We start from the raw sequence: 72089 nt of genomic DNA on the forward strand, positions 1-72089 counted from the left end.
CTGTATATACTGAAATTTGAAGAACACCCTGAGTTCTTTTACAGAGACTGATACTGAAACTATGGGAAGTAGTTCTTAACCGACATGCCCCATGTATGCTGTTATGGATAAGCTGGGGTCTAATCTCTGCCCCGACTGGAGGGGTGTCAATATTGTGCCATAGGTAAGGACAGCCTGTGAGTGACCCTTATCTGGCGAGTACTCAATGAGAATGGTAGGAACCCTAAACTAACGGGTTAAGCCACCTCATCAACCCTAATCTGGTGGGTTAAGATTTCTTAACCTACGCTGGCTACGTATTTTTGGAACACAAGGATGACTACTAAGAATCACACCCTAAATTGGTGGGTGAGTTTCCATCTTTGGGTTCACTCGATGCTAACCTCTACTCCTATCTAGAGGGACTAGACATGAATAACAGACTGTGCATGACTTAATCTTACTGAATTCCATTAACTGGTGAAATGTTATTGATATCTTAGAACTGACTAAGATCATTAGGTTTTCCTGAGGCACATGATTGACTACAGTCTATGAAATTATAGCTTGAGTTCAGATATCGTGAAACATGACAAGGCTCTAGGCATATAGCTATAGTTTTCGGGTACAAGTACCTCCAGGACTCGATGAAAGGAAACTAACACACATGACTGACTTGATCATAAGAGTAGAGTCCATATTTTATAATATCATAAGTAGGGATCCCATACTAAGCACGGTTATCAACAATGTATTGCATGGAAAGGATTTCATATCACATGGAAGTACTTGCACAATCTTAATATCAAGTTCATTGCATAATCATATTGGCAACACATAACGATAGTATGGAAGTTCTTGTGGATTGCATGGTTCTCATACATCTTGTTAATAAGTAGGATTTGCAAGTAAACATAGTTACGCAATCGGATCTTCATACATCTGGTTATCATATCTTGATGATTGACGGAGGAATTTCCTTGAAATCGAATCTTCAAGCTTACGCACCCCTAGTTGTTTTTCTCTTTTAGTTCTCTTGGATGATGAGCTTTTAGATGATAATAGGGTTGCAATATGTTTAGAATCTATATATTTTGTAGGGTTAAGTTTAGGGATGTGTAAGGAGTGTTAAAAGACTTAATTACCCTTAAAATAACTCAAGATGGAGTATTTCTGGCATATGAAATTGACTTAGGTGGTGCCTAAGTGATTTCCTAAGCTAGGTTGGGCAGCGCCTAACTAATCACCTTCGCTTGGGTTGGGCGGCGCCTAACCAATCGCCGATGATTCATGTCTCTCACGAAAATGGGCATAACTTTTCGGTCTAGTATTGGATAAAGGCAAAATTGGTATTTTTGGAAAGATAATTCGATTCTCCATAATTTGGTGGGTTTAAATCAGAAAAAGTACCACATTAACATTGAATTATAATCGTTCAAAGATGACCCTTGCAAAATCAAACATTAAAACTTGATGGATTCAAAAACTCTTAGCTTGTATTACCTTAAGTGACTCATATGAACATGCTTAATACATCATAAGCTATCCTATCACTAGGATATTCATTGTAAGTCATGTACTCAAGTATGAATCACAGGTTAGGAGATTTCATACCTAGAAATACTTATTCACTTCCTAGCTTAGAAACATGTGGGGTATTACAGTATCTCCCCCTTGGGAACATTCGTCCTCAAATGAGAATTTATTAAGAAGGGATACAAGACAATAGAACCTGAACTGAACATGAAGAACTGAAACTTGATCTCATGACTGACATGCTAAACATACTGAACTCGTGCATATCTGATGCACAGACAACTGACACATGAATGCCTGACTGAGTATGAAACTATTAATAGGTACCAAGTTTATACTAGAAACATGAATGTGAAACTGAATAAGATTAAGGAGAACTTTTATCTTGAGCTTGATCTGAATTGGTGAGGAAGAGGTGAGGATACTTGGTACGCATATCTGCTTCTGCTTCCTAAGTAGCTCCCTCATGAGACTGATTTCGCCAAAGAAACCTAACTAGAGGGACTTTTTTGTTCCTCAATCTACGATTCTGATAATCTAAGATTTCGACTAGAATCTCTTCATAAGAGAGGTTGTTCTTAATATCGATGCTTTGAATAGGGACAATAACTGCTGGGTCACCTATGCACTTCTTTAGCAAAGAGACATGGAAGACTGGATGGACAAAGAATTCTGAAGGGACTGACATACCGGGGACAGAGTTTCCCTTTGTTTTCAAACCTCTTCACTCCCTTCATGGGAGGGATCTTAAGATAGATATATTCATTGACCTTAAACTTGAGATCCTTTCTATGAATATCTACATAGGACTTCTGTCGGCTCTGAGCAGCCCGGAGTCTCTCTCTAATCAACTAAACTTTCTCAAAGGTGTCGAATACTAAGTTAGGACCTATGATTGAGGCCTCACTAACTTCAAACCAACCAATCAGAGGTCTACATCTCCTACCATAGAGTGCTTCGAATGGAGCCATCTGAAAACTAGAATAATAGCTATTATTGTATCCAAACTCAATCAAAGTCAAATGGTCGTCCCAACTTCCCTTAAAATCAATTGCACACGCCCTTAGCATAACTTCAAGAGTCTGAATGGTCCTCTATACTTGACCATCTGTCTGAGGATGAAATAAAGTGCTGAGATAGACTTGGGTACCGAGACACTTTTGGAATGATTTCCAAAATTGAGAAGTAAACTGGGTACCTCTATCTAAGATGATAAATAGTGTAACACCATGTAATCTGACCAACTCCCTAATTTGGAGTTTGGCATAATCCTCGGCAGAATAAAAAGTACGAACATGAAGAAAATGATTTGACTTGGTCATTCTATCTATAATGACCCAGACTGAATCATGCTGATGATGAGTTCTAGGCAAACCCATCACGAAGTCCATGTTAACTTCTTCCTACTTCCAAGTAGGAATGGTGAACTCTTGCATGGAACCACTAGGTTTATGATGCTCTATATTAACTTACTAACATATAGATCACTTAGACACAAACTTTGCAACATCTCTCTTCATCCCACTCTATCAATAGATCTCCTGCATGTTGTGGTACATATTAGTGGCCCCTGTATGAATAGAGTATCGCGCACCTTGTGCTACTGCAAGTATTTGCTGCCTTAATTCATCTACACCTGGAACACATAGACGATCCTAACAACAAAGAACATCATCTCCACTTAGGGGAGAACCTCGACTTTCTAATTCTGAACTGACTCTTTGAGCTTGACAAGGCTAGGATCCCTGTCTTGTTTCTCTTTTACCTCGAAAACTAAAGATGACTCTGAACTAGTATGAACACATACACCACCCTCTGAAGAATCAACTAAGAGAACTCTTGGTGTGGCAAGCTGATAGATCTCCTGAGCCATCTTTTTCTTACTATCCTCAATGTGAGAAATACTACCTATGGAGAGTCAACTGAGAGCGTCGGCCACAACATTGGCCTTGCTCAGATAATAAAGAACACTTATGTCATAATCCTTCAAGAGCTCTAACCACCTTCTCTGGAGAAGATTGAGATCTTTCTGGGAAAAGACATACTGGAGGCTTTAATGGTCTGTGAAGACATCTACATGAACTCCATAGAGATAATGCCTCCAAATCTTTAAGGCAAAAACTATCGCTGCTAACTCAAGATCATGAGTAGGATAACTCTTCTCATGTGGCTTTAAATGTCTGGAGTTGTAGGCTATGACCTTACCATGCTGCATGAGGACACAACCTAAACCCAATTTGGATGTATCATAGTAGAATACAAAACCGTCTGAACCATCAGAATAGCTAGAACTGGAGCGGAAGTGAGTCGAGTCTTCAACTCTTGAAATCTCTTCTCGCATGAATCTGACCACTGAAACTTAATCTTCTTCTGAGTCAATCTAGACATGGGAGATACAATAGAAGAAAATCCCTCAACAAACCATCTGTAATAGCTATCCAAACACAAGAAACTCCTAATATCTGGTGGAGGTATGGGTCTGGGCTAGTTTATTACTACCTCGATTTTATGAGGATCTACTCTAATGCCATCATCGAAAAAAATATGGCCAAGGAATGCTACTGATCTTAGCCAAAATTCACACTTGCTGAACTTAGCGAATAACTGGTGATCCCTAAGGGTCTGAAGAACAATTCTGAGATGGTCTGCATGATCACGCTCTGTGCGAGAATAGATCAGAATATCATCTATAAAGACTATGACAAATATGTCCAAGTACTGCTTGAACAAACATTTCATCAAATCCTTAAAAGCTGCAGGGGCATTGATAAGACCAAATGACATGACTAAAAATTCGAAGTGACCATACCGAGTACAGAAAGCTATCTTCGGAATGTCATATTCTCTAACTCTGAGCTGATGATAGCCTGATCTGAGGTCTATCTTAGAGAAGTAACTGGCTCTCTAAAGTTGGTCGAATAGATTATCAATCCTAGAAAGAGGATATCTGTTTTTGACAGTGACCTTGTTGAGTTGATGGTAATCAATACACATCCTGAGAACCATCTTTCTAGCACACAAATAATACTGGCGCACCCCATGGAGAAATGTTGGGTCTGATGAATCCCTTTTCTAAGAGATCCTTAAACTGATCTTTCAGTTCCTTGAGTTCTACTGGTGCGATTCTGTATGGTAAAATAGAAATAGGTTGAGTATCCAGAAGAAGGTCTATGCCGAAGTCTATTTCCCTTTTGGGAAGAATGCCTGGAAGATCTTCAGGAAAGACATCTGAGTATTCATTAACAATAAGGACTATTTCAAGGCTTGGATATTCAGAACTGGAATCTTTAACATACACGAGATGATATACATACCCCTTAGAAATTATTTTCCTTGCCCGAAGGTAGGAAATAAGATGATCCCTCAATATTGAAATGCTACATTTCCACTCTAGGAAAGGCTCATTCGGGAATTGTAACTGAACTATCCTATTTCTGCAGTTGACTATGGCATAGCAGGAATGAATCCAATCCTTGCCGAGAATGACATCAAAATCAATTATCTCTAACTCCACTAAATCTGCTGATGTGGATTTCTGAGATATCATAACTGGGCAGTTCTTGTATGCCCACTGGGCTATGATGGTTTTTCACACTTGGGTAGAGACTGAGAAGGGCTCTGCTAGGACTTTGGGACTGATTCCTAAATCGCCTGCTATGTATGGAGTAACAAAAGACAAAGATGCACCTGGGTCTAGAAAAGCATAAACATGAAGATGGAAAATTTGTAACATACCAGTAACGGCATTAGGAGAATTTTCTTGATCTTGCTAGGACTAAAGAGCAGAGAGTCTATTTGGGCGTTGCCCACTGGTAGCACTTGATATGGCACCCTGTTGGTTCGGGCGACTGGACTGAGCTGTAGAATGATTTTGCTGACCCTGAAGACTTGACTACAGACACTCCCTACTCCTATGGCCAGGCTTACCACAACCAAAACAGACATCACTACCAGCTCTGAAAATGCCCTTGTGGTTCATACCACAAGTCTGACAAAGGGGATTCTTTTGGGCACTGCTAATACTACCCTGAGATTTAGAGCTTGGCACTTTGTCTCTATTGCCATCTATGAAGTTCGATACTGGAGCGCTGGTAGAGAAAGGAGCTGGAATGGCTGACTTAGAGCGAAACTATGAACGGTTTCTCCATCTGACTTGGGGTGAGCAAAGTTGAAATTACCTGACCTTGCTCTCTTGTTCTGCCTCTCCCTAGTCTTAAACTGATGCTCTTCTACTTGCTGGGTATGGGTTTGAGTCAGGCTAAGGTCATATCACCGATCAGCATTGCAGACCTACACTCATTTACCATGCTATCGTTGACCCCTGACATGAACTTGCTCATCTTAGATCTATTGTCTATAACCACATGAGGAGCATACCTGGCTAGCTGAGTAAATTTAAAAGAATACTCCCTAACCGTCATATTCCCCAGCCTGAGGTTGATGAACTCAAGAACTTTGGCTTTACGCAGCTCTTGGGGAAAAAATCTGTCTAAGAAGGCTGTGACAAATTCCTCCCACTCGATAGGGCCTGTATCATCTAACCTCTCAGACTTCTTCTGTTTGTACCAATCATGAGCAACATCCTATAACTGGTAAGCTGCTAACTCTACACTCTCAATAGAAGTAACACCCATGATGTCAATGACCTTCTGGACTTAGTTAATGAACTCCTAAGGGTCCTCATCAGACGTAGGCCCATGGAAAGATGAAGGGTTCATCTGGGTGACGTCCCAAACCCTAGCAGCTTTGGGATTGGCCAATGGATGGGCCTGAATGACTGGTGGCCGTTCAGTCTGTGCAACCATGGACTGAGCAAGTGTGGTAAATGCAGCTCTAAACTCCACATGGGAAACATGTTCGCCCAAAGGATCTTTGGGATGAGGATCTGGTTGGTTTCTTCTCTTTGGGGCCATGGTCTGGAATAAGAGAAGAATGGATTGGACTGAGAGTTTAACTTGTGATTATGCTCACTAGCATGACATGAATAATGCAGAAAGGGGACTGTTCCTAAAATATCTGATAACCTCCCGCACATAAATGTGGCGTGCAACACACCCATGTATAAGACTCTACTAGATGTGACTTTTAGACTTCCTAGGACTCTATTGAACCTTAGGCTCTGATACCAAGTTTGTAACACCCCAATTTGCTAAACCAGAATGCTACACGGTGCTCATGACTCCAACGAACTACAAGCTAACTTATGACAGATATTTGTACCTTTATACTGCAAATCATGATATAATAATGCGAAATACATAGAACTGTAAGGCCATAAGGTTTAACTGAATACAATCATTTGGGTGAAAATACCTAAACCAACTCAATCTGAACGTAAATCTGAAAGCCTCTAAACTACCTGAATAAGGAGTTGAAGGAACATGTCTCCAACAAACTCCGCAAAACTTAACTGAAGAAATAAATAAATGAATCAAATCATGTTGTCCTCTAATCAATGAGGACTCACTGTGTCTCTGTGACTAGAATACTACTGCTGCTGCTAGGCTGGAACTCGTGTTTTGGAACCTATGACGTAACATGAAAAGAAAGCGCCATAGCGCAAATGTGCCAGTATAACTGGAGTACTGAGTATACAAGGAAGGTTGGTTGAACATAAAGGGTTTCATGCATGAACAGCACTGACTGACTAATATGAACGTGGGAGTGCAAACACACATATATAGAAACTGGAACCATGAATATGTGATAGCCTGACCTATAAGCTAATACATGGTTTACTGATAACTGTCTTGAATGATATTGAAACTAATAACATGGAAAATTGTATCTGACAGTCCTGTATATAATGAAATTTGAAGAACGCCTTGAGTTCTTTTACTGAGACTGATACTGAAACTGTGGGAAATAGTGTTTAACCGATATGCCCCATGTGTGCTGTTATGGCTAAGATGAGGTCCAATCTCTGCCCCAACTGGAGGGGTGTCAATACCATGCCACAGGTAAGGACAGCTTGTGAGTAACCCTTATCTGGCAGGTACTCAATGAGAACAGTGGGAACCCTGAACTGACGAGTTAAGCCACCTCATCAACCCTAATCTGATAGGTTAAGATGTCTCAACCTATGCTGGCTACGTAGTTCTGGAACACAAGGATGACTACTAAGGATCACACCCTTAACTGGCGGGTGAGTTCCCATCCTTGGGTTCACTCGGTGCTAACCTTTACTACAAGTTAGAGGGACTGGACATGAATAACTGACTGTGCATGACTTAATCTTACTGAATTTCGTTGACTGGCGGAATATTACTGATATTTGACAACTGACTAAGATCATAAGGTTTTCTTGAGTCACATGACTAACTAATGTCTATGGAATTATAGCTTGAGTTAGGATATCGTGAAACATTACATGGCTCTAGGCACACAGCTAAAGTTTTTGAGTACAAGTACCCCCAGATCTCAATGGAAGGAAACTGACACACATGACTGACTTGATCATACGAGTAGAGTCCATAACTTATAATATCATAAGTACGGATCTCATACTGAGCATGGTTATCAACAATTTATTGCATGTAAAGTATTTCATATCACATGGAAGTACTTGCACAATCTTAATATCATGTTCATTGCATAATCATATTGGCAACACATACCAATAGCATAAAAGTTTATGTGGATTGCATGGTTATCATACATCTTGTTCATAAGTAGGATTTGCAAGAAAACATAGCATAATCTCATAATAATAGTTCATGAGTATTCCAATAACATTTACAAGGCACATTATCAACACAGAAGTCATTGAAACGTAAGGGAATATCATGAATCCTTCACATTTTCATAATTTAGCTATATTGCATGATTTCTAGTTTCTTAGGCGTTTTATCAAACACATACATTCACATCTTAAGAATAGGTGAAATTATGAAATTATACATCATGAACAACCAAATTTACATGTTTCCAACTCATATGATATCATGAAATTCAAAAAAACATATAAAGATTCCATCTTGGGAATCACCCAATATCAACAACATGATCATCAACACCCAACAATATAGAAATCATACTTTATAATGAAAAAGAGGGTTTTTGAGCTTTATGGATGAAAGGGGTCCATAAATTAACTCACGCATACCTTAGAAGGAAGATTCTTGATGATTGACGGAGAAATTTCCTTGAAATCAAATCTTCAAGTTTAGTTACGCCACCCTAGTTGTTTTTCTCTTTTAGTGCTCTTGGATGATGAGCATTGAGATGATAATTGGGTTGTAATATGTTTAGAATCTATATATTTCGTTGGTTTAAGTTTAGGGATGTGTAATGAGTGTTAAAAGACTTAATTACCCTTAAAATAACTCAAAACAGAGTATTTTTGGTACCTGGAACTGACTTAGGCAGTGCCCAAGTGATTGCCTAAGCTAGGTTAGGCGGCTCCTAACCAATCGCCTATGCTTGGGGTGGGCGGCGCCTAACCAATCGCCTATACTTATTGTCTCTCACGAAAATGGGCATAACTTTTCGCTCGGGTATTGGATTAAGGCGAAATAGATATCGTTGGAAATGTAATTCGATTCTCTACAATTTGTTGAGTCTAAATCAAACAAAATACCATATTAACATCGAGTTATACTCATTCAAATATTACCCTTGCAAAATCGAACATTAAAACTTGATGGATTCAAAAACTCTTAGCTTGATTACCTTAAGTGACTCATATGAACATGCTTAATGCATCATAAGCTATCATATCACTAGGATATTCATTGTAAGTCATGTACTCAAGTATGAATCACAGGATAGGAGATTTCATACATAGGAATACTTATTCACTTCCTAGCTTAGAAATATGTGGGGTATTACAAAATAGCCTCACCTGTTAGAGAAAATGAGAAGAGATGCAACATTAAGAATTCTAACAAGATGTGTTCAATATTAAGGGGGCACAAACTTCTATAAAGTTATTCAAATGGAAATTGGGATCCTCTTGAGATTACCTCCCAAAGAGGCCCTTCATTTGTAGCAATTATAGCGTGACACTCGTGACATAAAATACACCATTTACACCTGTAGTGGGTATAAGAATGTCACTAGCATTCTTTTTGTCGCCAAGACAATCCATAGCTTCAATATGTACATATTCGAAATTATTGATGATTCTCTCTTGGCTCATGGTGATTTGGAAGAAATAATGATTACCTACAAAGAAACAAAAACAACAAAAAAGTAAATCAAAACCACCACGTGTATCCCAAAAGCTACAACCAACATCGTACAAGTGAAAACTAAGTCCCACTCCCCGAAAATGGTGCAATATGATTAACGCTCACCTATACCATGTATATGATATAGGAATATTGTTGTCAATAAAGCTAAACTCACGTTGAGGTTGAATCCTCGAGGAGTGAGTCTAGTCCTCAAGACCTACAGGTGTTGGTAGTGACTAAGTGTATTCCGATAGTCTAAACAAAGTAAAATTCATGAAATAAAATGGGAGGATTGGTTTGGGAAGTTCTTCAATCAAAATCAATCAAACTACCAACTAGTGTGAATATTTTTGTTGATATTTCAATATAGGGTAAGTCTTGGGATTATGTCTTCTTAGGGGAAAATAATTAATGGATTATGATAATTAAATGAAAATTTTAGTCATTAACTATATGGGTAGGCTAGGTTGAGTGTTTCTTGAGGATAATCTTTCAATCCACTCTCAAGATTATCATCCATGGATGTTTTTGGATACCTCATGGATGTGGGAAGCATAACCACCTATTACCTCAATTGGGCATCACTATTTCTAGGAATATGCCCAATAATATATCTACTCCCTAATCCCCCCTTATCTTTAAGATAGTGAAAGAGAACTAAATACATTTATTTTTTTCATTATAGCCTTGTCACCTATTTCTCTTTTACAAGGATGATATAGGTTCCCTAAAGTTCACTCACATCCCTATTTCAAGGATGATGTAAGCTTTTGAGAATTTAGGGTTTTCACTCACAAACTTATTTTGGGAATTTGGGGTTTTCACCCACAAATCCAACTACATCAAATAAGCAATAGTTAAACCCACAATCAAAGACTAAGAATCTACACTAATAAATCATAATCCACAAATATTTGGACCCTAGTTTAACATAATCCCAAGAAAAATTACTTAGCTACTCATTAAGTTAGAAAAGAGAAATATACAAAATTAGTTATTCAATTCTTCCATTAAAACTTGCAATAAAGAGTAATCCAATATCCAACTTCAATTGCAACCACAAATAATTGGAAAACTAACCACAATAATTTCTCAAATTTTGTAGGATTTACAAAGTCTCTAATTGAAAATTCAAAGTTCAATAAACTCCAAAGTGATGGATTTTTACCCATTTTTGATTTGGGACCTACAATGAAAATTTTCATTTCTACCCCTAGGCCATAAACCTGTGTTGCCACGATTACATCAGCTTACTTGCTATTTCGATCACTGTATTGCTTTTAGATCATCGCGATTGTTTGATTTGACCTAGGTTGATGAACTACGATTGCATCCCCCAAACTATGATCATGGTATCTAAAACCAAATTCATAGTCAGGGTCTTCTAGCTACACTTTCTCTTCTCTCGTTTGATCCCTTGAAAGCTCAATTCCACATCATTCCTTTTCAAAATCTATATTCCTGCAAAATATAAAAATTACTACATTCAACTACCAAAAATGTCTCATTCAAATCTCCAAATCATAGTGGTGTACATGAATTTATATTTAATGAGTGGTAAATTCACCACTCATCAGTGAGCTATGGCCCTTTTTCCTTCTATTATCTATATACAAATTGTATTTGATAGTTTATGTACTTAATTTTCATTTGTAGTAGCACTGTACCAACATTACTAGGTCTTGGGATCATTGTTTATCATTTATCTATCTATTAGGCTATTATGGTTGTTTTATTGTTGTTTTAAGTCATTAAATGTGTACTTTCCCGCTTTTAGGCCATTTTCCACCATGTTAGCCCTTTGCTTAGATCTTCAGGCTATGATTTGGCTTACCTACTAGCGGAATAAAGTATGTGCCATCATGACTCCTAAATCGAGTCATGACAAAGTGAGGTAAAAAATAATAATGGCCCCAACTCATTCATCAATAGATCTTCCTAAATTGAGACAAAGAAGTTTTCAAAGTGAAGAGTTTCATGGTTTTTCTGAGATTTAAAATTCCCAACTTAACGCTGCACTAACTAGATGCGGTAATGATTTAGTTTTGAGAAAATAATTAGTGGTTGGAGAGATTGTTATCTCCTTCAGAATTATCTCATCGATAGAAAAAACCATGAATTGGAATTTGGATTCACTTGAAGATCATGAAGACAAAGTTGTAGGATCAACTTGCCTCTTTTAGAGTTCAAAACACTTCAATGTCTAATTTTGTATATAGGTAAATATTATTTCTTGTTATTTTGGGTCTGGGTCGATTTAGGCCGTTTGTTGGACTAGGATGATTTTAATTTCTAATAAAAATCCCTTGTGGTGTGTTTTGATAAAAATTTACTCTTTCCATTTAAAATAATACTACTACAAATATTCTTGTGTTCGCGTTTTTGCTATTATTTTTCCAGTAGGCAAAACTCTGAAATGCTAGAGGATCTTTTTTTCACTTCAACATGAATATAGTGATCAAGAATCATCAATATTCTCGGCTTATCCCACTATGCATAAGGTATGCAGTTAATGAAGTGAACCTTTCTCTCAGAATTTGTGTTGCATACATTTTTCTTTGAAGTTTGCTTCTTTGTACAGCTAAATGGAATCAATGATTTAGATTGTGCACATATAGAATGCCTATTTGGTTCTACTAGATTTTAGTTTTCATTCAATACTTGAGATAGTTGCATATAATGATAGATAATGGCAAAATTACTAAAATCTTGTGGTACAAATCTGATTTACAACTTTCAAATGATTGTACGTGGAATAATTCAACATATTAATAGTTGCTAAAGATGTATTCCTTCAAGAAGCCTTGTATGAAAGTTGCCATTTTCTTGTTACTACTTTTTATGTTATTCAAAAATAAAATAAGAAATTATCCTTAGTATTTAGAATAATAGAGCTTTAGATTTAGTTCTTCTAGTCTTACCTGTTCGAGCTTCATTTCACTCTTCTGATTTTTTAATCTTCTCTAGACTTTAGTATCTCTAATTATTTCAACTTCTGTGTGCTCTCTAGTCTAGAATATAGACTCAAATGATTATTTTTAGAAATTAACCATGCTTTGCCATTCATATACTTTAACAAAGACAGAAAGATCATAATGAAAATGCATAGTCTGGATAAGTGTTTTTGAGCAAAGGTTAAAATTCATAGTAAATGTGATAACTGGGGAAGTCTTTGAAATATTGAAATTCAATGATATTCCGATCAAAGGCCAACTATTTAGTCCCACATAGACTATTGAATAAGATAGAATACTAATCAGGAGATAATATATAAATAGCCCAAGAATTATAGAAAACATAATTATTTGGACATGGTCAATGGGTGATCAAGAAGTTCCATGGCCTAGGCCGGTAATCTCCATTAAACCTTGCATGGTGCCTACGTCGATCGAAGTGGTCAAGCTTTAAGTCATAATTTTTGGAAATAGGGCCCTACGTTTATGGACCCCCATACCCAATTCATAGTATTATTGTTCTCTAGCGGTATAGCTTATGGGCTAATGAATCGCTTGTGCACACTTTCTCAAGGGTTATTTTCTCTTCTAATTGCAATCACCCGTTATACTCTATGAATCTATTGAAAAAAAAATTTAGTATACAACAAATCTTAAAGTATCTTGCAATACTAACTCATTTGAATAGCTTGTACTAACATTGAAAAATATCAGTCTTTATATAACATCGCCGAACTTCGTTGGGCGCTACCTTACTAGATCAGGATCTGTTCTATAGACTCACACTGCATCCTTAAGTTCTTACGATATTGGAAACCACATCTTGTGGATGATCCCGTGGCCATGATACTAGAGTGTGATTAATAACCCACCATTGCCCACTAGGTGAAGGAGTGGTAGAGCATTTTTCTTAGCCTAGTTCATTGTGCTTGAGATGGCCTCATGACTATCTGATAAATTCGCATTTCTTTTTGTCTAGTAATGACAAAATCTGCCTCAGATCAGAATAAATGTTAATAAACATTTTTCTTGTACTGAAAATAAGCTCTAGGTATATTTGTTATCCAGAATCTGTCATGCAACAACTAGTAAAGACTATGAAGTCATTCAATATCCTAGAAGTTGTAATCTGATGATTCTGTTAATTGATGTTCACACAAAAGTTACCATTTTATGACAATTGTCTATGTTATTGTCATAATAAAATGACAGAAGGACTATCATAAGGACAAGGGCCTTCTCATTTGTTAATTTTTAGTAGGCTTCATTGAATCTTACTATTTTTAATTCAAACTACTACTAGTGGATCCTTGCTGAAGTAAAATTTCCTAATGGTTTGGTTTGAGAATAGTGAAGCCCTAAATCTAGTTTTTCTTTTCTCACCTGTTCGGCTTCACATTTTTATTAACGGTATGTTGAATTTTTTTATTTCCAATAGTTCAGATAGATTAGAAGTGTTTTTTCCATTTACTATTCTATTTCATTTCTTTTTATAATACATAAAGAAATATTTACAAAGAAGATCCATCCTATGGATATGCATATTAAGGAACTGTCACATAGTCACATTATTAAATGAAAAATACAGAAGAGGAATGCCCAGATACTTGTTAGGAAATTAAAATTTATCTCAAAATTTCTAGATAGTAGATATCATTGTAGTACTTAAGTATTTTTGTTAAAATGAGTGGCGGTTAGTGAGACATATATGTCAACAATTTAGTGTGACGTACTTTGATTATTTTGTGATTTGTAATCCTCTCTCTCAAGTATATGCTATACATACATACATAAATACATAGTGTAACACCCCGCATTTTTGCACTAGAATTCGAGTCGTCGTTCCTACGTGTGTAAGCTCTAATTCAAAAAATTTACTTGTTAATATAAGTTTCATTATCATGATCCTAGTTTGTGAAGTGATTTCGAGGTGAAAAATGTTCATAAGAATTACCTAAAACCAAGTTGAGTTAAGAGCCCTTGATTCGTCCAAAGTTTAGTATTTGATTCTACAAGGGTCATCTTTGAATGAATATAACTTTTTTGTATATAAAAAATTTGGCATAATAAGACCCACCAAGTTGTAGATAATTGAATTAGCTTTCCAACGATACCAATTTCGCCTTAATATGATACCCGAGTGAAAAGTTATGTCATTTTTTGTGTGAGGCAGTAAGCTCTAGCGACAGGCTCGCGACGCGAGTTTCATTCCCATTTTTGGGAGGTGCGATGCAAGGCCTATTCCCATTTCTGTGGGTCATTCCATAAAGGCCATTTACATGGGAAAAAATAAGTCAAGGGTTAGTTTAGTCCTTTTTCCTCATCCCCAACCATCCAAACACAAATTATAACTCAAAAAGGTCCATTATTTGTCCATCTTCTTCAAATCAACTCACGTAAAAACCCTCCTTTTTCCCAAGAACAATAATTCAAGATCTTCCCCTTAAGAACACAATGAATCAAGCTTCAATTTCTTGGTCATTAGGGTATGTGGGGCTATGAACATGGATACTTCTTTCATCCTTGTGCCCAAAACTAGTTTTAAGTTAAGATTTCATGAATTTCATATTAGGGTTCATATCCAAATTATCTTGTTTTGAGTTTATGAATTAAAGATGTATATCCTAAATTGCAATTTATTCTTATGAATTGATATTGTTGAATGATTTCAAGAATAGCATTGAGCATGAAATATTGTTGAGAATTGTAATGAATTTAAGCATGAATTTTAAACCCACGGTTTAAGTGTTGAGATTTTAAGAAGATCATGCTCTTAAATTTTATTTGATAAGTCCAATTCAAGAATGAGTTAGAGATTTCAAGAAGACTATGGTCTTAAGTTTCTTTGATAATTGTTTACCAAAATTTAAAGAAAATAATTGGTCTTTTGACCCTAAGATAAGATTAGGAATCCACATTGGTCATAAGGTTTGAGATTTAAAGAAGAGAAGTATAACTAGGAGTAGTATTTAGCACTGAGTTGGGTATGATTTCAAAGGTCTTATGCCCTATAATTACGCGCCACCGTAGGCTTAAGATTGTCAATAGTTGGCTAAGACAGTGATCACTTAAGATAAGAAGTTCTATTGTGATGGAAAGGGTAGAACAACTCAATCAAATAAGGGTAAGACGTTTAATTCCAAAACAGCTCACATGGTTTGTGTCGGTTAGAAGAAACTACCAAAAGAAAGAGTAAAGATAAAACTTTTAGAAACTAAGTTTGTAACTCACAAAATTTATTTAGTATGCTTTTTTTATTCATGTTTCTATGATTTTCGGCTTTCAGTTTTAATCAAGCTCAATGTGAGTCAATTACACTTAGCATGCATTAGTTGAAAGTATATGAATATAGTAAGTTATTGTTTTATTTATAAATTCACCCCTACATACTCAGTACATTTCAGAAGTATTGATCCACATATATGTCTATGTGCTACATTATCTCATAATGTAGGTACCAGTTGTAGCACACACATCATAATCAGATAGCTTGCAATTTCCAGTCAGCCGATGATGTTTTTTTTGTATTTAAGGACTCGCGTAAACTTTAGTTTGAGTAGCATATTTTTTTCTTTTATTCAGTCGTGTTGATTAGGGATAACTGGGGGTCATGTCCTAGCTTACCAAAGTCACTATTAGTAGAGGCTTCATAGACAGTCAGTAGAGTTAATGTATTTGATTTCATTTTTATTTTGTAAAATTAGAGATATAATTATTTAAATTTATTCTTGTATTGATCAGATTCAGAAAAGATTTCTCTTCAGCTTATTTCATTTGTATTTATGTATTTTGTTCAGCTACAAATGAGTTATGCCAGTAGAAGGGTTAGCTTGGGATCACTTATGGTCCTAAGCACCGTGTGACGACTAAGGGGTAATCTCAGGTCGTTACAAACTTGGTATCAGAGCATAGAGTTCATGTTTCCTAGGGGGTCTGTGAAGCTGTGTCGATTAGAGTCTTGCAGAATTATACAGAGACATCTATACTTTTCTTTAAGAGGCTACAGGACATTTAAGAAATATTTCCCTTCTTCTTGCTCTAGATCGAGCTGTGAAGTTGTTCTTTCAGAAACTTCTGCCGATTCATGCATTACTCTATTTTTTCCATTTAAGTATTATTATTGAGATAACATGATTAGTAAAGTTCTAATTCCTCCCGATTTGACACTCATATATTTACTATCAGTAACTTTGGAAATCACACCAAGGGCTTGAGAGGAGTTCCCCTGTGTTTTATAAGTTGCTCAAGTTGGAATTTATTTTCTCAACCCTATGAGTCCTTTAGTTAAGACAGAATACAATATGTTTTCAGATTCCTTCTTTTTCCTTCAATATAGATAGTGCTCATTAAAGGTGATAGTATGAACCTAGATTATTGATTTGAGTTTGCATTCGAGTGATATTGCAATCTGGATTGTTATGATTCATAAGTAGTAGAACCTTCTTATAGTCAAACTATTGGTATAGAAGTGCAGTGACAAGAAAGTGGGAATGACAATTGATAGAAAGTATAGAGATAAACTTATGCATGATTTCGAATTTGTGTTAAGGTGATAAGTCTTTTTGTGTTAGTTTAGTAGAAGGTAGAGAAAGAGTTATTAGTTAAGGTGAATTGTTGTTTTATTGAAGTAGGGAAGGAGTTATTGGTGGTATTTATTGTGTTAAAAATGTATAGAATATTAATGAAGTTTTTAGTGGTTGAGTATTGTTGATTTAGGCTTTTCTTTATATTGCAAAAAGAATTTTAGTTGAAACTTATAGAGTAATCAAAGTAATTTAGGTGTATAGATAGGTAAATAGTTAGAATGTCTAAAAGAAGGATGTAGTAGCGTATTCTAATAAAGCATACCATAGGATTATGATCAATTATATATGTTTTGGGGTTCTAGAGGACTGGTGGTTCTTGGTGTCTTGTTTTATAGATTCCAAGTGAGAATAGTATGTAAGGTTGGGTTCGTAATCATTCTTAGCACTAGACATTAAGTTTGAATACTAGAGGGCCATAAAGGTGGAAATAGTGATTGCTTGGTTAGTGATTTTAGGTATATAGAGGTGATCTAGTAGGCTTAAAAGTGCATGTAAGAATTTAAGTTTATGAATTTGAGATTAAGCATGATGTAGAGGTGTGCCAAAGGTGATATGGGGTTGCATTATTTTCTAAGGTTATTAAGTGTCATGTGTAGTTGTTGTACCGTTGAATTTCTAAATGGAAGAAGGCTAGTTATATAGTATATGGTGTTCTTAATAGCTAAGTTGATGAGTTTTTGATAGCTGGTGTTGAGTCTTTTAAGTATGATTTTGATTTTTATGATTTGGGGAAAATATAAGTATAGAAGTATGATCTTAGTAGGCTATGATTATGTGTTTAGTCAAGTAGATATATTTGCAAATAGGAGTGTAAGTCTTTGATGATTATTACTGAATCTAGAAACTTAAGGATTGTATATGAAGGGGTTGTTCACGAATGAAATCAGTAAGTTTGAAATATAATTTATTCATATGAGTTTAGCATTTATGTGTAAACCATTAAATCAAAGAAATTTGGCTCAGTCTTGAGGATATGGAGTAGACCCATAAGCTTAGAATATTAGCTTTGACCTAAGAGAGAGATGGTAGAGTGTTGAACCAAATCATGTTTTAAGAATTAGATTGTGATACATGTCAATAAGAGTTGTAATGAAATAGTGATCCCTTCTTACTCTAGAGTATTCATGGGATTTAAGTCATTATCACACCAAATCCATATCTTGCTTTAGAGATCCATGCCAACAGCCAATGCTTATACACTTCATGTATACTCAAGTACATTCTCAACTTCTAGAAAGCAAGTAATAGCTTTACTCTATAATTTGAGTTATCCCTCATGAATCTATGAACTCCAGTCTTATGTTGAATAGCTTAAGCTAAGTATGAACTCATGCTTCAAAGTATGATCAGTTCTCAGAAACTCATGATCCTTATTAAATTTAGTTATTCATGTATTCCCCTAGTATAGATCTCCTTGTTGAATACATAATGTTAATACTTTATTCTTTAGGCCTCAATAAAGTGTCCAGTTATTCTTAGTATCCCTTCATGCTTCAGGTCCTCATGTTCTAACCTTTTAGTGACCTTTATGTCTATAAAGTTATGATGAACAGTTTTTTACATGGGAAAAAGTAAATGTTTCTTGATGACAAAAGATCGTTGTATGCCTATTTTAGTTAAGGCTATAAGTGTGAAGTAAGATTGAGGCCAAGACTTTGATACATATTATGGTTAGTTTAAATTATTTATGTATATTCTTGGGGTAATGTGTGGGAGTTTGTATTGATAGTGGTTTAGAGAATATATGAAATATGCGTTTATGAGTGTTTTGCCTTGAAGTTCATATGTGGTTATAAAGATAGGATTGAATGTCAGGATCGGATGTAGGTTGATGAATGCAATATGCGCTAGTGAAGTGAATCCATAGTAAGAGTTCTGAGCTAGTCACTGAAGTTGTAAGGCATGTTATGATTAGGGTGTGAGGTCTAAAAGAGACATAGAAGGTTGAAACATATGGTGTAGACTATTATTATGGTGTGGCATGTTGTAACTTGTGATTTAGTGTTAGGCTTTATTATAGTGAGTGAATTTAGTACAGTTTAGACTTTAGTAGATAAATTTATCAATGCACATGTGAGAATTATAAGTTAAATCAAATGAGTATAGTATTTAAGGGGAACCGTATAGTTGAGGGAGTATTTGAGAAGTATTTCTAAGCTTGAAAGTAAGAAGTTACATTGCCTAAGGCTTAATGATTTTATCCTAGCTTATGTTTTATAGTCCTTTATTCCATGTCATTAAGTAGTAGCTATGTTTCGATTCGTTACCCAGTTATTATATTCAGATCATGTCCATGATTCCTTTTTCCCTAAACATTATTAGAACTTCTTGCAAAGAGTGTTGAAGAAATGCTCTAATTTAGTGTGAGCCCTTAGTATGATTTAGTCATGATTCATTTCATAAGTGTTTAGTGAATGATCTTAATTTTCCATGTATTCCAGCTCAGACAGTGTAGTAACCATTGTACAATCCTAGTCTCATTGTCTCATGTTTTGTGCTTACCTAATATACTTGACGATGTCATGAAGTTCTCTTCTTTTGATTTCTATGCATGTTTGGTTGTAGAACAATTACTAATCAGAAGTTTCATACGTTATTCCATCCTTAGTAACTCTTGGAGTATTATTGCATAAGTTATCACAATGAAATTCTATAGGTAAGATCAAATTATGAGACTTTCAAGTGAATACTAAACTCTAAGCATGAATCAGCTCAATATTGTAAGCAAAGGCCAGTCAGCTTAGAAATCAATTTAATGATAAGAGTTTTAATGTTTCGTCTTAGTTATATCCTTTCTTAGACAACAAATCATGTCCACGTTATTCCATATCTCAAAGGCTTCAACAAGTTCCTAGCCATCATTCGAGGATGAATGATTCCAAGTGGGAGATAATGTAACACCCTCTATTTTCGTGCTAGAATTCTAGTCATCATTCCTGCATGTGTAAGCTATAATCAAAAAGATTTCCATGTTGATATAAGTTTCATTATCATGATCCTAGTGTGTGAAGTGATTTTGAGGTGAAAATATTCATAAGAATCACGTAGAACCAAGTTGAGTTAAGAGCCCTTGATTTGTCCAAAGTTTAGTATTTGCTTCTATAAAGGTCATTATTGAACCAGTATAACTTTTTGTATATAAAGAATTTAGCAGATTAAGACCCACCAAGTTGTATATAATTGAATTAGCTTTCCAATGATACCAATTTTTCCATAATACGATACCCGACTGAAAAGTTATGTCATTTTTTGTATGAGGCAGTAAGCTCTCGTGAGAGGCTTGCGATGCGGGTTTAATTCCTATTTCAGGGAGGCACGACGCGAGGCCCATTCCCATTTTTGTAGATAATTCCATGAAGGTCATTTACATGGGAACAAGAAGCCAAAGGGTAGTTTAGTCCTTTCCCCCCATCCCCAGCCATCCAAACACAAATTATAACTCAAAATGGGGAATTATTTGCCCATCTTCTTCAAATCAACTCACGTAGAAACCCTCCCTTTTCCCAAGTAAAAAAATTCAAGATCTTCCTCTCAAGAACACGAGGAATCTAGCCTCAATTTATTCGTCACTAAGGTATGTGGGGTTATGAACAAGGATATTCCTTTTGTCCTTGTGCCCAAAACTTATTTTTAGTTAAGATTTCATAAATTTCATACTAGGGTTCATACCTAAATTATCTTGCTTTGAATTTATGAATTTGTAAGTGATTTAAGTATTTTAAGTGCATGTTCATCTTACCTACTTATGGTTTGAATTGAAGATTTATATCATGAATTGTACTTTCATTCTTATGAATTGATATTGTTGGAAGATTTCAAGAAAGACATTGAGCATAAAGTTTTGTTGAGAATTGTCATGACTTTAAGCATGAATTTTAAACCCAAAGTTCAAGTGTTGAGATTTTAAAAAGATCATCATGTTTTTAACTTTTATTTGATAAGTCCATATCAAGATTGAGTTTAAGATTTTAAGAAGACTATGGTCTTAAGTTACTTTGATAATTGTTTACCAAGATTTATAGAAAAGAATTGATCTTTTAACCCTAAGATAAGATACGGAATCCATATTTTTCATACAGTTTGAGATTTAAAGAAGAGAAGCATAATTGAATTTTATTACAAACCCTTGTGCTATTTTAAGGTGAATTACCTAAAGTCTGAGAATAAGAATGGGAGTAGTATTTAGCACTGAGTTGGGTATGATTCCAAAGGTATCATGTCCCAGAACTATGTGCCACCGTAGTTTTAAGATTGCCCATAGTAGGATAAGACAGTGGTCACTTAAGATAAGAAGTTCTATTCCAACGGCAAGGGTAGAGCAGATCTCCCCAGTGTGGGTAAGACATTGGACTCCATAACAGCTTGCATGGTTTATGTCAGTTAGAAGAAACTCCCAAAATAAAGAGTAAGGATAAAGCTTTTAGAAACTAAGTGTGTGGCTCACAAAGTTTATTCAGTATGCTTTATTATTCATATTTCTAAGATTTTTAGCTTTCAGTTTTAATCAAGCTCAAGGTAATTCACTTACACTTAGCATGCATCATTTGAAAGTATATGAATATATTAAATTATTGTTTTACTTATGCATTCACCCCCACATACTCAGTATTTTCCAAAAGTACTGATCTACATATATGTCTATGTGCTACATTGTCTCATATTGTAGGTACCATTTGTAGCACACACATCATAATCAGACAATTTGCAGTTTTTAGTCAGCCAATGATAAGTTCTTTTGATTCAAGACCCGAGTAAACTTTAGTTTGAGTAGAATATTATTTTCTTGTATTTATCCATATTGATTAGGGATAGTTGGGGTCATGACCCAGCTACCTATAGTCTATATTAGTATAAGCTTCATAGACAGTCAGTAGATTTAACGTATTTGATTCCAGTTTTGTTTTGTAAGATTAGAGTTGTAATTATTTTAAATTAGTTTTGTATTGATCAAATTCAGAAAAGATTTATCTTCATCGTATTTTGTTCGTATTTATGTATTTTATTAAGTTTCTAATCAGTTATGCCAGTAGAAGGGTTAGCTTGGTTTCACTTATTGTCCTAAGCACCTTGTGACGACTAGCGGGTAGTCTCTGGTCGTTACGTATAGAAAAAGTCTTCTGTAATAATCTATCAAGAAATAGAACTCAAAAACATGCTTTTTTATCCCTCTTCATCTAATAACTTCTTTCAATAATTTACAACGGAAAATCTATATTGTTACATATTGTTGCATTAAGATTCCTTATTGCCTTTATTCTAACATGGTATTGGAGCTTCGAAAAAAATGAAGGACTTAAATAGAGTTTTAGCTTTGGAAGATGCAGGACTTGAATTGTGTAAAAGAATACTCTTCCAGGATGATGGACATTGTGACCTAATTAATAATACTTGATGAAAACTATCTAGATCAAAAATTTGTTGAAAAGATTTTAGTCAGCCTTTTGGAAAAGTTTCAATCGAAAATCTCAACTAGTAAAGAGTGTTGGGACTTGACTACTCTTATAATATCTTATGTGATCTCTAAATTACAAGTCCATGAGCAATGACAAACTATGAGAAGTGAAGGGATAGTAGATTATGGATTTCAAGAACAAAAGAAATCTAGAAAATTCTCGTTAAACTACTTTAGAGAGGTGATTGTAGTGGAAACCAAGGGGATTTCTTGAGAAAAGGAAAATTTCCACCTTGTGGTATTTGTAAAAAGATAAATAACTTGGAGAAGAATTATTGGAAGAAGTAAAATAGGTTTCCTATTCAATGTAGATATTAAAGAAATATGAAGGCATTAAGAAGTATTGCAAGAAAGAGCAAACTCAAAATGATCAGTCTATTTCGCGGAAGATCACCTAGTTGAAAAATAGAGGAAAAGGTATTCATGGACTCACACATATCACATGTTGATCGATATAATTGGTATGTTAATAGAGCGTGCACAAGGCACATTGTTATTGATGAAAACCTATTTATTAGATTGGATAAATCTGATAGAACTAAAGTGAATAATTAAAATGGTGAATTGGTTTAAGCTTTAGAGGGTTAGTAAAGTTTCCTATTGTCGAAGGTATGAAAATTATTAATGACGTCATTTATGTGATAAAATTTGACACAAAACTTGTTGAGTGTTGGCCAGCTACTTCATAAAAATTATTATCTTAATTTTAAGGATAAAAAATGTGTCATTTATAATCCTAAAGGATATGAAGTAGCTAAAATGTGCATGATCGAATGTTTTTTCCAATTTTATGCTATTCTGCTAAAAATGGTTCTTTCAGTATTGAATTGAGTGATACTTGACTTTGACACAAAAGGTCCAGTCATTGCAACATTAGTTCATTGATGTATATGCAGTCAAAGAGTGTCATGATGTTTGTGAGTCATGTCAATATGGTAAATTACATAGTTGATCCTTTTTAAAAGATTGTCTTTGGAGGGTGAAGGAAAAGCTAGTGTTAGTTGATACAAATATATGTGGACCAATAAGGATGGATTCTTTGAGTGGAAATAAATACTTTATTCCCTTTGAGAATGATCTAACTCAAATGACATAGGTCTTCTTTTTTAGTTACAAATATCATGTGTTCTCTATTTTTTAGGAATTCAAAGCAATGGTACAAAGGGAGAGTGGCTGCCAACTGAAGATAATAAAGCTAAATATACATCACATTAATTAAACAAGTATTTTATAGATTTGGATATTAAACAACGATTTACTATTAGCTACACTCAAGAACAAAATGGGATTTCTAGGAGGAAGAATATAGTAATGATGGAGATGGTGAGATGCATGCTAGTAGAAAAGAAGATCCCTAACTAATTTTTGGTTGAGTAGTTTAATAAAAATGTAATAAATCTACTTAACTAATTACTAACTAGAACAGTCCAAGATACGATGCCATTTGAAGCGTGGAAGGGTATAAAATCATCTATGAGACACTCTAAAATTTTTTGTTTTATGTGCTATACATATGTTCAAGATGCTAAATGAGGAAAATTAGATAGCAAGATAGAACTTTATATTTATGGGTTATAGAATAGTTTCCAAAAGATAGAAAGTGTTTAGTGTTAATACCAAGAAGATGTTTATTAGAGAAGATCTTTTAATGGAAAAATTTAGCCATTATGGCCACAATCGAGATATTATTTTAAAGAACCAAGATGGGAGTACTTTTGTTGCAATTCCAAGTCTAAAAATGAGTGTTAGTTCCTATAGTCTTATTGATGAAAAGAATAATTCTAATTTGGAATTGACACCTGATTCTCATATTTTGAAGACCAAATAGCTAGCTTAAGTTTATGAGTAATGGATTTTTATTTTTTTTGAACCATCCTCCTTTAAAAAAGCAGCAGGTCATTAAGATTGGATTTCATCTATGGAGGAAGACCTTTCCTTTAATAAAAATAATACTTGAAAGTTAGTAGATAGGCCATAATAGAAGAACTTCACGGGTGTCAAATGAGTCTATAAAAATTGAATATTTATGGCTCCATTTTTAAGAATAAAACCAGAATTGTAGTTAAAATCTATTCCTTGCAACATGGAGTGGACTTTGGAGATTAATTTTATTCTACTATAACGTATGAGATATATCTATAATCACACGTACAGCATGATAAGAATGGAAATCTACAATTTACACGTCAAAAATACATTTCTAAATAGATTGCTTCAAGAATACATTTTTGTTAAACAACATGAAAGTTTTATAATCGCAGGTGCAGAAGACAAGTTTTACAAGCATAAAAAAGCATTCAATGGTCTTACCCAAGCTTTCTAATCTTGGTATAGTAGGCAGGATACTTGTCTAATGTCTTAAGGGTTCCAGAAAAGCCTAAATGGTCCTACTTTATACTTCATAAGGCAAGTTGATGTGTAGTTGATTGTGATATTAGTTTATATTGAACATTTGACTATCACAGGTGAAAATAATTTTGCGGTTTAAGAATTTAAACTAAAATATTAAAAGATTTTGAGATGTTTGATATAGGAGAGATGATGTTTTTCCTAGAAATGGAGATCTTAATCTTGTGATAGGATTTTCTTGACGCACAAGAGGTATGCCTCGAATCTTCTAAGGACGGTCAATCTTGTCAAGTGCAAACCTGTTGCTATTCAAATTGTCATGAATGAAAGTTGATGAACAATATGAAGAAGAGAAGGCAGATCCACAACTCTATAAGAGCTTTATTGAAAGCTTGTTGGGTCTAACAACTAGGTAAGTTGTAATATTTGCTTCTAGTTTAGTGTCCCATTTTGAAAAGTCCTCGCACTAAGATTATTAGAGCTACTAAGAGGGTGTTAAGATACATTAGAGGGAAAATTGATTATGGAATTAGATATAGAAGTGAGGAGAATAGATATCTTATTGTCTATTCAGATACTGAATAGGGTGGATGTTTAGATGATTAAAAAAGTATATTTGGTGATTAGGGTCGATGTTTGGATTATTACAAAAGCACGTTTGGTTACTTGTTTTTTTTGGTATAACCATTTTTATTAGAGCACAAAGAAGCAAGATATTATAGCTCAATCTTCAGTAGAAGCTAAGTATGTGGCTGTTGTATCTGCCATAAATTAAGGAATTTGATTGAGAATCATCTTATTTTAATTTGATCATCTATCAAAGTAAACAACAAAGATCTATGTGGACAATAAATCAACTATTGGAATGGCTGAAAATTTTGTGAAGCGTGGAAGAACAAAGCATATCAATATCAGATTTCATTCCATAAGTGATGGTAGGAAGAATGGCAAAGTGAAACTGGTGCATTGCAGTAATGAAAAACAACAAGATGATATCCTAACCAAGGACCTTCCCACCAATACTTTTGAGTATCAATGCATGTTCAAGGACTTCCAATGAAAAATCATATGAAGTATTGTTAGGAAATTAGTATTTTTCTTGAAACTCCAAGATTATAGATATCTTTATAGTTTAAAATTATTTTGGTTTAATTAACCGGTGATTAGTGATGCACATATTTAAATAATTTAGTGCGAAATATTTTGTTTATTTTGTTGATTGTAATCCTTAAATATACTATATATGTATGTATGTAGATAGATAGATAGATAGATAGATAGATAGGTAGGTAGATAGATAGATAGATAGATAGATAGATAGATAGATGAAGTTATTTGTAATGATCTATCGAGAATGTGAAAGATAAGTCAAAAACTTTTTTCTTTATCCCTCTTTATCTAAGAACTTTCTGTAGTAATTTATAGCAGCAAATCTCTACTATTGGGTATTGTAGCTGTAATATTCCTTCATACCTTTCTTTCTAGCAATAATATAAAATAGGTGCAAGGACAAGAGAGAGACATACTTCCTTAGACAGTGTCAATGGTAGGTAAAAAGGTCCATGCCCTAGGTTGGTGCCTCCATTGCATATATTTTAGGGCTACCAGCCTATGGCTAACTCTAGTAAATGACTCTACATCATAATTTATAATAGAAGGGGATTGAGTTCGTGTAGACTCTACCTAATTCAAAGTATAATTTTATATTTAACTAGTATAAATTACATCATAGTGAATTACAGAGATCACATTCTCATGATATTAAATATTTTCCAATTGAAATCATCAGTACTTTAAGAAGAAACTATATAATATAAATCTTATAATCATTCCAATTTATAAAGTGTTATCCACTTACAAAAGAAAGGAATCATAATTAAATACTACCTTTTTTACATCAATTTCAGTTTTGATAAATTCGATAGGAAGAATAGTCTTTATATTACAAATCAACAACATGAATGGGCATGACCTTACTGGAACTTGATTTGTTCTATAGGCTTTTACCACTATATCCTTGTGTTCTAAGGAGATAGTAAACCAAGTCTAGTATATAAAACATGGAAACAAGATTAGAGTGTGATTAACCACCTTCTTTCCTTTTAGGGGTCATGGTGTTGTAAATGAACATTCTCAGCCTAGTCCGTTGGGCTTAAGGTGGTGTCATAGTCGTATGACAGACTCCTTATTCTTTATCCGGTTAGAATACTACGGTCAAGAATATTTAATTCTCTCGCCTTATCATGTAATGCTTAAGGTACGAAGAAAATCAACATAATTCTTTTCTTTTAATTGGTGTGGAGAGAAGTTTTTCTTTGAAGTTTCATTCTTTGCTACCGAATGAAAATTGTTACTTTAGATGATGCATATGTAGAACCCCTTCTTTTTTTTAGAAGTTACATTACAATATTTTTTTACATAGTGGAGTTAGTTGCAGAAGTTGATATATTGTGGCCAAATTACTATAAGATTGTGAAAAAAAATCGATATACGACAAGTTGGAAATGGTTGTGTATTCCTTCAGGGAGTCCTATTTTGAAGTTAAAAGGTATTAAATTTTTGTGAATATTTTATGTTATTTATGAGCCGGTAAACTATGACCCATTTGCCTTTAAAACATTGACAAAACATGTGCTTAATGCTAAATTTAATGTGTTTTGATGTTGTTTTGATTTGTTTTTAGTTCTCAAGCCAAAATGTGATTGGAATTGCCAATAAATGCAAAAAAATGAGCAAAAGAATTAAGAGTGGAGATAAAAATTCACAAAGGTATTATGAGGGACAATCGACGCATCAATGATATATCCTACGCAATGCCATTCTAACTCATCTATCACAAATTCTGACAGTTTGAGGCCGAGATCACTAGAGACAAAACGATGATGCTTAGAGAGATTCAACGTGTCATAGATCAGTAAGACATGCTCCACTTTGTTAAAAGAGATAGAATCAAACCTAAAGAGATTCATATGTTGACAAATTGGAAAGATAGTGCAGATTTAGTGCATCACTGACACCTTCAGCGAAGGGATGTGTCTTAGTCTAACTACACATAGTGTTATTTCTGGAACTTTGAGGCTCGACTTTACTGAAGCTATTTAATCTTTTTTGTCCATTCAAAACCCTATCTATCTATAAAATTTTGAAGAATAAGCTTTTATTCAAACCTTAATTTTTGGATTAACTACATTGAGCTCAAAATTTGACCTTGGAATTTTGTTTTTTCTTGGAAAAAATTGGATTCTTTGGTGAATATTAGTGATGAATTTTATATAATTTATTTTCCTTACATTATGAGTAGCTAAAATTTCAAAGAATGAGGTTATGCATTATTGAGTTTTGATTGTTGCATGGGTAGTGATTATTTACCTTCGTATTATCTTATCTCTATCACTTAATCTCTATATTTTAACTTACAGATTAAGGTTGCAAAATTTGTCTAAATATGGAACTTTTGTATTGCTTAAAAGAGAATGAACCAGTGCTAATAATTAGTTTATAAAACTTGAGAAAAACTCATATAAGTAGTTATGGTAGGAATAGATCACCAATTTTGAGGCTATTGATTTCTTGGTAGTGTATAAACATGGGGTTTTAAAAGAAACCCACGTGAAATTGGTGGTGGATTGAAAAATCATGACCAATCATAAAAACTAAAATAATCATAACTAATGAACAAATTATAGGATTTACTCTCACGTACCTATGTATATAGTAATTTTCAAGAAAGGATAACCATAAGTGTATCTAATTCATTGGTACAATCTTTTACATGCCTTTTGAAAAACAAATTATGAAACTTCCAACTAAAAAACAATTGTTTTAAACAAGCATCCCTCATTTTTTACTTTAGTTTGTAATTTTAGCATTATGAGACAACTTGTAATCGCTTGTGACACTTGAGAGTGAACCTATTGCTCATATTCCCTATAGATTAGACTCCAAGTCATATCAGGTAAAATATATTGATAATGATCACTTATATTTTTATGGTATAACTTGGGTGTTATGAAAATTGGCGCCATTGTCAGGAAATGAAATGTAACATTCATTCTTTTTAGCGTTATATGCTAGATAGAGTTAGTAGTAGTGTTTACTTCACATTATATGTTGTTTATATTTTATACAGGTGAAAACACAAGTTAAAACCGTAGCGAATCTGCTACTTTTGATGGGAACCTTGAGGATCAGGATCACCTTAGGGATACCAATTGAGCTAGTTTCATTGACATACCGCCAATGGAGAGAATAAAGTGTCTTTTATATTACTAGTGTGATTCGTTATTTAATTCCGAAAAAGGGTTTTGTCAGGGACCAAGCATATGAATACGACAACCTTTATTTGAAGATTTTCATTTATGTGTGTCTCTTTTTTGATATCGCCCATATATCACAAGAGTATATATAATTAGGACTCTTTCTATTTTCATTAATGAGAGATGTAGTATTATAGTTGCGGGAGTTTCCTACGGGTTTTATAACCTTATGTGTTTAATTGATGGAAGAATTCTTGATTTATTCTTTTTACTATCTCGTATGCCGTAATTGAGGGATGAAATCATTAACATTTTCCACAGTGGTCAACCATGGCATAAGTCATGACAACTGTTTAACAACAAGTTAATGCATGGCCCAAATCATGGAATCCCAAAGAAATCACTCCTACAAATCTTTTTTAAGGACTTAGAACAATTGAACAAGATGGTAATGAATAATATGGCCGGTGGATCTATAGTTAAACAATCTTTAGTGTTGTAGCAGTGTTATTGGATCAAGTGACAAAGCAAAGTTATGGTTGGTATATAAGAGATACTGAGGTGGCGGTGGGGGATCTCTCTATATCTTCTGTAAGCCATAAACAAAGAAAGAAGAATGAGGAGAGATATGTGAATATGGCTAAAGTTATGATGCAATTATATCTCCTTAATAAACATATAATGGGCTTAACTCCTTAGGAGGTCAGTGCTATTTCCTCTAAGGGAACTAAAGAATATGGTATTGATAAGGTAGAGGTTTTGGATGAAGAAATTTGGCTCATGTCAAACAAAATGGGGATTCTAAATCTACCTATCATAGGAAAGACAGGAATCAAGGTTGGAAATAAAGGGATAGTGATTAGAAATACCATGTGTAAAAAGGATCATAATTATGATAAAGACTGAATGGATAAGGAAAGAGATAGGAATTTCAATCAGAGAGAAAAATCTCATAACCATAAAAGGTATATCTGTCCATATGATCAGGTTAAAGGTAAATAGGAAACCTCCTTTGATTTGGGGAAGTATAAGAATGTAGACATGCTTGATTGCATCCTTATAAGGGTTTAAGGAAGTTATAAGATGCTATATGAGATGAAGAGAGACTTTATACAACTAAACAAAATCATCACTTCACACTCAACCTCAATCAAGAATCAAGAGACCCAATTGGATCAAATTTCTTCCTAATTGGATGTAAGGAAAAAAGAAGGCCACCCTAGTGATACAGCAAAAAATCCAAAAAAAGGTAATGATTATTTCATGTAAATTATTTATAGAAGTGGAAGAAATCTAAGTATTGATGTTGCAAATCATGATGAAGACTCTAATAAGAGAGGAATTAAAGAAAAACTTAGTTGTAAGACATACCAATTAGGTAAGTCAAATTAAAATTCATTATTCCAAATGAGACAAATATTGAGAAGCCAAGATTGATGTAAAAGAAGGTTGACAGTCAAGAAAAAATCCAAGTGGTTGACGGTCTGATTTCAAAAAAAGATTAAAGCCTAGTTGTGACTAGGACACTAATCAAAATCCCTCCTCCATTACCATAAAGACTTAATAAGAAGGAAGATGATAGAAAGTTTAAGAAGTTTCTTTATAAATTTATCAACCTTCAAAAAAACCTACCATTGTTGAAGGCTTTCTAAGAGATATCCGAGTATGCTAAATTAATCAAGAACTTGGTGACCAAAAATGGGTCATTGACTTTGATATGATTAAAGTGACACATAATTATTTTGCAATATTGACTATTACCATGGTTATAAAAAAGAGAATATGGGTGAATTCACCATCCCATGCATCATTGAACTGTACAAGTTCTGAAAAATATTATCCGATCTTGGTCCATGTATCAATTTGATGCAATTTTCCATGTTTAGAAAGAAATGCTTCGTTTCCAGCAAACCCATCACTATGAGACTCCTAATGATGGATTGGTCTATAAAATGTTCTTTCTTGTATTATAATATGTACTTTTGAAAGTGGACCATTTCATTTTCCTAGCTAATTTTGTGATCTTGGATTGTGAAATTGACCATTGGGTCTCTATTATTATTAGTAGGCCATTCTTAGATATTAGATGGATGTAATTTTGGTGAGTGTGGTGCAATGAAATTTTGGGTAGTACTACTTAATATGTGCAAGTCCTTAAAAGAACCTATGGAGTTGAAAATTGTCTCCATAATCAACGTGATTGCTGATAAAGTGGCTAATTGTACAAAAGTTGATTTTGTGATTGACCCATTGGTAGGTGTCTTGTGGAACCTTGGAAATGAGGAAATTGAGGAATATCAAGATTTGGTTTCATAATTAAAGGGTTTTTGTACAAATAGTAAGAATCCATTCAAATAGAACCTTGGCTTGAAAAACTAAGAAACTCCTCTTGTCATGCCCTCAGTTGTTGAACCCCCTCAAAAAACTTAAGTAGTTGCCTTCTCATCTTTGATATATCTATTTGAGTGAAGATAAGACATTGGCTATCATTATTGTGGAGGATCTTTTTCCTTGGTAAGTGGAGGTTGTTAAATCAATTATGAAGAGGTATATTCAAGCCATAGAAAGGATATAATGGATATTATTTTGATTACTCCCAGTATTTGCACCCATAAAATATAATTCGTAGTTGATGATGTGACTAGTGTGGAACACCAATGAAGGATAAATCCACCAGTGCCGGAGGTGGTCAATAAGGAAATAATCAAGTGGCAAGATGTTTGTGTTGTATATCGGATCTCAAATAGCACATGGGTGATTTTGACCCAATGTTTTCCCAAGAAGGGTGGTATTATAGTGGTCCCAAACAAGAATAATGTTATTGTACTCAACCATTAGATCATGTGTTGGTGGATGTATATGGACTACCACAAATTTAATTCTTGGACTAAAAAAGACCCCGCCCCTATGTCATTTATCGACCAAATGCTAGATTAGTTAGCCGAGTGTGGGTGGTATTTTTTCTGAATGGGCATTCCAACTATAATCAAACATATATTTCACCTAAAGATCAAGAGAAAACACTTTTACATATTGGAATAGGACCATCACATTCAAGCATATGCCCTTTGGTCTATGTAATGCACCCATCACTTTTCAATGGTGCATGTTGTATATATAATAGTATTTGGTAAATAATACTATGGAATTTTTAATGGATGACTTCACTATTTTTGTTGACTCATTTGAATCTTGCCTTGATCACTTGAATAAAGTCCTTAAATATTGCATTAAAAACCCTTTTTCAATTAAATTGGGAAAAGTGTTATTTCATGGTTGAAGAGGGTGTTGTTCTCAAACACAAAATCTTAGGTCAGGGCATTTAATTCGTTTAAGAAAAAGAAGATTTTATTTTCAAGTTACCTTTCTTATCTCCGTAAAAGGTGTTAGAAGTTTCCTTGGGCATACCGAGTTCTATAGATGCTTGATCAAATACTTCTCCAAGATCGCACAACTTATGTGTAAGTTTATAAAAAAAAGAGGCAAAGTTTGAATTTGATGGTGATTGTTTAAGAGCATTTGATTGTCTCAAGGAGAAGCTTGTGTCGGCTCCAATCATTATGGCTCCGAATTAGGCAATATCTTTAAAATTAATGTGTGATACAAGTGGTCCGTCAGTGTTGGGCTAAAGGAAAGAAAAGCTTTTCACTTAATCTTTTATGCCAGCAAGCCTTTGAATGATGCCTAACACAACTACATGGTCATAGTGAAAAAATTTCTTATCGTGGTCAATGCTTTTGAAAAGCATTGTGCCTATTTGTTGGGTACAAAAGTTATTGTGCACAGACAATAAAATTCTTTATTATTTAATAGACAAGAAAGAAGAAAATCTTAGATTTATATAGTAGATCTTTCTTCTACAAGTGTTTGACTTTGAAGTTAAAGATCAAAAGGAGTGTGAATACTAAATGGCAGACCACTTGTCTTGAATTGAATCAAATGATGCAAGAAAGAATGAATCAGATATCATTGATGAGTCTACCGATAAACTTATCATGACCCTTTAAGAGAATGTGGCAGCTTGGTATGCTTATTTTGCAAACTATATACTCCCCAATTACTTGAATTTTTATTAATAGAAGAAATTTTTCCATTATATAAAATGATACTACTAGGAGAATCTAATCTCTTTAGGGAGTATACAAATGGAGAGATTCAGTGTTGTTCTATAAAAGAGGGAATGAGAGCCATTATTGAGCCATGTTATTCATAACCAATTGGAGGCCATCATGGTTGAGTATGTGTAGCCTCCAACGTTCTCCAAAGCGGAATATATTGGTTAATTTTCTATAGTGATTCATATGACCTAGTGAGAGTTTGTGAGAAATGCCAAAGGCAAGGAGGGAGTTGAATGAGACATGAAATATCCTTGTAACAAGTGGAGTTGTTAAATATATGGGGTTTCAACTTCATGGGACCCTTTATGAGTTTTTATGGAAACCATTACTTTTTAGTAGTGGTTGATTATATTTCCAAATGGGTTAAACTTGTCGCCTTGCCAAATATTTAATCTAAGACTATTACTCAATTCTTGAAGAGGTATATATTTACCCAGTTTGGAACTCCTACTGCTATCATGAGTGATGAGGGTTGTTATTTTTGCAACCAATCAATTTGGTCCTTGCTTACCAAATATGAAGTCAAGTATAAAGTTGCTTTTTCATACCATCCTTAAGCTAATAGGTTGGCAAAAATGTCTAATTAAGAAATAAAAGAGATTTTGGCATAAACCGTGAATGCAAATAGAACGAATAAGGCACAAGAACTTGATGATTTCTTGTGGGACTATAAGAACACATTTAAAACTCCCATTGGCATGCCTCTGTATTATTTGGTATTTGAAAAAATATGTCATCTTCCCATTGAGTTAGAATACAAGCATTATAGGACTTTTATAGGTTAAATATGAATTGGAATAATGCCTCCAAATCAAGAGTAGTCCTTCTTCAACAACTGATGAATTTTATTTGAGAGCCTATAAGAGTTTCACACTTTACAAATAGTGTATAAAGAGGCAGCATGATGCTAAGATTCTAAAATGGGAGTTCAAAGTAGGTGATTATTTCTTATAGTTTAATTCAAGGTATAAGTTTTTTCTAGGTAAGCTCAAAATAAGGTGGTTGGGTTCCTTTCAAAGTGGTGGAATGTTTTCCTAGTGGAGCAATTGAATTGGAGAATGACTTAAGATACTTATTTATCGTGAATAGGCAATAGGTTTAAAAACACCATAGGTTAAACGGTTAATTTTATGGAAGCAATCTAGCTCGATTATGCATAAGAAACAAAGAACAATGTTGTGACATGATGAAAATTAAGGATCTTTGTAGGAGGCAACCAAAGTTTACTTTTTAATTTTGGATACTGTTTTTTATTTATGTAGGTTAATCATGGATTTAAGAAATGGGAATCATGATATGACCCAAATTGGAGAAGAAAATTATGAAGTTCATGTACAAAGTTTTAGAGAAAAGGCTCCATCGATGTACAGGGCAATTTGGTACATCACCGAAGCCTCTTATCAATGGAGGTCTCTCAACCTCAAAAAATCTATTACATTTGGCTATGGTGCTTGCGAATTTGGGCACCACTAATGTCTTCAATGATATAATAACTATGGTCAAAATTCTCTACTAAAACATGGGCCAATGGTCTTATGAACTATAATATTCGGCAATAGAGATCCCAATTAGTGATGCACCAATGTGTTCTAGAATGAAAAAGCAATACCAAAAAGATCGAGTTTAAAGTTTGACAATTTGGCATCGTTAACATTGACCTTTTACTTTTTTTGACCCTTTGATTTATTCAAATTCCTTTAATCTCCTATTTCTCTCTTTTTATTTTCTCTCTCTAACCTATAAACATTTGCACTTGCTCAGTAACAATAAATCTTTCATAAAGTTTGTTGCACCACTACTACATACATATTGGGCTTGTGAATTCTTCATCTTCCTCATCAAGTTCTTTATAAACTTTAAAACTTACAATTCATTTATACTTTGAATAGAAATAGTTGGTCAATATTTAGAGTGTTTTGAATTGCTCTATTGTGTTAGTGTTTTAAATTATTCGGTTCTTTTGAATCTTCTAGTTTGTTAATGTATAAGGATTGTTCGACTGTTTGTTATTAATTTTGAATTTGATTAGATTAGATCAATGTTCTGAAAATTAGTCTTTAATTGTTGAATACCTGAGCTTGCTTGCAATTTATTAATTTGTTTGCAGCTTTGGGTATCAAATTTTAGTTCAAAAGTCAATTGGACTATATCAATGTTTGATGATTTATCCCAATGATTGATTGGGTGACGTTATTCTTAAGGGAAAAATTTAATGACCCTTCAGGTCATTATCCGTATTCTTGCTTACTTTCATTGGTAGAGCTTCTCCATAGCCATCCCAAGTCTTTAATGACTGGCAGGGACCAATAGTCCAGTTACCTGATGGTTTATTTTGGGTTTTAGAACCCTTTTCTCAATTTAAAGTCTTCATTGATCCTAATTAACAACAAAGCAAAAACTTTGGTAAATCAGCCTTGTATGAGAAATCTTACTTCGCCGATGCATTCAAAATGTTGAAAACAATGGGGTTTCATATCTTATTTGTTCGAAATAGACCTCGAATGCATCCGAGGCATTGGACGAACCATGAAACCAAGTTCTAGGCTTCAGCCATGCATAGCATGCTCTGAGGTGTCATGACCGCAGCAAAGGAGGTGTAACCACAAAGTTGTGATTTGCTGTGACATGGGGGCCACAACCATGCCACCAAGGGTATGGTTGGCCCATATTTAAGTGTTGTCTTGCATGAATTTTGGCCATTTTTCCCTCCCTCTTAACCTAGAAACCCTAAAGGAGTATAAGACCTTCCAAGTATGTGTTGTGGGTTGAATTAGAGCTTAGAAAACTTGTGTGATTGATTCTTGCATCAATCTAAGGTAAGAATTCCTCTAATTTGGTATTATTTTCATGGTTTCTTAACTAAATACCCTAAATTATTGTGGGTCAATTATAGCCGGCAAATTAAGTGATTGACTCAAATTGCTTAAGGGTTTTAAGTCCCTAAAGATAGTTAGGTTATGGGTTGGTTTGGGAAACTTCTTTCCAAGGGTGAAACCCAATTAGGGTTTTGGTGTCCATTTGAAATTCATGGCACAATGGTGCTATAATGGGTATTGTTATTCTTGTTCTAATACTTAAATTGTATTGTTGATAGCATCACTTGTGGAAAAGGAAAGGAAAAGCTCATTTATTGGTGAGTTGCTTGTATTCAAGGTAGGTTTGACTTACCTGTAGACTATATTGAGCTTGTTTATAATATAATTAATGATATATTGTGAGGTTGAGAGGGTAACTTAGATGATAGGTTATTAAATAGTGATCTTGGGATTCATTGACTTTTATAGGCTATTAATTGGTAAGGTATGATATTTGACCCTTAGTCTAGGACCTTGGTTAGCTTATTTGTGGTCTTATAACTAGTGTGACAACACCATAGTTATTCTAAGTATACATGAATGGTGTGCTTCTCTATCCATAGGAGTGTATTAACCTATATGATGCCTAAATAGGAGATGACCTTGGTGTTGGATTGACTTAGGAAGGATTCTTAAAGAGACATTCCCTATAGACCTAGAAAGGATTGGTAAGCCTTTGTGGTGAGGTATACACGACTTAGCCCAATTCTGGATAGAATCTAGACTTGTGTTAGAAAGCTTGGCATTCTTGGGATTTAAGAGTGGAACTTAACCCACCTTAAGCTTGAACTAAATGAATTCTTAGTAACCTAGATATGTGGTGATTGTCTAAACTATTTGTACCTACGAGTTGTTATGGTTGAACTTGATTATCATATTATCTTTTGATCATGACTTGAATATTCTTGTTAAGTGATTATTGTTCATGTATTGTAAACTCTCGTGATCTTATTTATGCTTATATTGCGTGTGAAGCTTATTAGCAAGGTAAAATGGAAAATTTTATCCTACATCCCTATTTCATAATATTGTGAACTTTTTGGTTTGTTTATTGGTTCAGCTATGCATATGGATGTATGCTATTATATTAGGAGACTTGTGACATTATAATGATGCTCGATGAATCCGAAGGAATATTTTATATTATGATGATGCTTGGTGAATTCGGAGGAATATATGATATTATGATGATATCCGGTGAATCCGAAGGAATATGAGATATTATAATAATGCTCGGTGAATCTGGAAGAATATGTGATATTATGATGATGCTCGGTAAATTCAGAGGAATATGTTGATATTGTGATAATGACCGGTGAACTTAGAGGAGTAGATTGATAAAATGATGATGCTAGGTGAATCTGGAAGAGGTAAGAATGTTACAATGTCATGTGGGGAAAATTTACTTATATGCTTTGATATTTGTACGGTTAGGCCTTGTAAGGCCAACCGTCTATGTGCTTGAATTATGAGGTCTCTCTTGGTAAATTACTAATCATTCCTTATTCCTAGACATTACATAAGAGGTGTGACCCCTGTTGATGCTAAGTTAGTAAATAGGGGAAATCTATGACTAATATTGAGTTAAGGCCTAGTGTTATGTGTAATTTTTCATAAAATCAATGGCTAACCTAATATATCTTCTTGACTTGAATAAAAGGTTAGGTTATGAATTCTAGCCTAGTAAAGTGGCTTATGTGACAACTAGTAACTTTGAAAATATATAATTAATATTTGAAGCATAGAAACCTAGTAAACTAGTTGGTGGATTTTAATTGCTTAAACTATGGAAACTAGTCTTCAAGGTTGGGAGATGCTTAGTGATGATGGACCTAGTATTGCATGATGTTTGGTAAGGTTATCTTCCAATATATGAGGTTGAGATGGCTTAACTGATAACACATATCGTGAAGATGCTAGCTAAAGAATGGCCTTTTGATAGATGAATAACCTATAATATAGGTGTCTTGTAGTTCCCCACCATCTGATGGCTAGTAATTATATGACTTTAATCTATTAATTTATAGAAAATAAGGTTAAATAGTATAGACTTTATGGTTTTTTATCAATGAACTATAGAATTAGTGACTACATATCTATGCTATCAAAATATTACTTCGTTTATGTTAAACTACAGTATGGGCATTTGAAAGTGGATTTTGATAATAAACCATTGTGGGGTTGTGCTATCCGTGATTTTGGTCAATTGGTGGAGTAGTTATGCTTTATTGCATTATTGGTTGTATTTTTTGGGTGTACTCGATAGTGGTATGGGACACTTTGATGGGTTCTTGTTTGATATTCTTTTGTGTACTCTCTGGTGGAGTTGGACACCATGATGAGTTTTTTTCTGCTCTCTTTCGTGTACTTTCCAATTGTTTGGAATGCCGTGGTAAGTTTTTTTGTACTTTATGTTCTGAGGATGGTTGATAATGATTATGGTGAGTAGGTGATTTTCTATTGTGTATATGGCTATATTCTTCTGAAATGATACTTAGTTGTTATGTTAACTATGGTGTATATTGAGATAGTATGTAGTGTTATTGCTTTAGTAGTATAGATGTTGTTAGAGTTGTATCAAAGTAGATTTAGGTTCAATCCTATCGTTTGACTTTAAGGTTATTTTCTTACTTTATATCGTCCTTACATTATATTTGAGCTTAGTAGGCTGATGATGCCTACTGAGTACCCATGTTTTAGTATTCATACTACACTTCTATACCTTTTTGGTGCAGACCCAGGTTCTAGTTGCCATTATTAAGCTAGTTCATGTGAGTTGACTAATCAAAGATAGGGTGAGCTTTTGGAGATTGAGTTTCCCTCTTTCCCCTCTATATTTATTTGTCTTTTATTTTTGAGACAAGTGTATCTGATTATTTAAGACATTTAAGTTTTTGAGATTGTAAATTCCTCTTATCAAGTTTAAAAGCTCCTATAGTAATACTATCTGGTCGTGGGGTTGGTATTTGAATATCAGATGTCTTAGTTCTCCAATATTGTTGTTATATTATGTTCACACATAGGGTTCGTGTTGGACGTTCTTACCAAGATAACCCCTTTGCATTAGCTCCGAGTTATGGTATTGGCTTACCAACCGGTGGGGTATGGTAGGTGCCATCATGACTCCAAATGGGGTTGTGAAAAGAAAAAATTATAGTGTTTTAAAATGTAAAACCTATAGAATTCTAAGTACCCATGGTTAAAACATTTAGAAAATCATAATTAAAAAACTGGTTGAACCATGGTGACTTGGGGACAACAAAAATTGGTGATTTGGTTGATAACATTGGTGATGCACCAAACTTTGTGGCATATTTACTAAGTACTCCCATAATAGTAGAAAGTCATAGTAATTTTTGGAAAAGTAAGGTGTAATTTGGTGATGCCTTAGTGAATAAAATCTTTTAGCATTCACTGAATTCTCACATTCCTTCATGTCATGATCTAATTTCCTAGGTCTTGATGACATATATATAAATACAAGCATATTTATATATATTATTGATACATTTTTATACCAGTATTTCCACCGATTATAAAAAGATTTGGAAGTTCATAAAGGGGTTAGATGTTTCTATTCAGTTTTCTATATCTCAGATGGTTGTATTTTGAGCATCTTTTCTTAGCATAGAGGATCATGCTAAGATGAATGAGGGTATTCTTCAAGCATATTAGGGAGGCGCTAAGAAGGTACACCATTTTGGTGAGTTCCAAGGTCAGGATTCATGAGGCAGAGATTTTACAGATTCTTATGGGTATCATAAAATACTAATGCAGGCAGCCTTCAAGAGTTTGGGTAGTATATATTTTCGTCCAAATATTTAAGGTGGTCATCCGAGCCCAATGGTGGCTTCTCCTGTTTAGTTGGGTCGTAGAGGTTGCTTTGTGTATGATGAGATTAGCCATGTGGCCAAGGATCGTCCTCATCATATGATCATACCTACCCTTATTTCCATTATGAGAGGTAGCGATTCCACCAGAGGTGAGAGAGGTAGGGGTAGTAGAGCCTGTAGTGGTGGTCGTGTGGTAACTTAGCCAGATGGTTGTCATGGACAGATCTATGCTATACTTGCTAGACCAAAGGCAGAGGATTGTGATGTTGTGATCACAGGCATTATTCTCATTTATTTCAGATCTGAATCTATGTTATTTGATTTGAGATAGATTTTCTCCTATATGTCTTTATTTCTTTGGGTTTTGATTCTTTTAGTGTGTCTTTCTCCAAGCATATTCATGTATCTACCACAATAGGAGATTCATTAATCCTTAATCAGGTGTACTGATCCTGTATTGTGACTTTTTTGGGGCATTAGACTTGATTAAATTTTCTTGTCTTAGATATGGTTGACTTTAATGTTATTTTTCTTATGGATTTGTTGGCTTCTTAACATGCAGTTCTAGATTGTTATGCTAAGACAGTCAATTTAGCTTCATCGAGCGTGCCAACGATAGGTTGGAAGGGTGCACTTTTTTTAGGTCCTAACGGTGTTGTATCTTATGTTCAGGATCATTGATTGGATGAGATAAGATGTTTCCTTACTTGGCTCATATTCATGATACTTGTGTAGCTTTACCTCCTTTCATGGATTTTGTTTGTATTGTTTATGAGTTTGTGGATGTGTTCCCTATTGATTTGCCTAGTATGACTTCAAATCGTGTTATTGATTTTGCCATTGATATTAAGCTGAGCACTAATCCCCTTTCTATTCTTCCTTATATTATGGCCCTAATCGAGTTGAAATAATAGAAGGATTAGTTGTAAAAGTTATTTGATAAGGGATTTATCCAACCTAGTGTATCACCATGGGATGCACTTATTTTTTTGTGAAAAAGAAGGATAGATCTATGAGGATGTGTATCAGTTATTGGTAGTTAAACAAGATAAAGGTTAAGAATAAATATCTTCTTTCTCGTATCGATGATTTATTTGATTAGCTTCAGAGTTTCGCGGTATGTTCAAAGATGGATTTGAGATTCGGGTATCACTAGTTGAGGATTAGAGCTTTGGATATTTCAAAGATAGTATTTTGGACTCGATATGGTTATTATGAGTTCTTAGTCATGTCCTTTGGGTTGACTATATCTCGACTCCTGTGTCATTACATTTAATAGATGACATCTTGGTTTATTCCATGTGTGATGCAGATTATCAGGAACATTAGTAGATTATGCTTGAGAGATTAAGGAATGAGAAGTTGCATGCCAAGTTCTGTAAGTGAGAGTTTTTGTTGGAGTCTATTTCTTTCTTGGGTTATTTGGTGACTAAGGAGGGTATTATGGTTTATCTTTATAAGATTATAGTGGTTCGTTATTAGGCTAGAGCTACTTCATCCACCGAAATTCAAAATTTTGTTGGCTTAGCAGGTTATTATCAATGTTTTTTTATGGTTTTTCATCTATTGCAGCTCTGTTGACCAAGTTGACTCAAAAGAAGAATTCTTTTTAGTAGTCTGATGCTTTTGAGGTAAGCTTCCAAATGCTCAAGTGTTTGTTAACTTTAACTCCTATGTTGACTTTTCTTAAGGAGGGCATAACTTTTACAATCTTTTAAGATGCTTTGGGCACTGATTTAGGTATTTTGTTAATGTGAGAGGGTAAGGTGATTGTGTATGTTTATAAATAGTTGAAGCCTCATAAGACAAATTACCCTACCAATGATTGTGAGTTGTGCACAGTTGTTTTCATTATAGCCTTCAATTCTTCTTCACCTAATAACATCTTAGTATAAGGTGGTGTCATTGTCTTGATTTTCTTAAGCATTAGCACTTATCTATTCTCTACCATCTAGGCAAGGCTAATATGGTTGCAGATGCCTTGAGACAAGAACAAACTACCATGTGTAGCTAAGCATATCTTTTGACCTAGGAGAGGTCTTTTACCTTAGAGGTTTAGTCTTTATCTAACCAGATGGTTAGGATTGATATTTCAACACCTGGGTATATTTTGGCATTTGTGGAGGCTAGGTTTTCTTTGATGGAGCAGATTTGACCTCATCAATTTAATGATGCAGGATTGACGTTGATACGGGATAAAGTGTTAAGGCTAAGGAAGCATCACTTTATTCCGATGGTGTTTTAATGATTAGGGGCTGAGTTTGTGTGTTGAGAGTGGATGAATGGATTAGATTGATTTTGGAAGAGGCCCATTGTGCCAAGTATTCCATCTATTTGGGAGTGACTAAGATATATTCAAACTTGAGGCAGCATTACTGGTGGGTTTTCACAAGGAAGGATGTAGCAGATTTTGTAGCTCGTTTCCTTAGTTGCAGGGCTATTCATCCAATCGCTGGTTTTCGATAGTGTTAAGCTATAACTACCAAACTAAAGGCTGAGGCTTCTGTTGTTTTTATCAAAGGTATCGCCCTTATTTATTTTAGACCTACATTTGTGTTATTTGATGTGGGATCAACTTTCTCCTATGTGTTTTTATATTTTTCTTTAGGTTTTAATTTTACTAATGAGCCTCTTTCCATGTATATTTGTGTATCTCCCCCTGTAGGAGCTTCTTTAGAGGTGAATCGGGTGTATCGATCTTGTATTGTGACTTTTGATGAGTGTGAGACTTGGTTAGATTTTCTTGTTATAGATGTTGTTGACTTTGATATTATTTTGCTTATGGATTGGTTGTCTCCTTACCATGTTTTCCTAGATTGTTATGCTAAGATTGTGACTTTAGCTCAGCGGATATGCTAAGGATAGCTTGGAAGGGTGTACTTTACTCGAGTCTCAAGAGGATTATATCTGATAGTTTGGTTTGTCAGTTGGTTTAGTGGGAATTTTTTTCATATTTGTTTCCTTATAAGATTGCCACAATTGAGTTGAAGGAATTAAAGGATCAATTATAGGAATTGTTGGATAAAAGATTTCTCTGACCTAGTGTATCACCTTCGGGTGCGCCTGTCTTGTTAGCGAAGAAAGAGGATGGTTCTATGAATATGTTTATTTATTATCGACAGTTGAACAAGGTGACAGCTACGAATAACTATCATCTACCTCATATTGATAATTTATTTGATCACCTTTAAGGTTGTGTTTTCGAATACTAATTTGAGGTTCAACTATCTCCAGATGAGGATTAGAGCTTCGATTATTCTGAAGATGGATTTTCAGACTTGACACGGTTATTATAAGTTCGTGGTGATGAACTATATTTTTTGACCGTATATCAATTCTGAATACATCTTAGTCACTCTCAAATAGATGGAATACTTGGCACAATGGGCTAGTAGCGTTTATGTGGTTGATGAACTATATATTTCTACCGTATATCAATTCTTTTGTCATTGTATTTGTAGATAATATCTTGGATTATTCCAAGAGTGAGCCCAATCATGAGAAGTATTTGCGAATTGTGCTCTAGATACAGAGGGATGAGAAGTTATACGCTAAGTTTTCTAAGTAGATTTTTGCTGGAGTCTTTCTCTTTCTTAGGTAATGTGGTGACCAAGAATAGTATTATGGTTGATCCAGCCAAGGTTGCAGTAGTTCATTATTAGTCTAGGCCTACTTTGGCAGTTGAGATTCAGAGTTTTGTTGGCTTGGATGGATACTATAGATGTTTTGTTAAAGGTTTCTTGTCTATTGCAACTCTATTGATTAGATTGACTCAGAAGAAAGTTTTCTTTCGATGGTCCAATATTTGTGAGGCAAGCTTCCAAAAGCTCAAGGATTTGTTAACAGAAGCTAATATCTTGATCTTGCCTATAGAGAGAGTGCCTTTTACCATTTTTTTGTAATACTTTAGGTGTTGGGATAGGTGTTGTTTTGATGCAGGAGGGTAAGGTCATTGTGTATGCTTGTTTCCAGTTGAACCCTCATGAGAAGAATTATCATACCCATGATTTGGAGTTATGTGCGGTTGTTTTCGGTATGAAGTTGTGGAGGCAATACTATTATGGAATCCTTTGTGAGATTTTCTCAGAATATCATAGCTTTCAGTATTTCTTAACCCAACGAGATCTTAATATGAGATAGCACCATTGTCTTGAGTGTCTTAAGGATTATGACTTGACTATTCTCTATCGTTCTAGTAAGGCTAATAAGTTGCAGATAACCTAATCCAGAAGACAACTAGCATGGGTAGCTTGGCATATTTTTTGACTCAGGACAGACCTTTGGACATAGAGGTTCAGTCTTTAGCTAACCAGATTGTTAGGCTTGATATTTAGATACCTAGGTATGTTTTTGTATTCATGGAGGCTAGGTCTTCTTTGATGCAGAAGATTTGAGCTCATCAATTTGATGACATAAGATTGAGATTGATTTGGATAAGGTGTTAAGTGGAGAGGTTAAGAAAGCCTCACTTAATTCCGATGATGTTTTGAGGTTTGAAGGCCGAGTTTTTGTGCCAGAAATTGGTGGTTGGATTAGATTGATGTTGGAGTAGGCCTATTGTCCCAGGTAATACATCCATCCACAAGTGACTAAGATGTATCATAATTTGAGGGAGCATTGCTTCTAGGGTGGTATGAGGAAGGATGTAGCAGATTTTGTAGCTCATTGCCTATGTTGCCAGTAGGTGAAGGCCAAGCATTTGAAACCTGGTGGTTTGCTTTAGAGGTTACCGATTCTCGAGTGGAAATAGGAACAGATCACTATGGACTTCGTGACTGGGTTGCCTCATACTTTATGTAGTTCTGATATTACTTAGGTTATTGTGGATTGGTTTTCCAATTTCCCCACATCATTCCAATTTAGGTCTCTTTCAGTGCTGAGAGGTTAGCCTTTATCTATATTCACAAGATTATGCATCTTCATGGTGTGCCAGTTTCTATTATATTTAATTGAGTTTCAATGTTCACATCTCACTTTTGGAAGACCTTTTAGTATGATTTAGGTACTCGGGTTGATCTTAGTATAATATTTCACCCCCAGACTAACGGCCAGTCAAAGCGGACTATTCAGGTTTTCAAGGATATGCTCTGCACTTATGTGATTGTCTTTGGTGGATAGTGGGAACAACATCTAGCCTTGGTGGAGTTTGCATATAATAACTACTACCATTCCTATATTAATATAAATACTTTTGAGTCATTGTATGGCAGGTGTTGTTGCTATCTAGTTGGTTGGTTTAAGGTTCTAAGATTAGACCTCGAGGTATCAACCAACTTTTTGAGTTTTTGGATAGAGTTTAGGTCATTCATGATAGGCTTTTAGCAGCTAAGAGAAAGCAGAAGTATTGAGGATCTTTGACTTCGTGCCATCATATTAGCGCTAGTGATCATATTTTCTTTCAAGTTTCACCCATAAAGGGTGTGCTAAGGTTTGGGAAGAGGGGCAAGCTTAGCCGCAGGTATATTAGGCCATTTGAGATTCTTTGGACTATTTGTGATGTGGAAAATGAGTTGGCCTGCCCCCATATTTATCAGTTGTTCATCCAGTTTTTCTATTTCCATGCTTTTCTATTACATTTTGGATGAGTCTCATCTCATTCATTGGGATTCGATTCAATTAGATAAGAGGTTGTCATTTGTTGAGGAGCCTATCTCCATCTTTGCTAGAGATATTAGACGTTTATGTTGTAGAGATATTCTAGTAGTTATGGTCCAATAGAGACATCAACCTGTAGATGATGCTACTTGGGAGGTCGTTTGATATGCTTAGTTCTTATCCCGTTATTTTGCTGATTAGGGTATTTCCCTTGCCTTTAGTTCGAAGACGAAATAGATTTTTAGTGATGGAAGATGTAACGATTTAATTTTGGTGATTTATGTGAAATATTTATTTCTATGTGATTTGACTATTTTACCCCTTCTTGTTGTTGGTTTGTGATATTTCTCGGGTGTGGAGATAATTGGCATGGTTCTCGATGCATTTTGGTGTGATTTAAGTGATATTGTGGTTTTTGTGGTTTGAGAAGCCTTATAGTTTACTTCGATCAACATTTATTAATATGTGTATCAAAAGGCAAAACAAACTTCGATTTAGGTTTGTAACGTAGTTGGTTTCATTTTATGGATTTTAAATTTCATTTCGACCCTTTGTTTGGAAATTTGTGAAATTGGATTTTAGGGATCAACATGGTGGAAATAATGTTTTTTAAAATATCTATTATCTTCATTGAGTCCAAAGTGTTGAATTTGATACGTTACATAGTTCATTTGTGCATACGTTACCGTTCTAGCTGGTCCACTCGCATAAGCGATAATTTGGTCGCTTACTCAATTAAGAAAATCGGACCAATTATCTCCTACACGACTTCTTTTTCGTACTCTCAAATATCACATAAGCGATGACAGGTTCTCATATGCGATATCTACCATCAATCAAGGTATCACATGTGCGTAACACCTCAAGTATGTACCTCAGACGCTGCACGATGCTTACGACCCCAAAGGACCACAAGCTAACCCATGGCTGATATCTGTTGTGAGCACTAAAATATGATACTATAATAAATTTGGAATAATATTCTGAAATTCCATAAGGTTAAAAATTTGTAAATACTGATAAAGTGTATCAACTAAAATAACAATCTATGAAACTGAATACTATCTGAAATCTAGTCTAGAAAGCCCCTAATCTGAAACTGCCTGAAAGTGGAGTTGATGGGACAATCCCCTAACTAACCCCATCTACTGAAATACTGAGTCTACTGAAATAATGAAATAAAAGAATATCCTCATATGATGAGGACTCACTACTAAATCTGATATGCTGGCTAAATCTGAATTTATCTATGAGCGGTCAGGAACCTGAGTGTCCGAACCTATGATATGAGACATCACAATGCAAAGAAAGAGTATGTGTTAGTACATGGAATGTACTAGTATGCTAGATGAGGTAAGGTTGAATGCAAGGGTTCATATGCATAAACAATAACTAACTGAATAATATAGAGAAATTGAACATGAGAGTACATGCATAATTTGAACTACTGTAAATACTGAAAATGTAATACCGTGCATATAAATACTCTTACTGAGCTTTTAGGAAGCTAAGTACTGAGTTCTGATATAGAAAAACTAATAATCTGAGATTTCTGATAACTAAGCTACTAATACTGATTGACTTTATCAGACAGTCTTTATTCTGTAGAACTGAACTTATTTCTATTCTGATGACTGAAACTGAAACTGTGGGAGGTAATCATCTAACCAACATGCCCCAAATAATATAAGATAATTGAGTCAGGGTCCAATCTGTAAACCCAATTGGAAAGGTGTCAGTACCGTTCCACGGGTAAAGACAAGCTGAGAGTTACCCTCATCTGGCAGGTACTCTAACAAGAATGGTGGAACCCTTATCTGGTAGGTTAAAATATCTCATCAACCCTCAACTAGTAGGTTGATGTCTTAACCTACACTAGCTATATAGTTCTGGGATGCCGAGATTGCTTCTAACGGTCGCACCCTCTACTGGCAGGTGAGCCCCATCCTTGGGTTTGCTCGGTGCTGAATCTTAATCCCAACTGAAAGGCACTGAACTGAGTATTCTGAACTGGACTGGACCGAGACTAAGTTTACTGAGTTTTTCTGAGTTCTATAACTGACTGAGTTTGGTAACTGACTGAGAATACTACTGATCGTGGCATGACTGATACTCTTTGTAACTGACACTAGCTCTAGATAAACAACTTGATTGTCATGTATTAAACACCCCCAGGACTCAATAGCATGAAAATTAAAGCATACCATAATCTTGAAAAAATAATATTGGCTACTTGATCACAATCCACTCATTGAGACATTTTAGCAAACACTTCTAACGCATTTACTCATACATGAATAGAGAATACATGCTATCATGTTATAATGGCACTATTTTATTCACATAGGCATTTTATCAAATACATGGAGAGAATCCTTAGATGTTACAATAATAAACACATATAGTTATCAGAGCTACATAAATTAACTTTAAAATTGAAGTGTTTATCATGAAGATCATGTGATTCAATGCATAAAATGATTAATTTTATAAAATCTTGTAATTTAATCATGATCTAAACCCAACTATGACATGAACATGAATTCAATTCAATTCAAATGTAGAAATCATATGTTTGAGATCTTGTAAGTTTGGAAAGGGTTCTTCGACTTCATGGATGAAAGGATCCCATGAATGAACACCTAACATACCATGGAAAATTTATTATTGAAGGTGCTTGAAGAAATTCTTGAATTTTGGCCTTGATTCTTGAAGCTAGGGTTTGTTTCCTTGATAGAGAATGCTTTGATTTTGGGGGAAAACTTAATAAACAAATGATTTAAAATGTTTATAAGGATTTAATCTCACACCTGAGCAGAATAAAATCATGGGAAAAGACATTTTTAACCCTGGACGAAACATTTAATTTTTATTAAATTTTTCCAAATTGGGCAACTAGCGCGATGTGCCATGATCGCATCGGGCCACTAGAAATACACAATTCGAAACTAAGGGATTGGTGTTGTGGAATTGCGGTGCCCCTTTTATTCTGAAATTAGGACTCATCACGATGCGGTGGGATCGCGTTGGTACATTGAAAATTGATAAATGTGAAAATAAGCTTTGGCGTGATGCCTGGTATCGCGGTATCTAACTGAAAACTGAAAATTACTATTTTGACATACTCCACGATGCGCTACTGGCCTTAATGAAAGTGTTTAATGGCTGAAACTTAAAATAGCCATAACATTTTACCGGTTATTGAATTTAGGAGAATTTTATACCATTGGAAAGTTAATTGAATTTTCTAGGCAATGGCAGACTCTAAACTTAAAAATACTAGGTATTTCAAAAATTTTATATTCGTTAACTCATGGAATAAGAGTTAATTTAGGCTTGGAAATATAGGGTATTGCAATATCTCCCTCTTAGGAACATTCATTCTCGAATAAAACTGATTAAACTGATAAACACTGATAGACTGAGCTGACACACTGAACATGCATATCTAATGCATGACTACATAACTGAACTACTGATAAAATGAGCTCTTGCACTGAGCATACATATCTGATGCATGGAATACATGACTGAAGCTATTGATAAGCTGGTTTTTACTACTGACCATGCATATATGATGCATGAGTACATCACTGAACTGATTTTGGATGGATTACTCAGTATGCAACGGTAATGGATACCAAGTTAGAATTAAACCTGAACATGGAACTAAGTAAAGCTAAGGAAGACTGTTATGTTACGCTCGATCTGAGGATCCGAAGAAGAAGTGAGGATACTTGGTCTACATATCTATTTCTGCTTCCTAAGTAGGTCCCTCTATCGACTGATTCTACTAAAGAACTTTTACTAATGGTACTTATTTGTTCCTCAGTCTGCAAATCTGATGATCGAGGACCTGAACTGGAACCTCTTTGAAGGAGAGGACATTCTGAACATTTACATCCTCTAAGGGGACTATGATTATTGGGTCACCAATGCATTTCTTTACCAAGAAGACATGGAATACTGGACGTACTGAAGCTAGATCCGAAGGCAACTCAAGCTCATAATCTACATTTCTGAAATGACTGAGAATCTTATGAGGACCGATATATCGGGGACTGAGCTTTCCCTTCTTGTCGAACCTCTTCACTTCTTTCATGGCACAGATTTTCAAGTACATAAAATCATAGATCTTAAACTCGAGATCCTTTCTCATCACATCTGCATACAATTTTTGTCAGCTCTGGCCAGCCCTTTCTCTGATCAATTGAACCTTCTCTAGCGCATCAAACACTAGGTCAGGCCCTACTACTGCGGCCTTACCTACCTCTACCTAACCAATTGGAGATCTACATCTCCTACCGTAGAGATCCTTAAACGGAACCATCTTAATACTGGAATGATTGCTGTTATTATATGCAAACTTGTTCAAACACAAGTAGTCATCCCAACTACCCTTAAAATCGACAACCCATGCTCTTAAAATATCTTCTAGAGTTTTAATGGTCCTTTTCTCTTGACCATCTGTCTTAGGGTGGAAGGTTGTACTGAGATGAACTTGGGTGCCAAGACCCTTTTGGAATGCTTTCCAAAAATAAGAGGTAAAATGGGTACCTCTACCTGAGATAATAGCTACTAGGACTCCATGTAACCTGACCAACTCTCTGATATAGAGTTTGGAAAAGTGCTCGGCTGAATATAAGGTATGGACTGGCAAGAAATTAGCTGATTTGGCCATCCTGTCTATGATAACCCATATAAAATCATGCTGAGGATGAGTACGAGGCAAACCCATCACAAAGTCCATGTTTACTTCTTCCCATTTCCTTGTAGGAACAGTGAACTCTTGCATGGACCCACTAGGCTTCTGGTGCTCAATATTAACTTGCTTACATGTAGAGCATTTAACTACAACCTCTACAATATCCTTATTCATCCCATTCCCCTAATAGATCTCCGGCAAATCATGGTACATCTTAGTGGCCTCTAGATGAATAGAGTAATGTATACCATGCGTTTTTGTAAGAATTCATTACCTCAACTCATCTACACTTGTCACACATAGCCGGCCCTCAAAATACAAAACACCATCTCCCCCTGGGAGAAAACCTCTACTATCTGATCTCTGACTCACTCTTTTAGCGTAATAAGACTGGGATCTCAATCCTTTTTTCCTTTACCTTAGAAACTAAAGAGGATTCAAAACTATTTGTTCTGCACTTATACACTACCTTCTGCTGAATAGACTAAGCAGACACCTAGTCGGGCAAGCTGATGAACTTCCTGAACTAAATTCTTCTTATCATCCACAAGATGAGTAATACTACCCATAGACAGTCTACTGAGAGCATTAGCCACCATATTGGCCTTTTCCGGATGATAAATAACACTCAAGTCATAATCTTTCAATAACTCTAACAACCTTGTTTGACGCAAATTTAAATCTTTTTGAGAAAAGATAGACTACAAGCTCTTGTGATCTGTGCACACATCTACATGTACCCCATAAAAATAGTGCCTCCAAATCTTTAAGGCAAACACTACAGCTGCAAACTCAATATCATGAGTCAGATAATTCTTCTCATGGACTTAAGTTTTCTAGAGGCGTAGGCTATTATCTTACCTTTCTACATGAGGACATAACCCAAACCTACTCTGGATTGATGTTATGGCTTTTGACAGAATATTTTAGGTCTTTCTCTTAGGATAATTATGGGTTTTCAAGCAACTATTATCTTATGTAACATTGGTTTTTAGTGTTTTAGGACAAGGAATGAATGTGAAGAATAACTTGGAAAAATTAGGCAAAGCAACAGAAAAATAACAAGCGATGGTCCAGGCAATGGACCTTCAACCCTAAGACGAATCGTCATCCTAAACCGTCACCAAGGAATAGAATATTGTGCCTCTAGAAGTCCTACAATGGTTGATACGATGGACCATCACCACTGTACTGGAGCATCATCCTAGATTGTCTCCAAGAGATAATTTTTTTTGCCACAGCATGTCTTGCGACGGTCCAGGCAATGGACCATCGCCTCAGCAATGAATCGTTGCCCGATCCATCACGCACGAACCAGCAATTCTGAATTTTAATCATACTTGTATCCTTTATTGAGAGCCTTGTAACACTATTTTTTGAGATTGGAAGCTAAAACTTGAGATCTGACTATTATTTCTATACTTTCTCATTGAAGATTGAGAGAACAATACTGTAACATTTGTAAGTATTCCTTTGAAGTTATTTATGAATATCAATATGTTTTTGATATCTTATATGGAAATGAGTGGCTAAGCTTCCATAATAGGGTTATGGGAGCCTTGATATAGAGAGTTGATTTGGATTGTGAGTTCAATCTAATTTCTAACACTTGTCGAAGTTGTATGAAACTCTCTTCATTATAATGACATGTATAGGTTCAAAACATGAGAAGTGAGCCCATTAACACAAATTGTCTGAACAGGAAAGTGGATGATGGAAAAGAGATAATTCACAAGAAAACCATAGATTTACCCTTTGGTTTAAGGGTTAATGCCTTAACAGGATCAACCCTTATGAGAATTCTATTGAATAATGCATAAATGCTTTATGTTTGAAAGAATTAAATGGTGAAATGCCCATTAGGTTGAGAAACAAGTGGGTAAATTCTTAGAATTTAATACATCTTGCAATCTAAATCATAGGTTAGAAATTGACCATAGATTCGCAACCCTAACTGCTTGAATTTCTTGATTAGCAAAACCCTAGTTATCTTACTCTCATTGAAGTTATATTTGCATTAACTATCAGTAGCTAGACCTCAGCGTGATATAAGAGTGAAAGAATAGTTCTAACATTCAAATACCCCGCATGTTTCTAAGCTAGGAAGTAAAAAAGTATTCCTACGTATGAAATCTCTTATCCTATGAGTCATAATTGAGTACATGACTTACAATGAATATCCCAGTTATAGGATAGCTTATGATGCATTGAGTATGTTCATATGAGTCACTTAAGGTATTACAAGCTAAGAGTTTTGGAATTCATCAAGTTTTAGTGTTCGATTGTGCAATGGTCATCTTTGAATGAGTGTAACTCGATGTTAATGTGGTATTTTGGATGATTTAGAACCAAAAAATTTTTGAGAATCAAATTTTCTTTCCAACGATACCAATTTTGCCTTAATCCAATACCCGAGCGAAAAGTTATGCCCATTTTTATGAGAGACAATAAGGATAGGCAATTGGTTAGGCGCCGCCCAACCAAACATAGGCGATTGGTTAGGTGCCTCCCAACCTAGTTTAGGCAATCACTTGGGTGCCGCCTAAGTCAGTTCCAGGTGGTAAAAACACCCCATTTTGAGTTATTTTAAGGGTAATTAAGTCTTTTAACACTCCTTACATGTCCCTAAACTTAACCCTATTTAATATATAGCTTCTAAACATATTAAAACTGCATTATCATCTCAAATCTCATCATCCAAGAGCACTAAAAGAGAAAAACCACTAGGGTTGCATAACTAAGCTTGAAGATCTGATTTCAAGGAAATTCCTTCGTCAATCATCAAGAATCTTCCTTCTAAGGTATGCGTGAGTTGATTCATGGAATCCTTTTATCCATGAATCTCAAGAACCATCTTTTTGTATCATGATGTTTATGTTGTTGGTGGTTGATGTTCATGTGGTTGGAGTTTGAAGATGCCTAAGATGGGATCTTTTTATGTTTATTGTGAAGGTATAGTGGTATTTAACATATAAATATGTGAAATTAGTGGTTGAATATTGTAATCTTGATGAATCCACCTATGCCTAAGATGTGCATGTAAGGTGTTTATGAAAATACCTAATGGAATATAAATCATGCTTTTATGTCATAATAAATGCTAAATGACTATTCCATGTTCTAAGTTTATGTTCAATGTGATCCCCATGCTATTGTCTTGAATTGAAGAAGTTGTACGAGATGCTCATGATATTGTTGCAATATGGAATAGCCATGTTATTGAAGCCATCCAAGTATACACATGTTGTGTGGATTTCTGATCATGTGATAGTTTATTGAGAATCATTCTCATTGTGAAAGCCTTACTTATGATATTGTGAATTGTGGACTCAAATCTTGTGATCAAGTCATGTCATGTGTGTCAGTTTCCTCCTATCGAGTCCTGGGCGTACTTGTACCCGAAAACTATAGTTGTGTACCTAGAGCCATGTCATGTTTCATGATATCCAAACTCAAGCTATGATTCCATAGACTTCAGTCAGTCATGTGACTCAGGAAAACCTCATGATCTTAGTTTTCAGATATTAATAACATTCCACCAGTCAATGGAGTTTAGTAAGATTAAGTCATGCACAGTCATTTATTCATGTCCAGTCCCTCTAGATGGGAGTAGAGGTTAGCACCGAATGAACCCAAAGATGGGAACTCACCTGCCAGTCAAGGGTGTGATTCTTAGTAGTCATCCTTGTGTTCTAGAACTACGTAGCCAGCATAGGTTGAGACATATTAACCCGTTAGATTAAGGTTGATGAGGTGGCTTAACCCGTCAGTTTAGGGTTCCCACCATTCTCATTGAGTACCCGCCAGATAAGGGTCACTCATAGGTTGTCCTTACTTGTTGCACGATATTGACACCCCTCCAGTCAGGGCAGAGATTAGACCCCATCTTAGACATAATGGCATACATGGGGCATGTCGGTTAAACACAACTTCCCACAGTTTTAGCATCAGTCTCAATAAAAGAAGTCAGGGCATTCTTTAGATTTTAGTATATACAGGACTATTAGATATAGTCTCCCATGTTATCAGTTTCAGCATCAGTCATGACAATTTTCAGTAAACCATGTATTAGCTTATAGGTCATGCTATCACGTATTTATGGTCCCAGTTACTATATGTGTGTGTTTGCACTCCCACGTTCATATTATTTAGTCAGTGTTGTTCATGCATGAAATAGTTTATGTTCAGCCTAACTTCCTTGTATACTCAGTACTCCAGTTGTACTGACGCATTTGCACTATGGTACTTTCTTTTCATTTTACACCATAGGTTCTGAGATAAAAGCTCCAGTCCAGCAGTAGCGGTAGCATTCCAGTCACAGAGACACAGTGAGTCCTCATTGATTCGAGGATAATATGATTTAATATATTTATTTATTTATTTCTTCAGTTCAGTTTTATGGAGTTTGTTGAAGACATGTTTCTTCAAATCCTTATTCAGATAGTTTAGAGGCTTTTAGATTTATGTTCAGATTTTCATTCAGACTTAGCTTTGAGATTGACTTGTTTTGGGTATAGATATCAGTCATAGGTTAGCTTATGGTCCCTCGGGGTTATGAGCACCGTGTAGCATTCCAGTTTCAGCGATACTCTATTCATCCAGGGGCCACTAGGATGTACCACGACATGTGGGAGATCTATTGGTGGAGTGGGATGAAGAGAGATATTGCAGTGTTTATGGATAAGTACTCTACATGCCAGCAGGTTAAGATAGAGTATCAGAAACCTAGTGGTTTCATGCAAGAGTTCACCATTCCTACTTGGATATGGGAAGAAGTTAACATAGACTTCATGACGTGGTTGCCTAAAACTCGTCATCAGCATGATTTATTCTGGGTCACGATAGATAGAATGACTAAGTCAGCTTATTTCCTTCCTGTTCGTACTTCTTATTCCGCCGAGGATTATGCCAAACTCTATATCAGGGAGTTAGTCATGTTACAGGGTGTTCCACTATTTATTATGTCAGATAGAGGTACCCAGTTCACTTCTCACTTTTGGAAAACATTCCAAAAGGGTCTCGGTACCTAAGTCCATCTCAACATAACATTTTATCCTCAGACAAATGGTCAAGCAGAGAGGACCATTCAGACTCTTGAAGATATGCTAAAGGTGTGTGCAATTGACTTCAAGAAAAGTTGGGACGATCAATCGGCCTCGCTAATTTGAAGTTCTCTATGGTAGGAGATGTTGATCTCTGATTGGTTGGTTCAAAGTTAGTGAGGCCTCAGTCACAGGTACTGACTTAGTATTCGACGCCTTAGAGAAAGTTCAGTTGATCGTAGAGAGATGTCGGGATGCTCAGAGCCAACAGAAGTCCTATGCAGATGTTCATAGAAAGGATCTCGAGTTCAAGGTCAATGACTATGTCTATCTTAAGATCTCTCCCATGAAGGGAGTGAAGAGGTTCGGCAAGAAAGGAAAACGCAGTCCCCGGTATCTCAGCCCATTTAGAATTCTTTATCGCTTCGGCAAGGTAGCTTATTGCCTTTAAAACTAGCCTCAGTCCATCCAGTCTTCCATGTCTCTTTTCTAAATAAGTGCATAGGTTACCCAACAATTGTTGTCCCTATTCAGAGCATCGACATTCAGAACAGCCTCTCTTATGAAGAGATTCCAGTCAAAATCTTAGATTATCAAACTCATAGGTTGAGGAACAAAGAAGTCCCTCTAGTCAAGGTTCTTTGGAGAAGTCAGTCTCATGAGGGAGCTACTTGGGAAGTAGAAGCAGATATGCGTACCAAGTATCATCACCTCTTCCCTGCCAATTCAGATCAAGCTCAAGGTAACAGTTCTTCCTAAGCTTATTCAGTTTAATGTTTATGTTTCCAGTATAAACTTGGTACCTATTAACCATTTCATACTCAGTCATGCATTCATGTGTCAGTTGTCTGTGCATCAGATATGCACGAGCTTAGTAGGTTTAGTATGTCAGTCATGAGATCAAGTTTCAGTTCTTCATGTTTAGTTCAGGTTCTATTGTCTTATATCCCTTCTCAGTAAATTATCATTCGAGGATGAATGTTCCCAAGGGGGAGATACTGTAATACCCCGCATGTTTCTAAGCTAGGAAGTAAATAGTGTTCCTATATATGAAATCTCTTATCCTGTGATTCATACTTGAGTACATGACTTATAATGAATATCCTAGTTATAGAATAGCATATGATGCATTAAGCATGTTCATATGAGCCACTTAAGGTAATACAAGCTAAGAGTTTTTGAATTCATCAAGTTTTAGTATTCGATTGTTCAAAAGTCATATTTGAACAAGTATAACTCGATGTTTATATGGTATTTTGGCTGATTTAGACCCACCAAATTGTAGAGAATCGAATTAGCTTTCCAGCGATACTAATTTCACCTTAATCCAATACCCGAGCGAAAGTTATGCCCATTTTTATGAGTTACAGTAAGGATAGGTGATTGGTTAGGTGCCACCCAACCAAACATAGGCGATTGGTTAGGCGCCGCCTATCCTAGCTTAGGCAATCATATGGGCGCTGCCTAAGTCAGTTCCAGGTGCCAAAAACACTCCGTTGTGAGTTATTTTAAGGGTAATTAAGTCTTTTAACACTCTTTACACGTCCCTAAACTTAACCCTATGAAATATATAGCTTCTAAATGTATTACAACCCTATTATCATCTCAAAGATCATCATCCAAGAGCACTAAAAGAGAAAAACCACTAGGGTTGTGTAACTAAGCTTGAAGATCCGATTTCAAGGAAATTCCTCCGTCAAACATCAAGAATCTTCCTTCTAAGGTATGCGTGAGTTGATTCATGGACTCCTTTCTTCGATGAAGCTCAAGAACCATCTTCTAAATTTTATATCATGATGTTTATGTTGTTGGTGGTTGATGTTCATGTGGTTGGAGTTTGATGATGCCTAAGATGGGATCTTTGTATGTTTATTGTGAGGATATAGTGGTATTTAACGTATAAATATGTGAAATTGGTGGTTGAATATTGTAATCTTGGTGAATCAACCTATGCCTAATATGTGCATGTAAGGTGTTTGTGAAAATACCTAAGGGAATAGAAATCATGCTTTTATGACATAATAAGTCCTAAATGACTATTCCATGTTCTTAGTTTATGTTCAACATGATCCCCATGCTATTGTCTTAAATTAAAGAAGTTGTACGAGATGCTCATAATATTGTTGCGATATGGAAAGACCATGTTATTAAAGCCATGGAAGTATTTACATGTTGTGTGCATTCCCAATCATGTGCTAGTTTGTTGAGAGCCATTCTTATTATAAAAGCCTTACTTATGATATTGTGAATTGTGGACTCAAATCTTGTGATCAAGTTATGTCATGTCTGTTAGTTTCCTCCTATCGAGTCCTGGGAGTACTTGTACCCAAAAACTATAGCTGTGTTCCTAGAGCTATGTTATGTTTCACGATATCCTAACTCAAGCTATGATTCCATAAACTTCAGTCAGTCACGTGACTCAGGAAAACCTCATGATCTTAGTCAGTTGACAGATATCAATAACATTCCACCAGTCAATGGAATTTAATAAGATTAAGGCATGCACAGTCAGTTATTCATGTCCAGTCCCTCCAGATAGGAGTAGAGGCTAGCACTGAGTGAACCCAAGGATGGGAACTCACCCGCCAGTTCAGGGTGTGATTCTTAGTAGTCATCCTTGTGTTCCAAAACTACGTAGCTAGCGTAGGTTGAGACATCTTAACCCATCAAATTAGGGTTGATGAGGTGTCTTAACTTGTCAGTTAAGGGTTCCCACCGTTCTTATTGAGTACCCGTTAGATAAGGGTCACTTACAGGCTGTCCTTACCCGTGGCACAGTATTGACACCCCTCCAATTAGGGCAGAGATTGGACCCTAGCTTAGCCATAACAACATACATGGGGAATGTCGGTTAAACACTACTTCCCACAATTTTAGTTTCAGTCTCAATAAAAGAACTCAAGGCATTCTTTAGATTTTAGTATATACAGGACTGTTAGATACAGTCATCCATGTTATTAGTTTCAGTATCAGTCATGACAGTTATTAGTAAACCATGTATTAGCTTGCAGGTCATGCTATCATGTATTCACGGTCCCAGTTTCTATATATGTGTGTTTTCACTCCCACATTCATCTTAGTCGGTCAGTGTTGTTCATGCATGAAACCTTTTCTGTCTAGCCTACCTTCCTCGTATACTCAGTACTCCAGTTATACTGATGCATTTGCACTATGGTGCTTTCTTTTCCTATTAAACCATAGGTTCTGAGACACGAGCTTTAACCTAGCAGTAGAGGTAGCATTCCAATTGTAGAGACACAGTGAGTCCTCATTAATTCGAGGACAATATCATTTGTTACATTTATTTATTTCTTTAGTTCAGTTTTACAGAGTTAGTTGGAGACATGTTCCTTCAACTCCTTATTTAGATAGATTAGAGGCTTTCAGATTTATGTTCAAATTTACGTCCAGACATTGCTTTCAAATTGAGTTGTTTTGGGTATTTTCACCCACATGGTTTTATTTGGTTGAACCTTATAGCCTTACAGTTTTATGTATTTTGCATTATTAGTTACAAACATTCCGGTTTAGCGAATCAGGGTGTTACAAACACATTCAAACACCCTTTATCCTGAAATGTTAGATCAATAGTCCATTAAAAATAAACTTACTTAGTTGCACGAGTATTCCCTGTGGGATTCGAACCTAACCTTCATTGGGTTCTATATTTGGCAACGACCGATTAAACTTTTATAAGAAAGTTGTAATTTAGGTGTATTAAATTTTGGCACCGTTACCAGGAATTACAATTGTCAATTAAGTCTGTGATTGTTAATTGACCTTTGGTCAAAGTTTCCCAATTTTACTTTACTTTATTGTTTTTGTTCTATGTAGGGTAGTATTGTGCATGCCAAGTACACAAAGATTACTGTACAATTATTACTGATACATCCTCTTCAACTCCCGACACAAGATTTTTCTAGGTAAGCTTAAATCTAAATGGTCTAGCCCATTTAGAGTTAACCAAGTCTACTCATCTGGAGTAGTGGAACTTGAAAATAAAGACATAAGTGTCTTCAAGGTTAATGGGTAGTGTGTGAAACTGTTTATCAGTCTTATGGACTCGATAAAGAGTATTTCTAAAATCTATCTCGATGAAATCTGAGTAATTGAGATAATTTAGTCGTGCCGCGATAATAAATCAGGCTCTAGGGGGAGGAAATCCACAGTATGTTGTTTTAAAGCATTAGTTTAAGTTATTTTCATATTTTGTGCATGCTGAAGGATTTGTGTAAGTGTGCAGTTCTATTAGTGCAGGAAAACAGAAGCTAAAAGAGGTTGGGGTAACCGAAGGATTACCCGATGGACCATCGCTGCTTCGATGGACCATCACAGGAATCGTTGTGAAAAAGGGCAGAAACTAGGTTACTGGAAAAGTAGCAATGGGTTGGATGATGGACCGTCAGAAGCATGATGGATCTTCAGCCCAACCATCACCGATGAGTCACAAGGTAAGTCATTGAAAAAGGTGCGACGGGTCACCTGACGAACAGTTGCAGATGCTACTGACCATCGCTTGAACCCTTTCACTTAACCCTAGTTTAATAGGCCAGGTCAGATCAACTTAAATTGTTGAATATTTCATTCTTATCCGACCCAAACATTTTTAAAGGGACAATTCAAAGTGGTTAAGTAATGCCCCAACTGTTCAAGTGTCTAAGACTATTTAGTTTTCATGCATTCAACGTATCTGAGACTTTTCATTCTCTTCTTATACTTCTCGTCTTTTGTTTCCCATTTATTTAAAATTCATCTCTTCTTTGTTTCTCTCCATCACAAGTAAATAAAAGTGCTTCAAGTACTGCAATACTAAGGTTTGTTCTCTTTATAACTTTCTATTTTATTCAACACTAAGAACAATGAAATCATGTGAAGGCTTAGTGTTGAAACAATTTTCTTTGATCTTAATTGATTCTTTGTGGGTCTGAACTAAGTTAAAACCTGACAAACACTGTCCTGGGTGAAGTTTGAGTAGCCCATGGACCAAAAATGGCAAAAGTAGTGTTGTAGTATTGATGAAAATTCCATGAAAAACATGTTTAAATGAAGTGTACGCAAGGTGTTGGACTAAATGCAAAAATGAGGTTTGAATTTCAAAGTTACAGGTGATGGCTTATTTGATGGACCGTTGGACACCTGATGACCCATCGCAGAGTGCCCACACTTTAAGTTACTGAAATTGACCCGACAGTTCGGGTTAATGGACCGTCACGGACCCGATGGGCCGTTGCGCTACCAATCGTTGGTTGAAAACTTTTTTATCTTATGATTTGAGTCTCTAAACTGATAAATGTCTTACGTGCAAGTGATATGGTAAAAAAAGTACCAATAACCAAAGGCAGGAGTAGAGGCCAAAGGGCTAGGACAGAACCATCACAGGGTTCAGATGCACCATGTTACAAAACCCACCAATGACGCCAGGTGGTTTTTCCATCCTCCCAATCTGAAGAGTAGGGTGATAGCAATAGCAACAGTAGCTCGACCTTAAGCTCAGGTGAGGAAGGGGTTGAAACATCTAGCCCCGCCCAAGTAGTGTTTTTAGAATAGGAGGACCTAAACTTTGCTTGGCGTAAGGACCTGCAACTGCGGGAGGCTATTAGGTAGAAGGTTGAAGGCTCTTGGAAACACTTCTACAAAGGGCTTGAGAAAACTAATAGGTTGGAAGTCAAGAGTCCTACTTTCAAATATTATTATATTGTAACTACAACTCTGCATGAGTATCCATAACTTGAGCGCCGATTCAATGAATATGAGTTGGCACGGATGAGTCATCCACTCAGATCGTATCAACCAAATCTAGTTTGTGAATTTTTTGCCAACTACTTGGCATTGTTGGAGAAATACTGTCCATCAGGTGCATCAGTTAGTGACATAAACAATCTAGACACACTTCCTGTGTGGGGAATCAACATAGATATCTTGGAGCATACACTGAATAGGTTCTTGTTCGGGCTTGAATATCAGATATCGGGAGTAATACCAGATTTGGAGTATCGATTGTTCATGGCGAGCAACCAAAGGCCTTGGCTGGCCAAAATATTGACAGAAAAAGGAGAGCCTGCATGGTTACACAACCGACACAAAAGAATATCTAAGTCATCCCTAAGCTTTAGGTCTAAGTTTTGGTGGGTAATTATGAGGTTGAGGTTAGTGCCAACAGGCAGTGATGATCGTTTAGAAATCAACACAGTTGTGATTGTTGATACATTGATTGAAGTATTAACTGTGGATTTCATCCACATTATTACCAATGAATTATTTACCCACGCTCATAAAACTACTACTGCACTATCATTTCTGTCTGATCACTGAGTTGTGCAGGTAAGAAAATGTCTCTTTAATTAGTGGAATTGATAATGAGGTACGGGCAATGTATAAATAAGATATTGAGAGTCAACATGCCTCCAGCTCATTAGACTCATCCGACACTAATTCCTGAAACATCTAAGGTTGCTTCAGTTATGACATTACCTCTGACTATGTATGTGCCTCCTACCACATCTTCAGGTTCATCTTTGATACCTACGGGTAAGTCTACAGATTTTGCATCAGTCTTCCCCCAATATTTCGAATACAGGCTGAACCATGAAAACTTTGCAAAAGCAATCCAAGCCTAGAAAAGGTTTGAAAAATAGTTAGCTATATGAGGGCAGATTTCAAACCTTTTATTAAAAAAACTGTAGAGGCTGCAGTACGTCCTTACTAGAACATTTACCTAAGGATCGACAATATGGAGGATCAGATCAACAAGAATTTGGATGCTATGTCTATTCAAGATTTCACCAAATTTATGGTGGAGTTTAGACAAACTCAGGTAGATATAGCAGAACTAAAATGGAAACTGCAGTAATCCATGTTTCATCCAGTCCAGATTATAGATAATGAATATGAAGGGATTGTTGACTTAATAGGGAGACTGATCAAAGATATAGGTAAAATGCAAGTAGATGAGCATGCTAAAAGAAAAGTTGAAAAGAGAAAATGAAGGGTAGGCATGAAACCTAAGGAACAAGAGCAGCATGATATGATGAAATCCAACAGAAGATCAAGGAGAGATGAGGAGAGAAGAAAAAAGAGAGTAGGATATGAAGTAGCTAGAGTGTCTACCAGTATGGCCCCAGCTAGGGGGCCAACTTCTAACCCAGGCCATCGTGAGATCCCTTTAATTCTGGATGATTTTTCTGTGAGGACCCCTACCATCGTAGAGGTCAATATTGTTAAAGATAAGGCCAAAGCATCCTCAGACCATTTGACTGATGCATCATCTGATTGAAAGGTTATACAAGTAGCTTTCTTCCTTTGTTTTTACTTTACATGCATTGAGGACATTGCATTATTTTTGGAGGGGGTAATACTTGTACCATGGGGGGTTTTGTTGCTGATGTTCTTTTCCCTCATGTTTAGTTGGGAGAACCGGCATGTGTAGTTTGTATTTTTATTTTTATGTGATATATTGTAAATATTGTCAAGTGATTATCTATATAAGCAATTTTATATTCTATTGACATCATTATGTATATATGAAAAATAAGTGATTGTGGCAAAGTATTTTGAATGTTTATATAATTATTTATTTTTGTCCATTTGGTAAGGTGCTGTGCAACCATTTGTGACTCTAAAACTGGTATTAGAATGATAAGTGAAGCAAAGCATAGCTATGTGGTATAAATCCCAGGAGTTAGTAGAAGGGGAATTAACTCAGTGTCTTCATGTGCAAGTGTTTGCATAGTTCTTACATATGTGTTAAACCTAGAAATTTCTCGGTTCATTGGATGTTATCTAGTGTTTGACTCAATAAGATAGGATAGTAGGCCTCCTTGTTTTGCTCGTTCATGTAGCCAAAATAATGACCCACAAAAAAGTATTTTTTCCCTTTGTAAACCCAATTGAGCCTGGTTAGTGTTTGTTCTATCTAAATAAGTTTGATAAGTTTTATTCCTTCTCTAGAAGGTGTTAACATGTAGCTTTGGCCCTGGTCCAATTTTGGATATTGTACACTTCTACTTATGTAAATCACCTAAGTTGAAGGTGGCTACTATTGGATTGTTGGCAGCATAGGAAGGTGAATTGATGTTGGTTTAAGAAGTAGCATCTGGACCTAGTCTAGTTAGATGTCTAAATAGATATTGTGCACCTCAACTAACTGCACCAGTTTAAGTTAAGGATAGTTGATTCTTCTGTTCTTTCTAAAAAAAAAGATTAAGCTAAGGGGCATAGATGGAAAATAAAGATTGGGTATGAGTTAAAGAAATTGAAATCCTGATGAGTAACTACGAAAAAGGGGTTAAAGAGAGCGAAGTCCTGTACTTTGAGTCACTTGTCTAAATAATCAACCCTCACTAAGCTTAAACCTTATTACAACCATTAGAAAGTCCTACTTGATCTTGGTGAGTCAAATATGAGAGAATGCTAGATAATAAGGGCAAGATTATGGGTGTGGACTATGCTTGTAACTTCTTTTCTAAGAGTGAGAGTCTTAGTTTAGTCCACGACTTGATTGTATAATGTGAGATGGACTTCTTTGATTGTAAGGGAATGTTGATTTTTTCTTGGTCTACTTATTTCTTCGGGGTATTGTATATGTGGCTGTGAATATGCTAATTAGTAGTGAATGTCAGTAATAGATGCATATGTGTTGAGATCACATAGCTGAATGGGAAGTTGAATAATTATAAGATTATGTTGGTTTGAATGAGAATTTCCCATCATGATGTTGTTCATATATGAATCTTGGTGTTGAGTTACTTGAGGATAAGCAATAGCCTTAAGTTGAGGGTGTTGATGTTCTGGCTTTTGACAAAACATTTTAGGCCTTTCTCTTAGGATAATTGTGTGTTTTAAAGAAACTATTTCCATATTTTACATTGGTTTTTAGTGTTTTAAGGGAAAGGAATGAATGCAAAGAATAACTTGGAAAACTAGGAAATGAAATAGAAAAATTAAAGGTGACGGTCTAAGCAAAGGACTGTCGACCTTGCGATGAACCGTCGACCTAAACCGTCGCAGAGAAACAAAATGTTATGCCAGTTAAAGTCCCACAACGGTCTATGCAATGGAACGTCACCTCTGGGATGGACCGTCAACCTAGACCATCGCCAAAAAATAGAATGGTGTGCCACTGGAAGTCTCGCGATGGTCCAGGCAATAGACCGTTGCCTCCGTCACAAACTGTTACTTTATCCGTCGAGCACGAAGTGGCAATTCCGAATTTGAATTTTAAAACTCCAGTTTTGGAATCATCTAAATAATAAGTATTAGGTTTTATTTCATCACTTTGGACAGTAGTATCATACTTTTCTCCTCTAATAAGAGCCTCGTAACACTATTCTTTGAGATTGGAATCTAGAACTTTAGACCTAACTAATATTTCTATACTTTTCCATTGAAAATTGAGAGAAAAATATTGCAACTTTTATATGTATTCCCTTAAAGTTATATATGAATATCAATATGTTTTTGATATCTTATATGGAAATGAGTGGCTAAGCTTCCATAACTAGGGTTATGGGAGCCTTGATGTAGATAGTTGATTGGGGTTGTGAATTCATCTGATTTCTTATACATGTCTAAATTGTATGAACCTCTTTTCATTATAATGATATCTCTTGGTTCCAATCTCGTTAAGTGACCCTATGCACACCACTTGTCTGAACAAGAAATTGGATGTTGGGAAAAGAGATGATTCACATGAAATCATAGATTTTCCCTTTAGGTTAAGGGTTAATGCCCTAACATGATCAACCCTTACGAGAATTCTATTGAATAATGCATGAATCCTTTAAGTTCGAAAGAAGTAAAGGGTGAAATACCCATTAGGTTGTGAAATAAGTGGGTATATCCTTAGAATTCAATACTTCTTGCAATTGAAATCATAAGTTAGAAACTGACCACAAATTTGCAACGCTAACTGCTTGAACGTCTTGGTAAGCATAACCCTAGTTATCTTACTCCTATTGAAGTTATATTTGTATTAACTCTTAGTAGTTGGACCTTGTTATGATACAAGAGTGAAAGAATATTACTAACACATTAAAACCCCCTTTATCCCGGAACGTTAGATCAACAGTCAATTAAAAAGCAACTTACTAAGTTGCAAGAGTATTCCCTATGGGATTTGACCCCAAACATTGTTGGGATCTATATTTAACAATGACCTCTTACACTTGCATAAGAAAATTTTAATTTTGGCATATCATGGATGAATTGTAGTACACAACAAACCATCTAAACCATTTGGTAGAGTCAAAACCTTGGCAAAGGTGAGTCGAGTCTTCAAATCCTCAAAACTCTTTTTGCAGGAATCTAACCATTGAAACTGTACTTTATTCTTAGTCAATATGGACATGAGGATTACAATACATGAAAATCCTTCAACAAACCAACCGTAATTACAAGGTCAACCCAGCAAACTCCTAATATCTGATGAAGAGATGGGTCTAGGCCAGTTTCCCACCGCTTTGGTCTTTTGAGGATCAACTCTAATTCCATCACCGGAAATAATATGACCAAAATACTGACCTTAGCCAAAATTTGCACTTACTAAATTTGACGAACAACTGATGAGTTTTGAGAGTCTGAAGTATGATTCTGAGTTGGTCTATGTGATTATTCTCACTACGGGAATAGACTAGATTGTTATCAATGAACACTATAACAAACATGTCCAAGTACTATTTGAACACGTGGTTCATTAAGTCCATGAAAGCTGTTGGGGCATTAGTAAGACCAAAGGACATAACTAGAAACTTGAAGTGACCTTACCGGGTTCATATAGTTATTTTTGGAATGTCATATTCTCTGACCCTGAGCTGATGATAGCCTCATCTGAGGTATATCTTAGAATAGTAACTAGCACCCTAAAGTTGGTCAAACAAGTCATCGATTTTGGGAAGTGGGTATTTAGTCTTGACTATGACTTTATTCAACTGACGGTAGTCTATACACAATTTGAGAGAACCATCTTTCTTATGCATGAATAGAACTGGTGCACCCCACGAGAAAATACTAGGCTTGATGAATCCCATATCTAGGAGATCCTTTAACTGTTCCTTTAACTCTCTAAGTTCTGCTGGAGCCATTCTATATGGTGGAATAGATATGGGTAGAGTGTCTTGAAGAAGGTCTATTCTGAAGTCTATTACCCTTTTAGGAGAAAATCCAGGAAGATCTTTGTGAAATATATCTGAGAATTCATTTACCACAGGAACTGACTCAAAATTAGGAATTTTTGCATTAGAGTGTTTGACTCTTACAAGATGATATACACACCCCTTGGATGTCATTTTTCTTTCTCTAAAGTATGAAATCAACTGACCCTAAGTGTTGTAGTACTAACCCTCTATTCAAGGATTGGTTTATTTGGAAACTAAAAATAAACAATTCTGCTTTTACAATCAACTGAGGCATGGCATGAATAGAGCCAATCCATGTGGAGAATGACGTCGAAATTTGTCATCTCTAATTCTACTAAGTCTGCCAAAATGACTTTCTGAGATATCGTAATCAGACAGTTCCTGTATACCCACTGGGCTATGATAGACAGACCTACTAGGGTAGAGACTGATAATGGTTCTGTTAAAACATTTGGTTTAACTTTAAAGTCGATTGCTATGTAAGGAGTTATGAAAGATAGAGAAACTCCTATGTCTAATAAGGCATAAACATATAAATGGAAGATCTATAATGTACTAGTGACCATGTCAGGAGAACTTTCCTAATCTTGTCTTGACTAAAGTACATAGAGCTTGTTTGGGCGTTGCCCACTGGTGGCATTGGAAGTGGAACCCTACTGATTTGGGTGACCAGACGTAGCTGAAGGACTATTATGCTGACCCTGAGAACCTGACTGAGGAAAATCCCTAACTCTGTGGGCTCGCTTGCCACACCCAAAACAAACATCACTTCCAGCTCTGCAGACACCCTAGTGGTTTCTACCACATTGCTGACACAGAGGATATGTTCAAGCACTGCTGACACTACCCCAAGAGTTAGAGCCTAGTGCACGGACCTGGAACTGGAACTGAAGAATTTTGGTGATACTGGGAATGGATACCGCCCTCTAACTTAGACTAATCAAAATTTAAGCTACCTATTCTAGCTCTCTTGTTCTACCTTTCTCTCTCTTTCTCTGATCTTATCGTCTTATATTTACTGAGCATGGACCATGAGCCTGGATATGTCCATCTCCTTATTCAATATCGCTATTCTACGCCCCTTAACCATACTATCTGATACCCCAGATACAAATTTGCTCATTTTAGACCTACTTTCTGCCACTACATGTGGAGCATACCTGGCTAACTGAGTAAAATTGAGGGAATACTCTTTCACGCTTATACTGCCTTGCCTGAGATTGATGAACTCTCTAACACCTTGGATTCTCTCAGCTCAAAGGGAAAGAATCTATCTAGGAAAGCAGTAGAAAACTCTTCCCACTCTAAAGGCTCTGCAACTATACCTCTATCTACCTTTCACTGCTTCAAACACGTATGAGTTATATCTTATAGGTCATAGGCAGCTAATTCATCACTCTCACTGGAAGTCACTCCCATGATATCTGTGACTTTCTGAACCTGATTAAGAAATTCCTGTAGATCCTCTTCTAACTTAGATCCTGATAATAGGGGAGGATTCATTCGGGTGAAGTCCCGAATCATAGCTACAGCAGTATTGGACACTGGTCTGGATGGAACAATAGTCATCCGTTCATTCTGAGCTTTTACTGAATTAGCTATAGTCATGAATGCAACTCTAAATTTTGCTTGAGAGATGTGCTCGTTCAGGGGATCTGCCTGAATGGGTTAAGGTACTGACTAATTCCTGGTTCTTCTTACGTTAGTCTTTTTGGGAGGCATGTTTTGTAAGTGAAAGAAAGTAATATATTAGAATGAGAGTTTAACTGGAACTCATGCACACTCACATGACATGAATATTGCAAGAAGGGAAGCTTTTCCTAAAATATCTCATAGCCTCCTATCCATAAGTATGGCGCGCTACACACCCATGCACAAGACTCTACTAGATGTGGCTTTTAGACTTCCTAGGACACTGTTGAACCTGGCTTTGATACCCACTTTTTAATGCCTCGAGTTTGTACCCCGAATACTATACGGTGCTTATGACCCTACAAGACCACAATTTAACCCATAACTGATATCTTTTGTGAGCACTAAAATATGAAATTCTAATAAATGTGGAATAAAAGGCTAAAATGCCATAAGGTTCAAAATCTATAAATACGGATAAAGTGTATCAACTGAAATAATAATCTGTGAAATTAAATACTTTCTGAACTCTAGTATGAAAATCCTCTAATCTGAAATTGTCTAAAAGTGAAGTTAATGGGACAATCCCCCAACTTACTCTATCTACTTAAATACTGAGTCTATTGAAATAAAGAAATAAAATAATATCCTTGGATGATGAGGACTCACTTCTAATTCTGATACGCTGGCTGAATCTTAATATATCTATACGCTGTCGGGAACCTGAGTATTCAAAACTATGATATGGGACATCATAGCACAAATAAAGAAAATGCATCAGTATGTGGACTGTACTGGTATGCTAGATTTGGTAAGGTTGAATGCAAGGGTTCATATGCATTAATAATAACTAACTGAATGATTAAGAGAAACTGAACATGAGAGTACATGGATAATATGAACTACTGTAAATAATGACCATGCAATACTGTGCATATATATATACTATAACTGAGCTTTTCTGAAGCTAAGTACTGAGTTCTGATACAGAGTATCTGAGATTTTTGATAACTAAGCTACTGATAATGATTGACTGTATCTGGCACTCCTGATTCTATAGAACTGAACTAAGTTCTATTGTATCTGGCATTCCTGATTCTATAGAACTGAACTAAGTTCTACTCTGAAGACTGAAACTTAAACAGTGAAAGGTAATCATCTAACCAACATGCCCCAAATAATATAAGATAACTGAGTTGGGGTCTAATCTGTAACCCCAATTAAAAGGGTGTCAGTACCGTTCCATTGGTAAAGACAAGCTAAGAGTTACCCTAATCTGGTAGGTATTCTAATGAAAATGGTGGAACCCTCATCTGGCAGGTCAAAACACCTCATCAACCCTAACTAGCAGGTTGATGTCTTAACCTACACTAGCTACATAGTTCTAGAATGTCATGATTTCTTCTAAGGGTCACACCTTCTACTGGCAGTTAAGCCCCTATCCCTGGGTTTGCTCGGTACTAAATCCTAATCCCAACTAAAAGACATAAATGGTGTATTCTGAAATGGACCGGACCGAGACTGAGTTTACTAAGTTTTTCTGAGTTCTATAACTGACTGAGTTCTACTGAGTTCTGCAACTAATTGATAATACTATTAAACGTAACATGATTGATAATATTATTTAACTAACATTGGCTCTAGATAAACAGCTAAATTATCGGGTATTAAACACCCCCAAGACTCGATAGCATGAAAACTAAAGCATAGCATAATCTTGAAAACTTAATAATGGCTACTTGATCACAATCCAATCATTGAGACATTTTACCAAACACTTGTAATGAATTTACTCAGACATGAATGGAGAATACATTCTATCATGTTATAATGGCACTATTTCCTTCACATAGACATTTTATCAAAAACATGGGGAGCATGCTTAGATCATACAATAATAAACACATATAGTTATAAAGGCTACATAAATCAAGTTGCAAATTAAAGGGTTTATCATGAAGATCATGTGATTCAACACATAAATTGATTAATTTTATAAAAGCTTATAATCTAACCATGAACTAAAATTCAACAATGGTAGGAACATGAATTCAATTCAATTCAAATGTAGAAATCATAAATCTGACATCTTTTAAGTTTGAAAAGGGTTCTTGGACTTATGGGTAAAAGGAGCTCATGAATGAACACCTAACATACCTTGGCAAGATAATTCTTGAAGGTTCTTGAAGAAATTATTGAGTTTTAACCTTGTTTCTTGTAGCTAGGGATTGTTTTCATGAGAGAGAATGCTTTGTTTTTAGGAAAAAAGTTAATAAACAAATGATTTAAAACGTTTTTAAGGCTTTAACCTCACACATGGGCGGGATAAAATTATGGGAAAATATTGTTTTAAACCTGGACGAAACATTTAATTTTCGTCAAATTTTTCTGAAAAGGGACCCTTACACGATGCGCCATGATCACATCGGGACATTGGAAATAGACAATTGAGAACTGAAGTATTGGCACGAGGCGGTGGAATCACGGTGCCCCTTTGATTTTGAAATCTAGACTCATCGCGATGTGGTGGGATCGCGCTGGTACACTGGAAATTGGCAAGTATGAAAATAAGCTTTGGCGCTATGCGCCGGTATCGTGGTACCTCACTAGAAACTAACAATTTCCATTTTGAAATACTCTGCGATGTGCTACTGGCCTGAATGATGATGTTTAATGACTGAAACTTAAAAATATCCATAACTTCTTGCCCAATTATCGGATTTAGGAGAGTTTTATATCATTGGAAAGCTAATTGAATTTCGTACAGAATGGAAGGCTTTAAATTAAAAAATATTGGGTATTTCAAAAATTTTATATTAGATAACTAATGGATTGTGAGTTAATTTAGGCTAGGGAAATACGGGGTATTACAGTATGAGACATTGGTCTCTTAAGAAGTAGTTTCTTAAACGACCCGGTGATTGAGTATGTTATGCCTGGGTCCCTTAAATACTTATGTTTCACCACTTTTGAGACTTAGAGCTTGGGGTTTTGTGTTTTTGGGAAATTTCTTCCATTCCTAATCTTGGGTAAGCCCTAAAAAACATATTTCAACTATTATTTTCAAACTATATCATTTATTTCAAATTTAAACATGGATTTAAAGTGGGAAATAGATATTTTGGCTCGAAAAGCCTAAAACTTATATTATTTCGATTTAAACCCCGATTTCTGTCTAGCTCACTTGTATGAATTTCTAATCTTATAATTATAACTTTTCTCTCAATTTTACCTTCAAAATAACTTCAATTCTCAATTTTAAAAGGGATTTTAGAGTTTTTTCTAGCAAATCTTAAAAATAGTTTTTCATTAATTTGGACATCATTTTTGCTTGGGTTGTTAGCTGTAGACTCCTAAGGGTATAGGGAACATGCTTCAAAAATAAAATTATGATTTTACTCTTTTTTTTGAAAACCCATTTCAAAGGTTCATTCTAACCCCAACTCAAAATTAGGAAATATAGGAATCGTTAGCTTTCTTTTGATGCATAGATTCAATATTTCTATGTCTTAGTTGATTTTGAGTCCTCGTAGAAGCAAGGGTTTGGATTAAAGGCTTTTAGACCAATTTTTGACATTCATGGCCGGTTATGGATTAACTTTTTTTACACAATATAGAGTAGTTAATATCGCTACAAAATCATGTTAATGGTGTGGGAATTATTCATGAAAATGACTATGTTATTGTATTGTACCCGTGTGGGGGCCTGTATATTGATGTTATTTGGCAGTTTTGGAACACAATTTTCTATGTGTGACCATGTGGGGTCCTGCATGATATTATTGGCATTCTGTATGTGGAAATTAGTTGTAATCTTTCTTCATGAAAAAGCCAAATGTGGTATCAATGGTGACTTTTTAATGTAATCATTCTATTGACATATGGATTACG

At 35.4% G+C, this 72089-nt stretch overlaps 3 non-coding genes across 3 annotated transcripts; all 3 read left to right on the plus strand.

Moving 5' to 3' along the window:
- The first annotated feature begins 12986 nt into the window (after positions 1 to 12986).
- On the plus strand, positions 12987 to 13142 carry LOC124888393. The gene has a single exon (XR_007046515.1). It is a non-coding gene; the product is annotated as a U1 spliceosomal RNA (small nuclear RNA).
- A 13410-nt stretch (positions 13143 to 26552) lies between these two features.
- LOC124888401 lies at positions 26553 to 26713 on the plus strand. Its single transcript, XR_007046521.1, has one exon. It is a non-coding gene; the product is annotated as a U1 spliceosomal RNA (small nuclear RNA).
- A 284-nt stretch (positions 26714 to 26997) lies between these two features.
- LOC124888385 lies at positions 26998 to 27213 on the plus strand. The gene has a single exon (XR_007046510.1). It is a non-coding gene; the product is annotated as a small nucleolar RNA U3 (small nucleolar RNA).
- The last annotated feature ends 44876 nt before the right edge of the window (positions 27214 to 72089 follow it).

This window comes from Capsicum annuum, chromosome 10, assembly GCF_002878395.1.
Source record: "Capsicum annuum cultivar UCD-10X-F1 chromosome 10, UCD10Xv1.1, whole genome shotgun sequence".
NCBI lineage: Eukaryota > Viridiplantae > Streptophyta > Magnoliopsida > Solanales > Solanaceae > Capsicum > Capsicum annuum.